Here is a 72,089-nt window from a genome sequence, read left to right as displayed (position 1 = left end):
ATTGAACAGTATATATCTGTGATTCAGAATTTTCTTGATACTGTGTAACCAAGGTAAAACCTAAAAATATATTATATATTGAGGCTATAGGTGTCACCAATAACTGTTCTCATTAATTGATATGATAATGTGTAAGTTATAAACTTGAAATTTTCATAATATTAAATTTATAAAATATCACTTTTCATTTACAGACCCTCATTAGAATCCATTAAAAATATGATTCTACTGTTCAAATACTGCACAAGAAAACAGAGATTGAGATGAGGATATGCAGGAGTTTATGCAAGAGCTGTTGAGGGCCAGAATAAGGGTTGTGGGGATGGGGATGGAAATGAAAGGGAGCTGAAGCATAGGCATTTAGTGAGATCCCCACATAATTCTCTGTCTAGGAAATGTGCCTCATATAATTATCTTCCAGGAGCTACCTGCCAATTTGTTGTTAATTACCCAGAGAAGACTGAACAGTCATCAGAGTCACCACTTTCATCCTAAGACCCATTATTGTACGTAGAACATAAAAACCTCTCCTCCTAGGCTGGACAACCATTTGAGCATGTAAAATTATAGCAGGAGAAAATAATCAGAGCCACTGTTGCTAGGTGACTGAACACTACCTGCTTATGGCAGCACTATCACATTTTCTTTTCTCTTTATTGATAATTAAGCACACATTGTCTTTTTGTTAGCAAATGTCTCACAAAACTGTATCACTTCATGTAAAGGAAAATTTTAGTGCCTTCCTCCACTCATTCATTACAAACATCAGTTTCAAACTTTACAGATGAATGTGATAAGCAAAATTAGACAAGCAAAAACAGCAACAATAACAAAACACTGCAATATTTATTTCCATATTTTTCCTCACTTGTTTCTTCAAAAGCAAGGTCTTGATATTCAAAACCTGAGCATGGAAGAAAATCAGATCCACTGTCTCCTGGAAAATGTGTGGTGCAGACATTAAGTAGTAGCCCTCTCCTCCCTCCCCATGCATGGCCTGAGGGTGAGCCCTCCTCCCCCCCTTAGCATGGCTACTAACTTTGTTAACTAATGAAATATTTCTGCCTAAATTGTCTTTATTGGAACAATACTATTTTAAAAAAATTTAGATTGGCATACATAGCTTTCAGTGTTTGCATATCAAATTATGCTTCTATTTTTTCCCTTGAAATCAGAAAAATAATTTGTGATATATTGAATAAAGGAACTGTTCTGGAGTTTTGTTGTTGTTGTTGTTGTTTTTAAGAAAGAAACATTGTGACTACATCCTCATACTTCCAAATTAGATGACCATTGATGTATACAAATATTTCCCATTTTGGCAAGCCCCTAGCGCTGAATCAGTAAAGAAAGCTGAGCACCGAAGAATTGATGCTTTTGAACTGTGGTGTTGGAGAAGACTCTTCAGAGTCCCTTGGACTGCAAGGAGCTCCAACAAGTCCATTCTAAAGGAGATCAGTCCTGGGTGTTCATTGGAAGGACTGATGCTAAAGCTGAAACTCCAATACTTTGGCCACCTGATGCGAAGAGCTGACTCATTTGAAAAGATCCTGATGGTGGGAAAGATTGAGGGCAGGAAGAGAAGGGGATGACAGATGAGATGTCAGATGGTATCACCGATTCAATGGACATGAGTTTGGGTAAGCTCTGAGAGCTGGTGATGGACAGGGAAGCCTGGCATGCTGCTGTTCATGGGATCACAAAGAATCGGGCATGACTGAGCAACTGAATTGAACTGAGTGCTGAATCAAATGACAAATCTTGATTATTTCTCTTTCTTTTTTAAATTTTTCTTCTCCCAGCTTTACTGAAGAACAGTTGTAAATTAAAATATTATATAGATGTACAATTGATCATTTGATGTACATTGTGAACAAACACAATCAGCATTAAATTAACACATCTATCACCGCACATAAATTTGCTTTTGTTTTACTTTTGATCAGACACAGCCAAACCTACTCTCTTAGCAAATTTTGAGTACATATTAATATATTATTAACTATAATCACCATGCTGTATATTAATCCCAGGTCTTATTCATCTTATTACTGCAATTATATAATCTTTGACCAACATCTTCTCATTTATTCCACCCTTCAGCCCTGGAATACTTTCTGCTTCCATTGTTTGACTTTTTAAGATTATACATGTGAGATAAAATAGTATTTGTCTTTCTGTATTTGGTATATTTTTTTTTACTGTCCTCCAGGTTCACCCATACCTCCAAAGGCCAAATTTCTTGCTTTTTTTATGAGTGAACAATATTCTATTATTTACATACACTCCATTTCTTTGTCCTTTCACTTAGGGTGTTTTCTATTTTGGCTTTGTGAATAATGTTTCAAATAACATGGGAGTGCAGATACCTCTTTCTTTTTGATAGGAAAGAAATAAAATCATTTGTAGGTTAACTGAGGGGACTACCTTTTATTTTTCAACTTGGCTATGTCTATGTACAGATTGTGAAGTTGAAAATTGAAATAGTGTCTTGATAATATAACCACTCTGTTGGCAGAAATTGGAGAGGAACTAAAGAGCCTCTTAATGAGGGTGAAAGAGAAGAGTAAAAAAGATGACTTGAAACTCAGTATGAAACAAATTACGATCATGGCATCTGATCCCATGTCTGTATGGCAAATAGAAGGGAGAAAAGTGGAATCAGTGACAGATTTTATTTTCTTGGGCTCCAGTATCACTACAGATGGTTATTGCTGCCATGAAATTGAAAGATTCATACTCCTCGGAAGTAAAGCTGTGACAAACATATTGTATTAAAAAGCAGAAATATAACTTTGCCAGCAAAGGTCTATATAGTCAAAGCTATGGTTTTTCCATTACTTATGTATGGATGTGAAAATTGGACTATGAAGAAGGCTGAGCTCTGAAGAATTGATGCTTTTGAATTGTGGTACTGGAGAAGACTTTTGAGAGTCCCTTGAACAGCAAGGAGATCAAACCAGTCAATCCTATAGGAAATCAACCCTGAATAGTCATTGGAAGGACTGATGCTGAAGCTGAAGCTCCAGTACTTTGACCACCGGATGAGGAGAGTTAACTTATTGGAAAAGACCCTGATCCTAGGAAAGGTTGAAGGCAAAGGAGAAGAATGCAGCAGAGGATGAGATGGTTAGATATCATCACTGATACAATGGACATGAACTTGAGCTAACTCTGGGAGATAGTAGAGACAGAGGAGCCTGGCGTGCTGCAGTCCATGAGGCTGCAAAGAGTCAGACACGATTTAGTGACTGAACAACAATATGACTTTAAAACCCGCTTTGCCTGACTCTGTCAGATAATTAACCAGAGGTGGCTTAAGAGAAATTTGAGCAAGCCAAATAATCGGTTTTTCTCAATGTTTAGGTAGCTTCTGTGAGTTCAAATATAGATCATATATATTTTTACTCTTATAAATGGGGTTATTAACCTCCTTAGTAAATGAGTGTAGTTTTCCTTATCTGGTAAGCAAGGTATTATCTGAAGCAAATCAGCATGGAGAGTGTTTACTTACCAGATGGGAGAATAAGGCAGTTGGGATTCCATCCCTGACTTGACATGAATGGTGTATGCTGTGCCCTTTCCTTTGGTGCCTTAGCAGCTACTAAATCCTGCTTTGCTTCCTCTTGCTGGCTGAAAAGAAACAGAAGCCTCTTTCCACAAGTGACTGGTGGCAGATGGATCAAGCCAGTGAAATGCTATGCCCCAGACTTTCATCTGTCCAGCTGAACTGGGTCATTACAAAGTGCACTTTCACGCATTTTTCCTCTTATGGCTGAAATTTATGTGTACTGTGGGCAATAGTTAGTTTAATTTAGCAAGTTTATTTTAAACATTTACTACATGCTTAGCAACATGCTGCCTACTTTTCAAAGGTTAAAAAACACATGGCCACAACATATTAGCTTGGTGTGTTTCATTTTTAAAGGGAATAATAAATGTAAATCTAGGAAGACATATCACTGAAATAAATCAAAATCACTTGGTTCTCAATTTTCCTGTAGATTAACAAACTCTCTTAGGGGTAATTAGTGAGCAGAGCAATTAGAAAGAGTAAGGAATAGGAGACACATAAACAGGTATTTGGGGAAAGGGAGTAATACATTTTAAAGGCTAAAAAATTCTGAGTACATATATTGAAATTTAAGTAGTGTATACAATTATTTACATTTTGGTGTCAGATGTAGAATTACAAAGGGGAACTCTTATTTAGTTCTGAACTTATACCTGTCTGCCTCTTTCTTCATCTAGTCAGGATTCATCCATCCATCTGATCACCTATTTTGTCTTCAAAATTTTCGTTGGTGAAAACTGAGTTTATGAACCATTTATCATATCACGATTAAACTTTTTACTTTTAAACTTGTGACTGTGGAAAACAGCTTTGAATTAAGCATATTGTTTCAGATTTCTATTCTAAGGAAATCCAGCTAGTGGGAAGTACTCTCACAGGGAGACTGGCACAAAAAGAAAAAGAAAAAAATATAGAAAAACCAAAGGAAAATCTTATTTTGCAGCTTTTATGAGCCTACAAAGTCCTTCCTCTATTAAAAGCTTGCTCACTTTTGTGGGTATGTCATCATTTTTTTTTTTTTTTCTTAAGCACTTTGGGAGACATGAACTGGAAAACATTATCTGGTCTCAGACATGCACCATAGCCCAAGGCAGGAAGAAAAAGTGAGAGCAGCTTTGCAGACTTGTCCTCCAGATGCAAATGTCCAGGAATGTCCTGCTGCACCTAACTGGGAATCAGCTAAGAGTATTTGTTGGAGAAAACCCAACAAGTAGACACATTTGGTGAACTAATTCCTTTGGTGGGCAAATTGAATAAAATCCAACTTACATTTGCTGGTTTACAGGCCATTAACTATTCAAGTTCCCAGCGATAAAACAAATCACCTGTCCCCAGTTTTGATGATTCCATGAGTCTAAAGACCCATAAGAGTACTTTATCTGAAATTTAATACAAAATATATGTCAAGAACATTAGTTTGAAGATAGACACTCACTTTAATTGGGCTTCCCAGGTGGTGCTAGTGGTAAAGAACCTTCCTGCCAATGCAGGAGACTATTGGAGAGGAGGGTTGGATCCCTAAGTCAGGAAGATCCCCTAGAGGAGGGCATGGCAATCCACTCCAGTATTCTTGCCTGGAGAATCCCATGAACAGAGGAGCCTGGAAGGCTACAGTCCATGGGGTCACAAAGAGTCATACATGACTGAAGCGACTCAGCACACATGGACATTCACTTTAATTAACGTGTGAAATATGCTTCTTTAAAACCCAATGTATGACACTTTTTTTTCAAGCCGTAATAAAAATAAGTAGCAGAGTTTGATGTAACTGTACATATTCTTTCCAAGTTAGTGCTTTGAAAAAGAGATGAAATCCTTCCTTATTGAAGAAAGAGTCACGTAGAAAGTGACACCAATCTGAATATGGCATATGAAAGGTGACCTAAGCAAGCATTATTCTTTTATCAAATAATTCACAGCTTTGAAATATCTGAACAGCCATATACCAGTTCTCACAATTTTTGTTTCAAGTAACATAAACCTAATGAATTTTATTGCCATTGGAAAAACCTGACTCCAATTTCTTGACTTGGGAAGGTTATTTGAGTTTTTTGAATCTACACATTTTACTTAAATTCAGTAGGTTCGCCAGAGCCTGGGAATCTGTAGTTTCACAAGGGTCACAAGCATGTCTGGGAATACTGCCAATCAAACCTATGCAAGGATGTGTATATGATCTGTGACTATTTTGTGACTGAAACATGATTGATTTAATGTACAGTCCCAGTTTCATAATGATTTTGGCTCAACTGTATTCAACTTTCAGGGTCTATTTAAAAAATGCCGTCTGAAAATAATCCCCATACTTTTTTTTTAGTTGTTTAAATGCTTCATTTTATTTTATTTTATTTATTTATTTATTTTTACTTTACAATACTGTATTGGTTTTGCCATACATCAGCATGAATCTGCCACGGGTGTACATAAGTTCCCATTCCTGAACCCCCCTCCCACTTCCCTCCCTACACCATCCCTCTGGGTCATCCCAGTGCACCAGCCCCAAGCATTCTGTATCCTGCATCAAACCTAGACTGGCGATTTGTTTCTTATATGATATTATACATGTTTCAATGCCATTCTCCCAAATCATCCTGCCCTCTCCCTCTCCCAGAGTCAAAAAGTCGGTTCTGTACATCTGCGTCTCTTTTGCTGTCTTGCATACAGGGTTATCATTACCATCTTTCTAAATTCCATATATATGTGTTAGTATACTGTATTGTGTTTTTCTTTCTGGCTTACTTCACTCTGTATAATCGGCTCAAGTTTCATCTACCTCATTAGAACTGATTCAAATGTATTCTTTTGATGGCTGAATAATACTCCATTGTGTATATGTACCACAGCTTTCTTATCCATTCGTCTGCTGATGGACATCCAGGTTGCTTCCATGTCCTGGCTATTATAAACAGTGCTGCAATGAACACTGGGGCACACGTGTCTCTTTCAATTCTAGTTTCCTTGGTGTGTATGCCCAGCCGTGGGATTGCTGGGTCAAAAGGCAGTTCTATTTCCAGTTTTTTAAGGAATCTCCACACTGTTCTCCATAGTGGCTGTACTAGTTTGCATTCCCACTAATAGTGGAAGAGGGTTCCCTTTTCTCCACACCCTCTCCAGCATTTATTGCTTGCAGACTTTTGGATCGCAGCCATTCTGACTGGTGTGAAATGGTACCTCATTGTGGTTTTGATTTACATTTCTCTGATAATGAGTGATGTTGAGCATCTTTTCATGGGTTTGTTAGCCATCTGTATATCTTCTTTGGAGAAATGTCTATTTAGTTCTTTGGCCCATTTTTTTGGTTGGGTCGTTTATTTTTCTGGAATTGAGCTGCATGCGTTGCTTGTATATTTTTGAGATTCGTTGTTTGTCAGTTTCTTCATTTGCTATTATTTTCTCCCATTCCGAAGGCTGTCTTTTCATCTTGCTTATAGTTTCCTTTGTTGTGCAGAAGCTTTTAATTTTAATTAGGTCCCATTTGTTTATTTTTGCTTTTATTTCCAGTATTCTGGGAGGTGGGTCATAGAGGATCCTGCTGTCATTTATGTCAGAGAGTGTTTTGCCTATGTTCTCCTCTAGGAGTTTTATAGTTTCTGGCCTTATGTTTAGATCTTTAATCCATTTTGAGTTTATTTTTGTGTATGGTGTTAGAAAGTATTCGTGGTTGACAAGTTTTCCCAGCACCATTTGTTAAAGAGACTGTCTTTAATCCATTGTATAGTCTTGCCTCCTTTGTCGAAGATACAGTGTCCATAGGTTTGTAGATTGTCTCCGGGCTTTCTATTTTGTTCCATGGATCTATATTTCTGTCTTTGTGCCAGTACCATACTGTCTTGATGACTGTGGCTTTATAGTAGAGCCTGAAGTCAGGCAGGTTGATTCCTCCAGTTCCATTCTTCTTTCTCAAGATTGCTTTGGCTATTCAAGGTTTTTTATATTTCCATACAAATTGTGAAATATTTGTTCTAGTTCTGTGAAAAATACTGCTGGTAGCTTGATAGGGATTGCATTGAATCTGTAGATTGCTTTGGGTAGTGTACTCATTTTCACTATATTGATTCTTCCAATCCATGAACATGGTATATTTCTCCATCTATTAGTGTCCTCTTTGATTTCTTTCACCAGTGTTTTATAGTTTTCTATATATAGGTCTTTAGTTTCTTTAGGTAGATATGTTCCTAAGTATTTTATTCTTTTTGTTGCAATGGTGAATGGAATTGTTTCCTTAATTTCTTTTCCTATTTTCTCATTATTAGTGTATAGGAATGCAAGGAATTTCTGTGTGTTGATTTTATGTCCTGCAACTTTACTATATTCATTGACTAGCTCTAGTAATTTTCTGGTGGAGTCTTTAGGGTTTTCTATGTAGAGGATCATGTCATCTGCAAACAGTGAGAGTTTTACTTCTTCTTTTCCAATTTGGATTCCTTCTCTAGAAAGTATTTTATCCTTTTGAGCTGATGCAAATGTCACCACGTCCAGGGGGCCTTCAACATCGTCATTGCTGAAAACAACCCCTTCCTACACTGGTAAGAATTGGCCTTTGATAGAACTGATTTCTCTAATAAGCTTTTTGATTCAATATGTGTGTCTATTTGGAAAACATGTCTTTTAATTTATTGTGGACTCTACTATAGGATTTTCTCAAAGACATAGTGTCATAATGAGGATCAGGACACATTTTTTTCCCCATAAGAATGCTTGGATTTTTCTTCAGGAAGTGTGACAGGGAAATTAAGATCAAGGATTTTGAAACCAGACTGCATACATTACTATCCCAACATAATTACTTACAAGCCATATGACCTGGGCAAGTTGCTTAATCTCTTTTGCCCCAATTTCCTCATCTGTAAAAGATAAGAATAAGTATAATGCCTATTGAATAGGGCTTTTATGAGGATTAAATGAGTTGATATATGTATAATTCTGAGAATAACACCTGATATTTAAAATAACTGTATTAGATATTTGCTATTATTATTATTGGCTATAAGTGGTTTGTTTTTATATTATGAATTCTGAGAACTTGTTCATCACTTTTCTCTCTCCACATCAACTGAATATAGATTTAAAATCAAGTTTGTATCCTCATTATAATATGGAAGGGAACATTTTAACCTTGTCCTTTGTCTCTTCGTCTCTTCTGTTGTTGTTGTTTAGTCCCTAAGTCATGTCTGACTCCTTTGCAACCCCATGGACTACAGTCCACCAGGCTTCTCTGTCTGTGGGATTTCCCAGGCAAGGAGACTGGAGTGGTTTGCCATTTCCTTCTCCAGGGGATCCTCCTGACCCAGGTATCGAACCCATGTCTCCTGCACTGGCGAGTGGATTCTTTACCACCGAGCCACCAGGGTAACCCTTTTAACTCTTCTAGTGTGTTCTTATCTCCCATTTAGTTTATGAAATCTTATATAATTTTATGAATTCATGGACATTGCTTGAAATTTTTTCTGGCAAAGGATAAATTATATATAAATTAAAAGGTACACATTTTTTCTTTATCCTGCTAATTGAGCTGCACAAAAATGTAAATGAATTAGGGATTATCCTTATTATAGGGCAAAGCAAAATATAGAAAGTTAGCATTAAAATGTGAGTTTGAAGGAAGTAACATATGCATTTAAAAAACAAGGAAGGTTATTGATGGTAGTGGACAATTTTCTTCCCAGTTTGCTTTGCTCTCATTTGAAGAAATATGTGCAGTTTAATGTAGCTATCCAGTGTGAACTTTCATATCATTTTCATTGGGCAGATGCTCCTTTTGTGACAGGGGGTGAAATTTCGGAGTCACTGAAGGAAATTATAGTAAAACTAGCCTGACAACTTATAAGCCCAATGCCATAAATTAAATAGCCTCCAGACATGTACAACACAGCAAAAGTATTATTTTAAAATTCCTTAAATGAGTTTTTCAAGCTGCTATCTTATGTTGAAGTTTTTAAACATTAGAACAACAAAAACAACCATCTCTACCCCCTTTATAAGTAGCACTGGATGACTAGGGATGAATTTCTATCCTTGAAATTTCTCAGAGGCTCAGAATGGTTTTGCAAACCACAAAAGCATTACTCTTCCATAAGCGCATTATGTCTGTGGTTTATAATGTCATCTGGACTTCTTGATTGATTTATAGCATAGTTATCCAGCCATCTCAACTCATTAAGTATTTTTTCCCAGCTTAAGTCATGTGTCCTGTCAAATCAAGACTTCTCTTTAGTTCTCAGTAATGCCCTGCTGCTAGAATACTGCAAATTCTAGATTAGGAAAAAGTCTTTCAGTTCTGTGACTCATGTCTCCAGCTTTCACTGGACACAACTATTCACCCAAAGACTTATACTAAATGAGATGAGACTTGGTGACAGCATGCTTTGGGTTGAGAGGATAAGACTATCAGAGATATCAGAGATCTACTCATTGAGCACTAGGATGCCTTCCAAATTGAAGGGGAATCCTGTGCCCAGATTCCAGGCAATGCAATGTATCATATATGAATTTAATTGCCAATTATTTAACTCTACTGAAAATTTTTTACTCTTGTACCAATGCTAAATTTTCTGGGCATTAGTAAGCATAAAAAACAAATAAATCTATCATCTTAAAAAGTGTTAATATTAAATAGTGATTCCAGGTAATAGAAGTAATTTCAGAAGTTATATTTTGGTACATAAATAAGTGGGGTTAGAAAATGATACATAAGGTACAAGTTAAAACAAAAGCATGGCTAACCAGTAAAATATTATGCTTGAGTAAAATTGGGCTTCCCTTGTGGCACAGCTGGCAAGGAATCTGCCTGCGATGCGAGAGACCTGGGTTAGATCCCTGTGTTGGGAAGATTCCCTGGAGAAGGGAAAGGTTTCCCACTCCAGTATTCTGGACTGGAGAATTTAATGGACTGTATAGCCCATGGGGTCACAAAGAGTCAGACATGACTGAGCCACTTTCAGGGTTAAATTGACTATTGGGAAAAAAAATTCTAACAGTATTCTTAGATATTCATGGTAGTGAAGTGAAATGAAGTGAAAGTCGCTCAGTCGTGTCCAACTCTTTATGACCTCTTGGACTATACAGTCCATGGAATTCTCCAGGCCAGAATACTGGAGTGAGTAGCCTTTTCCTTCTCCAGGGGATCTTCCCAACCCAGGGATTGAACCCAGATCTCCTGCATCTCAGGCATATTCTTTACCAGCTGAGCCACAAAGGAAGCATTCATGTTAGGCATTTAGATAGATGTCTACATGTAAGACAAGACATTTCATGAGAATATTAATGTTTGGAAATCAAGAATTTGATTTGATACTTACGGTGCAGAACAAAAAATAATCTGGGAATATTCTAAGAAAGGCACTAAATATCCAAGTCCTGGTTGCTAAGACATTTATTTCATCTTATTTTTCATATTCTTACAAATGTTTTGATTTTAGGTCAGAACTTCCTTATGGTCCATTTGGAATTTCAAACAGAATTCTTGATTTCCAAACATTAGTGGTCTCATGCAATATCTTGCTTTATATGTAGATATCTATCCTCGGCCCTGTCTTTTTCTGAGTAAGAATGATACATGTTTGGATACAGAATCTCGGTTTTAGAGTTTACCCTCCAAGAACAATCTTGACAAAGACTGAAATTTGGAAAATAATATTGAAAATAATTTTGAGCTTTCTTACTTTCATTTAACTTCCACAACCTTTTTCCCAACCAGCTGACTGAAATAAAAAGTTAAACTTTATTTCTGATTATAGCAATTGTCTGTACTTTTGATAACTTCTCTTTATGACCTTTATTTTAAGTAAATAAAATGTTCTGCATTTTTAAGAAAGAAGTATGAAGAGGGTGACATGGTATATAAAATATGGATTTCAAATGACATGTGTATCTTTTAAAAAGTAATGTATATCTTTAAATGCAAATAATCTTTCTGATCTAAAATCTTAAGTTAATAGTAAAAATAGTCAAATATCTTTGTTTGTGAAATCTGAAATGTTAATATCTCACTGAGGCATAGATTTAATGAAATAAATATATGTGTATTCATGTTGATTGAAATTTTATATACTTACTGATACATATGGAAATACATTTAGAACTCTGCAATTTCAAAAGACAAAATTATTTGTAGCCTAATAAAAAACCACTTGTATAAATTACATTGACAAACAGGCACCAGCTTTACAGATAGACTTTCTTAGAGGAATGCTTTGTGAAAAATTAAATTACAGAAGAAAGAGAGCTGTCCTTAGAGAATTCTACTTTTGGTTACAACTTCTGAGCATTCTCCAATATGAACCATTTATACTCAGGGGATAAACTGATGGTTCTTATGGTGTCAACTCTGTTTACAGCATACCTGCTGACTGTTAAACATCCTATGATGAGAGTAAGATCTTATTATTCTTCCTACTGGCCTTTCCATCTCAATTGTATCTTGTATCTTTTCTTAAATTTTAGGTCATAAGGACCCTGTTAGAAGACAATTCTGTAAGTATTTCTGGCTAATTATATCTGTCATTTAGCATTTCTTTCCTTAAATGGTGAGAAAACACACAAGGAAGCAGAATCAGCAAATAAAGTCTTTTATTTGCCTAATGTCTGAACAACCTTAGTACCAATAAATATTCACTGAAATTTAGACCTGGATTGAAACTAGCATTGTAAATCCTAAACATATGCCTTGGATAAGCATCTTAACCTCTCTAAGCTTCAGTTTCTTCATGTTGCTAGTGGGCATATATACTGACTTCATATATTGCTGGTAGTATTAAGAAAGATAAAAATCCCTAATGATAAGACCTGGTGAGTAGAAATAGTCAGATTTTCTCTTATACTTTCTGTCTTCCTTCTTTCACAGGCAGACAGATACATAAACTTTACAGCTATTATTACTTTTGTGCTTGATATTATGCTATAGTTTACTGTTCTCTCTGCTTTAGGTGTATATATTTTCTTTATTTCTGAGAAACAAAATTTGAAGGCAGAAGCTATATTTCTTTGTGTTTTGCCATCTTGTAGTAGAGGAGAGTTGGATGTATGACAAAATGTTGAACACACAGGCTTACCAATTTGTTGACATAGGCCAAGATTTATTCAAAATTAGTTACTTGTGACACATAAATGTTCTTAGATGTATACTCAGTTCCTTGAGTAATTAAGAGTTACCCATGAGAATGATCTCTAATAGTAACTCTTCATGACATAGAAGATGAAATCTGTGGGTAAAGAGGAAGAAAGAAATAATTACTTGTTAAAATGAAACATGTTCTTAGTTGTAATAGTAAATATCTTCTAATGACAGATTAAGAATACTACCATTTCTAGTAACATATCCCTATCTGAGTAGCTAATTCTCTAATACAGAATTTGAGAAAGTGCCAGGGATAGTTGAATGAAATTCTCACTAGAGAGTTATCTAATAGGAAATATTTAGAGAAGATTTAAATTTCTGTAATTCACTGAAACAGTTAAATTAGTTGTACCAAAGTTCTCTAAGTTTTATTGCATAGGGTTTCAAATAATGGTACTTCTAATCCATATTCTAAAGCATGAAGCTTATAGTTTGAAGATTGTACATGAGTGGAAAATTATGATTTCCAACTTCATTAGGAGGAATCATCCATTTCATAATAATATTTACCACATTCTTGGCAAGCTAGCTTTCTAATAATCCAAGGTCTATTGTAAATAGCCTGTAAGTTATTTTCAAATAGAAGCTAATTTAAATGTTTTTCGCTTAATTACCAAATTTACCCTAACCTTGGAGAAGGAAATGGCAATCCACTCCAGCACTCTTGCCTGGAAAATCCCATGGACAGAGGAGCCTGATAGGCTACAGTCCATGGGCTCGCAAAGAGTCGGACATGACTGAGCGACTTCACTTCACTTCACCCTAATCTTAATTTTCTCCTCTCTGCAACATAGAAATATAGTGTATATGTGAATATACTTTCCATTAACAAAGACAGAAAAGGCAAATTTATAACACAATTGAGATACTAGTAATACAAAAACTCATAGATGACAAACTTCTTTGTAAATTGACTTTATGTCTGCCAATAATACTATTAAAAGTTAATGTAAACTCTTGGGTGGGATGTTAGACTTGTCTATGACAGATTGGAAAGAGAATTCTGGAACATTTCAAAGGTAAAAGAAAATAGGACTTGACAGATTAAAGAGTCCTGAGCTGTGCTCACCTTCCTCAAACTGCCCTTTATCAGATGGATTAATGCAGTTTTAACATCAGAAAAGACAGGCTGCTACCTATGACAGTAACCAAAGAGCTTACTGAATGTGGCCCGGCATTAGTAGAGGAAGAACAGGAAATGTTTATTTCCCCTGTCACTATACTGAAAGAAACAGACAGCTGTTGGCCAGCGGCTTATCTTAAAATAGCTTCATTAACTCAAAGAAGCCTGGCGTGCTGCAGTCCGTGGGATCACAAAGAGTCACACGACTGAGCAACAGAACTGAATTGAACTGATTACAAAGAAGCAAGTTGGAAAACAGCGACATAGGAAGTGGAAAGTCTAAGTGCCGAAAACTGAGACATCTGGCCAAAGAGCATATACCCTGGATAAATGTGAGTTAATTTGCAATTTTGCCTTATGTTTAAGAAGGGGCGTATTAGGGAAGATTCATTTCTGATTAAATAAAACTTTAAAATATTTCTAGATTTTTACCTTTTAAATGTATTGATTAAAACATTTTTAATAATTTACCTTAACTTTAATAACACATAAACTTCAGAATGAAGCACAAGTCAGAATCAAGATGCTGGGAGAAATATCAATAATCTCAGATATGTAGATGATACCACCCTTATGGCAGAAAATGAAGAGGAACTAAAGAGCCTCTTGATGAATGTGAAAAAGGACAGTGAAAAAGCTGGCTTAAAACTCAACATTCAAAAAGCAAAGATCATGGCATCCGATCCCATCACTTCATGGCAAATATATGGGGAAACAATGGAAACAGTGACAGACTTTATTTTCTGGACTCCAAAATCACTGCAGATGGTGAGTGCAGCAATGAAATTAAAAGACGCTTTCTCCTTGGAAGATGATAAACCTAGACAGTGTATTAAAAAAATAAGGAGAGACATTACTTTGCTGACAAAGGTCAGTCTAGTCAAAGCTATGGTTTTTCCAGTAGACATGTATGGTTCTGAGAGTTGGACCATAAAGAAGGCTGAGCGTTGAAGAATTAACTGATGCTTTAGAACTGTGGTGTTGGAGAAGACTCCTGAGAGTCTCTTAGATTGCAAGGAGATCAAACCAGTCCGTCCTAAAGGAAATCAGTCCAGAATATTCATTGGAAGGACTGATACTGAAGCTGATGCTCCAATATTTTGGCCACCTGATGCAGAGAGCCGACTCATTAGAGAAGACCCTGATGCTGGGAAAGATTGAAGGCAGGAGGAGAAGGTGATGACAGAGAAAGAGATGATTGGGTGGCATCACCAACTCAATGGACAAGAATCTGAGCAAGCTCTGGAAGAAGATGAAGGACAGGGAAGCCTGGTGTGCTGCAGTCCATGGGGTCGCAAAGAATTGGACACAAATGAGTGACTGAACAACAAAGGTCAGAAAACAAAATATGCATCTATTTTAATCATGCAGCTCCATGAATTATGAAAATTATATACCTATGTAAACACCAGCCTGGTAAACAGGTAGCAGATGTCTGTCACCTCCCAAAGCTTCCATATTTCTCTTTGCACTTAATCCTATTCCCTTATCCCATACCCCGGGTAAAAACTGACATGCTTATTATGCCATAGGTTAAATTTACATCTTCTAGATTTCATGTAAATGAAATAACCCAGTATGTTCTCTTTTGTGTCTGACTTCGTTTACTCAAATTTTGAGCTTTGTACATGTTGTGTTCCATTTGTATCAATTAAAAATTGACATAAGTATAAATTCAAGTATTAGTTTCATTGTATAACAGTTGCAAAATTTGCTTACAGATTTACTTGTTGGTGTACATTTGTGTTTCTTCTAGTTATGCACTATGAAAAATAAAGCTGCTAGGTGTGTACCCATCTTTTTGTAAACATACGGTTTCATTTCTCAGGGTAAATGCCTAGGAGAGTAATTGCAGAGTCACGTAATAAATAAATTTTTGACTACACAGAAACTACTATGTTGTTTTCCAGAGTGGTTATACCATTTTACATTCCCAAGAGCCATGTATAAAAGCTTAAATTTTCCCACCTCTTCATTAACACTTTGGTATTTCTAGTCTTTATAATTTGAGTCATTTTAGTAGCTATGCAACAGTAATGCATTGTGGTTTAATTCATATTGGGTATTTTTTCATGTTCTTTATTTGTATATCTTCTTTGATACTGTGTTTATTCAAATATTTTGCCCCATTTATTGGGTTATTTGTACTATTATATGGTTGAAAATTCTTTACACATTGTAAGATATACATCTTGGGAAGAATTTATTTCAACTCATAACTTATCTTTTCATATTAGCATAGTATTTTTCAATGAGCAGGTTTTTAAATTGTACTGAAGTTTAATTTATCCATTTTTTACTGGTCAGTATATTTATTATCCTACTAAATATTTGCCTACTCCAAAGTCACAAACATTTTTCTACATTTGCTTTTAGAAGTTCTATAGTTTTAGGTCCTACTTTTAAATATTTTCTAGATTTCCAGTTTATTTTTGTATCTGCTGTGCTGTAGGGTTGAATTTCATTATTTTTGGTGTATGGATATCCAATCATTTCAGTATCATTTGTTGAAAAGACAACATTTAAAACTTAGAATTACCAAGGAACTGATGTCAAAATTTGCTGAGTGTATATATATATGTGTGTGCTTATGCTGCTTCTACACTGTCTTAATTACTACAACATTATGATATATCTTTTAAAAAGATAGGAAAATTTCTGTAAATTTGTCCTGTTTAAAAAAAAAATTGTTTCGGCTATTTTGTGTCTTTTGTGTTTATGTATAAATCTTAAAATTATCTTCCATTTCTATCAAAACAACCTGTGCTAACTTGATGGTATTCGATTGAATTTGGGGAGAACTGAAGGCTGAAAAACATTGAATCTTCCAACACATGACTATGGTATTCCATTTATTGCTTAATTTAAGATGTTAATTATAGCAGAATACTAACACGTAGGATGTTCTACATATATGATTATATTGTCTATGAATAAAGGCCATTCTATTTATTTAATTCTAATCAATTTCTCTATTTTCTCTTTATATCTATTTATCAATCTATTGACTTATATATCACCTATCCTCCCATCTATATTGTGATATTTTTCTCACCTTATTGCACTGATAAGGACCTCTACCATAAGCGTTGAATAGTGATGGTGAAGACAGACAGTTTTGTCTTGTTCTTAATCTTCAGAGAGGTTGGTTAATTCTTTCATCAATTGCACATTAGATGCATGTTGAAAAGAATGTGCTATTATTCCTAGTTTGCTGAGAGCTTTTATTATGAATGGATATTGAATTTTGAGTATTTTAAAATGATTATATGCTCTTCAGTTATTTTGCTAATATAGTAAATTACTTTTTTTTTATAACACACCATCTTTGCATTTCTGAGATAAACTCCTTGTTGCTCCATTTTTATATAATGTTGGAGTCAGTTTGATAATATTTTGTTAAGAACTTTCATGATTATGTTCATAAATTGTTGTTCAATCACTCAGTTGTATCTGATTCTTTGCGACCCTATGGACTGCAGCATGCCAGGCTTCCCTGTTTATCACCAACTCCTAGAACTTGCTCAAACTCATGTCCATTGAACTGGTGATGCCATCCAACCATCTTGCCCTCTGTCATTCCCTTCTCCTCCCGCTTTCAATCTTTCCCAGCATCAGGGTCTTTTCCAGTGAGTCAGCTCTTCACATCAGGTGGCCAAAGTATTGGAGTTTTAGTTTCAGCATCAGTCCTTCTAATGAATATTCAGGACTGATTTCCTTTAGGATAGATTGACTGGCTGGATCTCCTTGCAGTCTAAGGGACTCTCAAGAGTCTTCTCCAATGCCACAGCTCAAAAGTATCAATTCTTCGGTACACAGCCTTCTTTATGGTCCAACTCTCACATCCATACATGACTACTGGGAAAACCATAGCTTTGCCTAGACAGACTTTTGTTGGCAAAGTAATGTTTCTGCTTTTTAATACACTGTCTAGTTCTGTTATAGTTTTTCTTCCAAGGAGCAAATGTCTTTCAGTTTTGTGGCTGCAGTCATCATCTGCAGTGATTTTGGAGCCCAAGAAATAAAGTCTGATGCTGTTTCTCCATCTATTTGCCATGAAGTGATGAGACTGGATGCAATGATCTTAGTTTTTTTTGTTTTAATGTTGAGTTTTAAGCCAGTTTTTTCATTCTCGTCTTTCACCTTCATCAAGAGGCGCTTTAATTCCTGTTTGCTTTCTGCATAAGAGTGGTGTCATCTGCATATATGAGGTTATTCATATTTCTCCCAGCAATCTTGATTCCTGCTTATGTCATCCAGCCCAGAATTTCATATGTTGCGCACTGCATATAAGTTAAATAAGCAGGGTGACAATATTCATAAGGGATCTCTGTAATTTTCTTTCATTGTTATGTCTCTGCTGGATTTGATTTTAAGACAATACTGGCTTCGTAAAATGAATTTGGAAGCATTTCCACTCCCTTTTTTTCAAAGGATTTGTGCAGTGCTTAATGCTTAAGGATATTACTGAGTTATTGGAGTGTCCAAATTTTTATTAAGAAATAACCAACAAATGTAGGCAGTCAAGATATTTCAGACGAGTGATTGAACACCAAAACCCTGACATGTTTCTTGTGAAATTGCTCAGTGTGAATTTGTATGGCTTTGTTTTAGACATCTCTGAATTAAATCCCACTGTTAAGTTCAAGCAGTCAAATCACATACTTCATCTCTGTTCCTAATGTGATTCCTGAGTGGGGAAGATCCCCTGGAGAAGGGCATGGAAACCCAATCCAGTACTCTTGCCTGGAGAATCCCCATGAACAGAGGAGCCTAGTGGGTTACAGTCCATGGGGTCACAAGGAGTCAGATGCAATTGAGAGACTGAGCAAACACACTGAGCATGTTAATTTTTCCGGCTCTTTCAGGCTTGAATTTTACAGAGTGAATAGCATTTGCCTGAAGGCACCTCTATGACCTTTGTGATGCCAGTTTCTGAGAACTGCTTTTAATAGGGTTTCAATTCCTGGGTCAGGAAGATCTCCTGGAGAAGGTAATGTCTATCCACTCCAGTATTCTTGTCAGGAGAATCCATGGACAGAGAAGCCTTGCGGGGTACAGTCCGTGGGGTCACAGGCAGAGGCAACTGAGAAACTAGTGCTTTCACTTTTTTTTCATATTTTAAGAACTGTGCTAAGCAGTGTACAACTCTATGAAGTTCGATGCTATTAAAAGGGGAATGATTGAGATTCAATTATAACCAAAAGATACAGAAGGATATAAAAGGTTATATCTAGACTGAAAACAAAATACTAGAAATAAAATTTGAATTAGAAAATGTAAGAACTATAATAGGAAAATGAAGATTTGAATCATGTTGGGTCTGAATGTAGAGAAAAAGAGTAGGATGTGTGTGTGTGTGTGTGTGTGTGTGTGTGTGTGTGTGTGTGTGTGTGTACTCAGTCATGGCTGACTCTTTGCAACTCCATGGACTGTAGCCTGCCAGGTTCCTCTGTACATGGGAAGAACAGGCAAGAATATTGGAGTGGGTTGTCATTTCCTTCCACAGGGGATCTTCAGGACCCAGGGATCAAACCCACCGCTCAAGTAATGGCAGGCAAATTCTTTACCACTGTGCCACTTGGGAAGCCCAAGAACAGGATTAAAAACCATGAAAATAAAGATGATAAAACATGGCAAGCAAAAAAAGAAGAACTCCTAAAGTAGAATCATCAAAATTGAAAGAGGTTTAGTGATCAAAGTGCTCCTTAGTACTAACATTGTCCTAACTTTAAAAACTAATTTAAGTATGAAGACTAAAAGGACTTGTTTCACTCAGAAAAGAGATAGTAAAGATAGAACCACATATAAACATATATTTGAAACTTCTTTTCATTTCAAGAACAAGTAAATATTCTATAATCATTCAGAAACAACAACAGTTATATACAAACAGGCAAAATTCAGGTTAAGATTCAGACTTCTTTGTGATATTAAAAGCCAGAAATAAATTATTAATAAACAAAAATTTATAAAATTTTGAAGAAAAATTTGTGTCTCAGTTTTTCTATTGCTGTTGTTGTTCAGTTGCCCAGTCATGTCTGACTCTCCTTTAAGATTGATTGGTTTGAACTCCTTGCTCTCCAAGGGATTTTCAGGAGCATTCTCCAGCACCACATTTCAAAACCATTTTCTTGGTTGTGTAAGGGCTCCAAAAATACGCTATTCATAGTACGGGTAGAAAGTTATTTCTCCTTAAGCTAACACTACTTGGATTTTTAAACTGAATAGGCTAAAACTGATGAAACTATATAGAATACAGCATTTGCTACATTGAACAAAATCAGGGCTTGATTAAATGTTAAATATTACTCTGTAAACTCTTTGCTACAAATTTAACTATGTTCAAAATGAACCTTCAACAGAGCTATTCATTCAACAAGTATATATTCACCTCTTATTATAGATATTTAAAGTCTAGGAGGAAAAGCAAACCAGTAAGCAGAAAATTATATTCTAGTGATTGGTGCCATGAGAGGGGAAACAAGTGTTACAAACACTCAGAGAAGTAATTCCTAACTACCTCCAGAGGTAGAAGGCATCACAAAAGAAATAATACTGATGCTTAAAGTTTATGGAGGAAAAGATCAACCAAAGTATTGCTCATCAAGGTTAGTCATCACAAAAGCCAACAGGAGGGAGTTTGTGTTGCTAGAATATACGGTGTGAATGCAGGAGTGGTAACATTTACTGAAGGCAAGTGGTCTCTGGCTACCATCTTAAAAGGCTTAGTAACTTTATCTCTGAGTTTGTGTTTTATAATTAAATTCTGATGAGATCATAGAATATGCATCAGTAACCCAGAGCTATGGCCCACTGTGATCTCAGCTCCTGCTGTGCCCTTGATTCCCCTGGACTGGTTGTTGACCACCTCATCCCACGTGATTGCTACCCACATTCACAACTGGTAGGGATCTACACTCCAGGCTACTATTGCCATGCTGTACTGAGCACAGACCACTGAGAACAAGTCTCTCACTCAGCCCCTATTTCTCACATACTGCTTTGGGATTGCAATACTTTTGGGTGTCATACAACCACTGTCGGTTGGAACTTCCAGCCACGGGAAGAGGAAATATCTGGCTTCACTACCCTTCCCCTAACTAGAGCATAGCACTTTTGTCTGGTAGTTGGAATGAGTGGATCATCTAGAATGTTGGAATGAGAGAAACTCTCAGAGCAGGGTGCTCAGGCACTTGAGATGGTCAGCACTTGTGATGTGAGTATCCTTGTGCCTGAGGAAGCAAGCAAGCCATTGAGGACCAAACTACCACCCCCAAAACAAAAAGCACACAAATAAAGAGATGAAACAAAAACTGTCATGACAGTGCAGAAGAGAAACAATTCAACAGAGAGTCTATTGCTATTTCAGAGGTTACCTTGAATCATGCCATCCATCTATTCCTGCCCAAAGTTTCACCATTTTTCTTATGGTGAGAGAAGCCACACAGCAAGGGCCTTCCACTTCAGGCTGAATTTTGAGCTTCTGGGTTCTTCACAGTGCCTCCTGACAATTTTTCAGGTTATGATGTTGCTTTACCAATTCGATCATCCAACACTGGCAGCAACATCGTGGCCCTTGAAACTCATCTGTGTCATGTTTTCAAATTTCTGGACTGTTAGTGATCTGACAGCTGTGCCCCTTCTATTGCAAAAGTCACTCAACAAAGAATTGATTGTCAAGATATTTGTTGTGCCTTACATGCTTCCAACTGTTAACAACATCACCTGTTATTGAGCATTGAAAAGGCTTCTTCACTGTAATTTTGATTTGCATTTTCCTGATGGTTAGTGGTGCTGAGCACCTTTATCATGTGCCTATGGTGGCCAGCTGCATGCTTTTATACATGTGTATGAAGAAAAAAAGGTCGGTTCAGATCTTTTGCTCAGTTTTTAATCAGGCTTTTTTTTTTTTTTTTTTAAGTTGAGTTGTGTGAATCATATGTATATTTTGGATATTAACCCCCTCAGTTCAGTTCAGTTCAGTTCAGTCGCTCAATAGTGTCCAACTCTTTGCTATCCCATAGACTACAGCCTGCTAGGCTTCCCTGTCCATCACCAACTCCCAGAGCTTACTCAAAGTCCTGTCCATTGAGTCGCTGTTGCCATACAACCATCTCATCCTTTGTTGTCCCCTTCTCTTCCTGCCTTCAATATTTCAATCTTTTATTTACAAATATCTTCTCCTACTCAGTGGGTGGCTGTTTCATTTTGTTGATAGTTTCTTTTCCCATGCAAAAGCATCTTCATTTGATGTAGTTTATTTGTTTATTTTTGCTTTTGTTTCCTTTGCTTGAGAAGATGGATCCAAAACAATACTGTTAAAACTCGTGTCAGATGGTATATTGCCTATGCTTTCCATTAAAATTTTGATGGATTCTGGTCTTATATTTGTCTTTAATCCATTATGAGCTTATTTTTGTATATGGTGTGAGCAGCTAGTCCAATTTTACTCTTTTTCATGTAGCTGTCCAGTTTCTCAGCAGTATTTATTGAAAAGGCCATCTTTCCCCATTTTGCCTCCCTTGTCATAAACTGCTGCTGCCAAGTCGTTTCAGTCGTGTCTGACTCTGTGCAACCCCATAGACGGCAGCCCACCAGGCTTCGCTGTCCCTGGGATTCTCCAGGCAAGAACACTGGAGTGGGCTGCCATTTCCTTCTCCAATGCATGAAAGTGAAAAGTGAAAGTGAAGTCACTCAGTCGTGTCCGACTCTTAGCAACCCCATGGACTGCAGCCTACCAGGCTCCTCCTTAAATTAGTTGGCCATAAAATTTTGGGTTTATTTCTTGTTTCTCTATTCTATTATATTGATCTATGTGACTGGTTTTGTGCCAGCAACACACTCTTCTGATTATAGCTTTGTACTATAGTTTGAAATGAAGGAGCATGCTACCTCCAGCTTTGTTTTTATTTAAGATTGTTTCAGTTATTCGGGGTCTTTTGGGTTTCTCTACTAATTTTAGTAGTTTATTCTAGCTCTTTTTGCCTTTTCATACTGTTTATTGGGTTCTTAAGGCAAGAATACTGAAATGGTTTGCCAGTCCCTTCTCCAGTCAATCAGGAAATCAAACAAGTCAATCATAAAGGAAATTAACCCTGAATGTTCATTGGAAGGACTGATACTGAAGCTGAAGCTCCAATAGTTTGGCCACATGATGCAAAAGAACTGACTCATTGGAAAAGACCCTAATGCTGAAAGAGATTGAAGGCAGGAGGAGAAGGGGATGACAGAAAATGAGATGGTTGGATGACATCACCAACAGGATAGACATGAGTTTGAGCAAGCTCTGGGAGTTGGTGATTGACAGGGAAGCCTGGAGTGCTGCAGTCCATGGCGTTGCAAAGAGTCAGACACTACTGAGCAACTAAACTGAACTGATTCTAGTTCTATGAAAAATACCATTGATATTTTGATAGAGATTGCATTGAATCTGTGGATTGTCTTGGTAATATGACCATTCCAAAAATATTAGTTTTTCCAATCCATGTGCACAGTATACTTTTTCTGTTTTTCAATCTCTTCCATCGGTGTCTTAGAGTTGTCCAAGTACAGACATTTTTCCTTTTTAGTTAAATTTTATTTTTTGATGCAATTGTAGTTGGGATTGTTTTCTTAACCTCTCTTTTGATAGTTCATTGTTAGTGTATAAAAACACATTTCTGTAAATTAGTCTTTTACCTTGCAATTGTAGTGAATTCATTGGTAAATTTTAATTGCTTTTTGGTGGTATCTTTGGATTTTCTATATATAGTACTATGTCATCTGCAAACAGTGGTATTTTTCTTCTTTTCCAATTTGGATTACTTTTATTTATTGTTCCTATCTGACTGCTGTAGCTAGGACTTCCAATAATCCATGTTGAATAAAGGTGGGGAGAGTAGGAATCCTTTTGTTCTTGATCTTAGAGCCTATCCTTCCAGCTTTTCACCACTGAGCTATGGGTGAGCTCATATATGTTTCTTTTATACACACTTTGTGGATATTTTTAATCATTAAGAGTTGTTGAATTTTGTCAAAAACTACAATGAGATATCATCTCACACCTGTCAGAATGGCTATTATCAAAAAGACAACAAATAAGAAGTGTTGGCAAGGGTGTGGAAAAAAGGGAAACCTCATGCACCATTGGTGGGAACAAAAGTTTTTGCAACCAGTAAGGAATATAATATGGAGATTCCTCAAAAATTAAAAATATAGCTTCCATACAATCCAGCAATTTCACTCCTGTATATTTATCTGAAGAAAATGACAAGACCAATTCAAAAAGATACATGCACCTATATGTTCATTGCAACATTATTTATAGTAGCCAGGTTTTAGAAACAACCTGAGTTTTCATCAACAGAAGGATGAGTAAAGAAGATGTGGTGTTTGCATATACAATGGAGTATTACTCGGCCCTTAAAAAGTGAAATGTGGACATTTTTGGCATGAATGGACCTACAGGGTATTCTGCTAAGTGAAATAAGTCAGAAAGAGAAAGAAAAATGTCATATGATTTTATTTATTTGTAAAAACTAAAACAAAACAAATGAACAAACATGACAAAATTAAAATAGTCATAGAGTCAGAGAATAAACAGAGAGGAGTGGAGTGGAGGATAAGAGAAATAGGTGAATGAGGATTAACAGATACAAACATCCAGTTATAAAATAAATAAATCACAGGAATGCAATGTACAACATAGGGAATGTGGTCAATAATATTTTAATAAATTTATATGGTTGTTGTTCAGTCCCTCAGTTATGTCCAATTCTCGTGACCCCATGGCGCTGCAGCATACCAGGCTTCCCTGTCCTTCACTTCCCTCCTTCAGTGGAGTTTGCTCAACGGACTCATGTCCATTGAGTCAATGATGCCATCTAACCATCTCATCCTCTGTTGCTCCCTTCTCCCACCACCCTCAATCTTTCCCAGCATCAGGGTCTTTTCCAATGAATTGGCTCTTTGCATCAGATGTCCAAAGTATTGGAGCTTCAGCGTCAGCATTAGTCCTTCCAATGAATATTCAGGAATATTTCTTTAGGATTGACTGATATGATCTTCTTGCTGTCCAAGGGATTCTCAAGCATCTTCAACACCACAATTCAAAAGCATCAGTTCTTTGACACTTAGCCTTCTTTATGGTCCAACTCTCACGTCCATACATGACTACTGGAAAAAATCATATATGGTGACAGATGGTAATTTGAGTTGCCCTGGTGACTCAGACAGTAAAGAATCTGTCTGCAGCTTAGGAGACCCAGGTTCTATCCCTGGGTCAGGATAGTGGAGTAAGATGGACCCTTAACTAATATCAATGGAATCTTTATAAAAAGGAGAAAGTTGAGCTCAGACGCACACACAAGGAGATAAAAGCAGAGATCAGGGTGATACACAAGACATAACCAGCAACAGAAAGATTGCCAGTGGACCACCAGGAGCTTGGGAGAAGCATGAAGCAGATTCTTCTTCAGAGTCCTCAGAAGGAAATGACTATGTTAACACCTTGATCTCAGAGTTCTAGTCTTCTGAGTTATGAGAAAATAAGTTTCTATTGTTTAAACCATCAATTTGCAATACTTTGATAACACAGCTCTAATGAATACTAGAAGAGTTATTTTTCCTCATTTATATAGGAATAGACTTAACCCTCTTCTTACTTTGATGCTGCCCACCTAGATTATGTGGTAAAAATAATGAAAATAGTACAGTATAGCTCTCATATATATTGAGAATGTCTGTGCCATGTATCCTGTGGTGACTTTACTATACGATAGCATTTACATTTTACTGAAAAGTTATGTTTTGCTATTTTCTCACTGTAACACATAAGATAGAGAGGCTTCTAGGGTAAGTAACCACCCCCAGCCACAAAGCCAGCCAGTGATAGTGTGAGGACTGGAAACCAAGTCGGGAGCTACACAGCGGGTACAGAGCCCTGCTCTCTTGTGGCCTTTTGGTGAGCAGGACGCTGGGAAGGAAAGCACAGGCTTACGTCACATTCTGTCTTTGCCTCACATCCTAAACTTTGGTCAATTTGGCTATTTTTGTTGGCATGAAGCACCAGGTTTTCACCTTCACCTGTCACAAACCTACTCACCACCACAACCTTCACAAACAGCTTGTGCTTCTGTCTCATTTACCCGCCACTTCTTATATCTCCTGCTCCTGCTTTCTCAGCTATGCTGAAGTTGTTTAGAACAGGGGTCCTCAACCTCTAGGATCTAATGTCTGATGATATGAGGTGGAGCTGATGTAATAATAATAGGGAAAAGGGGCACAATAAATGTAATGCACTTGAATTCTCCTGAAACCATCCCTTCCCTTTTTGGTCTGTGGAAAAATTGTTTTCTATGAAACCAGCCTCTGGTGCCAAAAGGATTGGATCTTCTGATTTAGAAAACCAAAATTGTCTAAAGTCATTTTTCAGACCATGTTAGTGTGAAAGCAAAGTTTAACGTTCCTGATACAGTATTTTAGATATTTTATTTACATTTTGAGAGGAAAAGCTACCATTAAAATATATCTACTCAATTCTAAATAAATCTTTACTATTTAATAATTAATTTTAGAGTGTACATATTTTAAAAGGTTAGAATCACTAATTTTTCATAGGAAAGCAAATATGAAGGTGTTTGGTGGCTCTTCAGTGACACTTAAAATGCCTATCTGTGACTTGGGATTTTTACTTCTAAGGTAAAGAATCAATGCAGAAATTATCCAAAACTTCTGAAAATCAAAGATGCAAAGTATTTGAGATTTCTGTTGTAAAATATGTTCTAATATCATTACCCATTATCTCTCTCTATATATATTTATATATGCATATATATATATATATATTCAATTGGCAGAATTTTACCAAAATAAATAACTGACTTGAATACTAATACACCTGTAATTAAAAATGTATGAGTGTGTGTGTATCCTGACTATCCAATTCAGCTCAGACTGCAAAATAGGTAAAAAGGGACAGAATGTGCTGTTTCCTTTTTATTTTCCAGAAAGAGGTTAATACCAAGATATGAGTTAGTGTAACTTTGTTTATGACTTCGTTCTCAAATAGTTTTAAAATTTGATTCACTCAACCTATCAATATAATCAAATGATGAACTAGTCAAAATCAAACCAGTTGACTTGATAGAATTGACATATAAGAATTTACTTTTTGGTGTGGTATCTCCTGTCTCCAGCTATTTTTTCTCTTTCCCAACACAGACACACGTGCACACACAGCATTTGCTATGGCCACACTAAACTCTACAGTACCTTTTTAAATATTTAAATATATCATCTTTTCTTCAGGCATCCAAAAGTTTACAAATCCTGTCAGCCCTTTCTTATATTTCCAGAACTCCACATCTTTTAAGACCCAGTTCCAATGCCACTGCCTATATGGTTTGATGTCAGTTTTGGTTGGCTGCTGATTCAAATGAAGAGACATTCTCACGCTATATTGAAATAAACAAAAGAGAGATTTCTGGTCAGAGAAATGTACTTTCCTGAGAGTTCACTTGAGTCAATCATTTGTCATAAAATCTTTTGCTGCCTTCAAGATACAGCCTCAATGAAATTAGTTTCTACCTATATGCCTCACCACAATGGGAAGATCTACAGTTCATTGAGATAGAATGTCTGACTTCATATCAGATGAGTAAAAAGATATCTGCATTAAAGTGAAAAGTGAGCCTATGCCCTGAGTAGAACATTTGATGAACTCATGGATTACTGACTGTGCAGTTCTTCCAGAACCATCGGTTGCTATGCAAAGATTTAAATTTCCTGAGAGAAATCAATAGTCTTTGGAGGGCATCACTGATAAAACTGTAGAGACAGCCAGTTCCAAACCTACATAACTAATGTGGTATCAGTGTATTAAATCACCTCTCAGGGTGACTTAAAATATCATTTCTCAATTAAAAATTTTGAGGAGAAAATTGCATGGTAGGTGGTTTCATTAGGAAAATGGAAAAAAATAAAAATAAAAATATCATCCAGGGTCTCAATGCTAAGTTAAAAAAATCTCCATCCTGCAAAAGAAGGGGAGGGATTTAATATTTTTCCTAAAGGGTGACAAGTAGAAGAAAATACTTTTAAAAATACCAATTTGCTTCCACCTGGAGTACTTGACTCACTATTATATAATATGTAATACAAAATGGATGAACCCTAAGATCTTAGTATATCCAGAGCTGCAGGAGGCAACAATAACCACTTTGTGGTGTCATGGACTCCCTTTGGTAGATTTCTCTCCATCTTCTAGGCATTCTTCAGAATTAACAGCATCATAACTCACCTTTTGGTTTTCCCTGTGGCAGCACAAGAAACTCAAGCCCTGCAGAGTGTACATTAGTTTAATGATGCCATCGTCATCCTCTGACCTGACACATCCTCCAGCCTTCTCACTCCCAGACCCTTTCCCCATGCTTCCTGAAATACCTCATCTGTGACTAACCTAGCCTCCTATATTGTCATTCTTGTCTAAACACTTATTTCTTCTTTTTGCCTTGACTAAATCCAGAGCAAACTACTTCCACTGAGGACCTCTCAAGTGGAGATTATTGGTTCTGTTTCCTGCTCACCTATCCCAGGACTCGGTAGTATGCTGGGTGACCCCCTGCTACCCATTGCTGCTTGAAACCATTCCATTTCCTTTGCTTTTCATTCCAAACCCCAGGTCTTTCAACCTTCAGTGCATCCAATTTTCTCACTCGTATTACTGTTCTCTAGACTTCCCAGTCACTCTCTGTCATTCACTGAAGGCTGGAGTAGAGTACTTCTCTCTACCTCCAGCCTTGTCATATTCCTGATGACTTTAGTATCCAGGGAAGTGTCAGGTAGAGCACTAGTCAGTCATTTCCTTACCTGCCTTGAATGTTATTATCTTTAATCCTTGTGGCCATAGATATTCACTCTTGAAAACATGACCTGGATCATGGTTATCACGAGTAACTGTACCAAGTTCAAAATTTTGATTTAAAAATATTTTCCAATTTGATCACTACTTTCAACTCACTGCATATATTTTCCCATCATACTGACTTCTAGTCCATCTGAATCACTTCATCACATTTCTCATTGGCCATCACTCCTTCCCCTTGTCACTTTTATCTTACCCTATAACCTATTTTATAATACTCACTTTTGAACACCCTGGGCTTCCCTGGCGGCTCAGCTGGTAAAGAATCTGCCTGTAATTTGGGAGACCTGGGTTAGATCCCTGGGTTGGGAAGATGCCCTGGAGAAGGGAAAGGCTATCCACTCTAATATTCTTTCCTGGAGAATTCCATGGACAGAGAATCCTGGCAGGCTACAGTCCATGGGATTCCAAAAAGATGGACATGACTGATCAACTTTCAATTTTTTTTTTTTTTTTGAGCCCACATATTTTCTTTACCCAGAACACTCTAACTAGCCCTCTTTGGATCACAATTTCTGCCTTTATCATTGTGAATTTTGTGGAATAAAATGATATAAATGAGTTGACTGGTTTTATTTTAAATTACCACTTGGAAAGTTAAAATGGTACTTTAAAATACTACTTGCCCTAGTAAATCTTGCCCTTTCAAAGGAAAGAACTTTATTACTTTCTCCTTTCTCTTTCAAACCCTTTCTAGCTCTCCCCACCACACAAACATATGTACATACACCCGCTAATAATCTCCATAGTCCTTCACAGCATTATAAAGCCAGAAATCATCATTTATTTTAAATTAGTTCTCTAAATGTTATCAGAGGGAATCTATCTTATTTTCACCACACCTAATTTATGTGCCTGACGGTAAATTCTTCTCCTAGTCAATGGAAGAAATATTCCTGCTTTTGTCAAATGAAGTCCCCTTCATTGGAGCTAAGGATTTCATCTCAAAATTTCAAGGATTTTGCCTCTGCAATCATCTCTTATATTTTCTCCATCATCAGTACTGCTTTTGTTTCTACTGTATCATTCCCATAAGTATTTAAAACATATGCTCTATTCCCTCCAAAGTTAGCTTTCCTTTAATGCCATTTCCCCTTCTTACTACTTCCCATTCCTCTGCTTAGCTTCAAAGCAAAGTCTCTTACATAAATAACATACAATTGTAACAGCACACTCTCACCTCTCATTCAGATTCTGACCCATTTTAATTTCACTTTCATCTGCAACATCACTGAAATTTTCCTTCTTGGAGTTACCAAAATCATCCTAATACCAATTCCTATAAATATATCTCAGTCTTCAGCTCCCTTGATTTCTCAATATTGTTATACAATTAAGTACTTAAAATCAATTCCTTAAAGCATTCTCCTTTCTTGTCATCATCTTTGACCCTATAGACTCCTGGATTTTTGTTTGTTTTCCTTCTATATCCCAGGCTTCTTTTTTTCATCTCCTGTGCAATTTTTCTTACTCTGTCGATATTTACTTCAACTTTACCTTTCCAAGTTGGAGTTGCTCCCACTTTCTTTCCTGAGTTCCATTCTTTTTTCAGCTATACTTTCTCCCTAGGTGATATCATCCAGCCTCTTCACTTTAAACATAATCAAATACTGATGATTCTCCTGTTTTGTGTTGACATTGCTAGGCCAGATCATTCACTGAACTCCCTGCTTGTGAATACGTCTGTCTGTTTGATGGATGACTCAAAAGTCATCATCTCCAAAACTGTACTAATGAACAAAATCTGTTTCTCATCCAATTGCCCTCATCTTAGTTAAAGCCATCACCATCTATTCGAGCCGGCAAGCCAGAAAGTTGAGTCCTCCTTCGCTCTCACCATCTTTCACCAAATTTATTAGTCTTTCAGCAAGTTCTTTTATATATACCTCAGCAATATATCTCAAATACTAGAATTTTTCTCCACTTATTTCTATGGCCACCATTCTAGTCCAAGTCACTATTATCTCTCATATGGGCAAAAACTGGTATGTATATCTTTATGCCTATATACATGGGTTTTTCCCTCCCAATTTGTTTTCTACACAGGAAACAGAATGTTTTATTAAAATTGAAAGCCAGACCATGTTTAAAATTGAGATCATTTGGCTTCCGTCAACATTTTTGTGTGTGTTATTTCATAGATTTCACTCACTCTGCTGTTGCTACACTCCTTTTCTTAATATCCTTAGTTGTGTAGACACAGCGCTGCTGCACAATTTAACTTCTGCTCTCAGTTTCCTGAATTGATGTTCCTGTTTGAGATTTGGATTTGGCCTAGGTATTCCTGTGGCTTCCCTGGTGGTTCAGATGGTAAAGAATCTGCCTACAGTGCAGGTGACCTGGGTTAAATCCCTGGGCCAGGAAGATTCCTTGAAGAAGGGAATGACTACCCACTCCAGTATTCTTGGAACTTCCCTGGTGGCTCAGACAGTAAAGAATCTGCCTGCAATGCAGAAGACCTGGGTTCTATCCTTGGGTCAGGAGGATCCCCTGGAGAAGGGAGTGGCCACCCACTTCAGTATTCTTACCTGGAGAATTCCATGGACAGAGGAGCCTGGCAAGCTATGTCTATGGGGCCACAAAGAGTCGGACATGGCTGAGAGACTAATACATTCCTGTAGGACATAATCTACTTCAGCATGATTTGCCATAAAAGTTCACTTTCCCTTCAATAATTATGAGCTAGCTATCATTTCGATGTCTCCTAAACACAGATATCAGAGCCATATAAGCTATATTGATCTGTGAACTGCCTGGCTGGGCCTCTCTCTAGCCTACTTTTTCTAGGAATTGGATTTAATCAGTTCAGTTCAATTGCTCAGTCACGTCCGGCTCTTTGCAACCCCATGGACTGCAAGATGCCAGGCCTTCCTGTCCATCACCAACTCCCAGAGTTTGCTCAAACTCATGTCCATCAAGTCAGTGATGCCATCCAACCATCTCACCCTCTGTCATCCCCTTCTCCTCCTGCCTTCAATCTTTCCAAGCTTCAGGGTCTTTTCAAATGAGTCAGTTCTTCTCATCAGGTGGCTGAAGTATTGAAGTTTCAGCTTCAACGTCAGTCCTTCCAATGAACGCTCAGGACTAATCTCCTTTAAGATGGACTGGGTGGATCTCCTTGCAGTCCAAAGGACTCCCAAGAGTCTTCTCCAACATCACAGTTCAAAAGCATCAATTCTTTGGCACTCAGCTTTCTTTATAGTCCAACTCTCACACCCATACATGACTACTGGAAAAACCATAGCCTTGATTAGATGGATCTTTGGATTTAATATTTAAAGACAAATGTCAAATCTCATTAATTAGCAATAATAGTGAGCATACATGATTGTGTGCATGCTAAGTCGCTTCAGTCATGTATAATTTGCTCCTCTGTCCATGGTATAAGTTAGTTTAACTCAAATGATTTGCTTAGGTGAAGGTACATGACACTTTTAATTTAGAGTTAGTCTTTGTTACAAATAAGGTACAACAAATCTACAAAGCCTTGTTAATAAATTTTTGCAGGATGATTTAAATTGAAGCTTTGGAGAAAGGTGAAAATTTTGTTTTGTCCTAACTTTGAATACTCTATGACTTTAGTCTCAAGACTAAAATCTTGAAAATATATTAGGAAAAAAGAGTATAGAAATTCACTATTGATAGTTTTCATGTATTAATACATTTAACATTTACATAGTTTCATCTATAGAAACTCAACTTGCATACTATATCAAATTGCTTTTGGAGATAATCTAAACCCAGGAATCATCTGAAAAAGCTGAGTTTGACTTTTTCCATTGAGAGGCACCATATATTTTAATCAGGTTCTCATGTAGAGAGTTATAGAGGATCAGATAATGCAACAATTTAATGAAAATCATACAGCTGGCTCTATGAGATATGGTAAGTCAGGCATTTCTTATTCTGAGACAATAATAATAACCTTTGGAAGATATTTCACTAATCCATGGAAAACAGTAGAATCTATTGAAAAAGCTACAATTGGCTAACCCAACAAGAACTTCTATGCTTCCTTTTTGGTAGAACCTAGGAAACCTGGGAAGGTCTCTGCTAGTTACAGAGAAGAGCAATCAGTGGACAACACATGGTTCCTTCAGTAGGAATTATCAGTGTCTGAATATCAAATTTGGAAAATTTGGAAAGCTCAGCAAATTTGGAAAACTCAGCAGTGGTCACAGAATTGGAAAAGGTCAGTTTTCATTCCGATCCCAAAGAAAGACAATGCCAAAGAATGCTCAAACTGCCACACAATAGCACTCATCTTACATGCTAGCAAAGATATAATCAAAATTCTCCAAGCCAGGCTTCAACAGTATGTGAACCATCAACTTCCAGACATTCAAGCTGGATTTAGAAAAGGCAGAAGAACCAGAGACCAAATTGTCAACATTTGTTGACGCATCGAAAAAGCAAGAGAGTTCCAGAAAAAACATCTACTTCTGCTTTATTGACTATGCTAAAGCTTTTGAATGTGTGGATCAGAAAAAAACTGTGGAAAATTCTTAAAGAGATGGGAATACCAGACCATCTGACATGTCTCTTGAGAAATCTGTATGCAGGTCAAGAAGCAACAGTTAGAACAGGACATGGAACAATAGACTGGTTCCAAATAGGAAAAGGAGTACATCAAGGCTGTATATTGTCACCCTGCTTATTTAACTTATATGCAGAGTACATCATGAGAAATGCTGGACTAGATGAAGCACAAGCTGTAATCAAGATTACAGGGAGAAATATCAATAACCTCAGATATGCTGATGACACCACCCTTATGGCAGAAAGTAAAGAAAAACTAAAGAGCCTCAATGAAAGTGAAAGAGGAGAGTGAAAAAATTGGCTAAAAACTCAACATTCAGAAAACTAAGATATGGCATCTGGTCTCATTTTTTCATAGCAAATGGATGGGGAAACAATGGAAACAGTGACAGACTTTATTTTGGGGGGCTCCAAAATCACTGCAGATGGTGACTGCAGCCATGAAATCTAAAGATGCTTGCTCCTTGGAAGAAAAGTTATGATCAATGTAGACAGCATATTCAAAAGCAGAGACATTACTTTGCCAACAAAGGTCCATCTAGTCAAAGCTGTGGTTTTCCCAGTAGTCATGTATGGATGTGAGAGTTGGACTATGGAGAAAGCTGAGCGCTGAAGAATTGTTGCTTTTGATCTATGGTGTTGGAGAAGATTCTTGAGAGTCCCTTGGACTGCAAGGAGATCAACCAGTCCATCCTAAAAGAAATCAGTCCTGAATATTCATTGGAAGGACTGATGTTGAAGCTGAAGCTCCAATACTTTGGCTACCTGATAAGAAGAACTGACTCATTTGAAAGACCCTGATGCTGGGAAATATTGAAAGTGAGAGGAGAAGGGGACAACAGAGGGTGAGATGATTGGATGGCATCACCGACTCAATGGACATGAATTTGAGTAAGTTCCAGGAGTTCCTGATGGACAGGGAAGCCTGACGTGCTGCAGTCCATGAGGTCCCAAAGAGTCAGATGCGACTGAACTGAACTGAACTGAAAATCATGTGCAACATGGGCAGAAAGCCCATTAAATATTATGTGAGCTCATTGGGGAAGATAGGGGGTAAGTGGCAGCAGCATCATTATGAGAAATCAACATTTGCCAGAGAATTTGCTAACAGGAGGAAGGCGGTATAGTTAGCAACATGTTTTTGACTGATAGTCACATAAATTTGTAAACTTTAAAATTAAGTCATAGGTCCTTTGTCGACATTAGATAGCCTTTTATGTTCATTGTTCTAACAATGATTCTTGTAAATGCGGAAGCAACAGACAATTGGTTGATGGATGTTTTCATCAGCTTTTGAGATGGGGCTCAAATGACTAACTCTTTCTATTTCAGGAGTTCCTCTCCTAGATGAAGTTTACCGAAATGTATGAATGATTTCCAAATTAGCCCAGGTTGGGAATGGAAGTAAGTTGAATTAGTGAAATTCAACTTTTTGAACTGTTTTTAGGATGTTACACTGCAATTCATTATCATTCAGAAAAAGGAAAAAAAAATCCTTAAAATGTCTGTTTAAATGAAAGACTATCGGAAGTTGTTAAAAATAAAATAAGCTACATACAGGGTCAGTTTATATTAAATTTAGAGTATTTCGAGTTTCCAGGGCAACAGAACATATAGAAATTAAAATCAGATGTTCTTAAATTGATGCTTTGGAAAAGCCCTACAAGGCTTAATCCTCTGACAGGTAACCCTCTGTTGCTTGCCCCAAAACTTCATTTGCCAATTTTTTTTTTGCAGTGTGAATTTTGACAACTACAATGTTCCCAGAGCAAACATATAAATTATTACAAAGTCCTAATACTTTAGTTATTACTCTCACAGTGTTGAACAGACTGCACACCATTATCTCACTGCCAAGTCAAAGTAGCATAAATGCGCTTTCTTACACACACACACCCTGACAAATCTAATACCCTGAAACTTAACATGTAAACCTGTACCACAATTTACTACTAGATTCACATTGGCTAAGGTAAATAGAGAGATAAAATCTAATATTCTTGCCCCTAGTTATTTTCCTTTATTTTAAAATTATTTCAGCAAAAAGGATGGAAAAGAGTTGAGTCAATACGTTCCTTGGATTTTTAATTCTATAGTAAATTTTGAAAGATAATTTGTTGTTGTTTATCACTAAGTCATGTCTGACTGTTTGAGACCCCATAAACTGCAGCATGCCAGGCCTCCCTACCCTTCACTATCTCCTGGAGTTTGCTCAGATTCATGTTCATTGAGTCAGTGATGCTATCTAACCACCTCATCCTCTGCCATCTCCTTCTCTTTTAGCCTTCAGTCTTTCCCAGCATCAGGGTGTTTCCAATGAGTCAGCTCTTCACATCAAGTGGACAAAGTATTGGAGCTTCAGCTCTAGCAACAGTCCTTCTAATGAATGAAAGTGAAAGTCGCTCAGTTGAGTCCAACTCTTTGAATTCTCTAGGCCAGAATACTGGAGTGGGTAGCCTTTCCCTTCTCCAGGGGATCTTCCTAACCCAGGGATCAAACCCAGGTCTCCCACATTGCAGATGGATTCTTTACCAGCTGAGCCACAAGGGAAGCCCTTTTAATGAATAATCAGGGTTGATTTCTTTTAGGATTGACTGATTTGATCTCTTTGAATGATAGAGCTACTAACTAATCAATTCTAATGCTTTCTTGAGACCATCAAGCTTCATTTTCTATAATGCCTGAGTTGCTCCCTGGTTGATACAGTCATGGAGACCTACCAGTTCCTTCTCGCCACCGTGGTACTATTTCACATATGGCAAACATTTTTAAACTGTTAATTTTAGTGTTTAAATACATGACTCTCCTAAGCCTCATTGGTCTGCAAAGTCGAGATCAGCAGTTTTCTCAGTACTTGCCTCTGTGAAATCTGCGCTTTCCATCCTGTGTAATGCCAGTGCCCATTTATGATACTTCCCTCCCAGACCCCAGGAGATTATTCTGAAGTCTGAGGCCAGAGGCCACCAGCTCTGTTTTTCACAGCCTAGAAGATGGGTAGCTGGCCAGGTGTTGTGAGTTTTAGTTACCATATTTTTCACATTACTTGAGGGAATGTTTTATAGACATGCAAACTGACAGTTTCCTACCCTTGATGCTATTGGCAGTTTGGACTTGATGATTCTATATTGTGAGGAGGTGTCCTCTGCATTGTAGAAGATTCACCAGTTCCCCTGATTTCAATCTACTAGATTCCAGTAGCATTGGGGATGGCTAAAACCATCCCCATTGCAGAAGCACAGCTGTGAACAAAGTGCAAATGAAAGGGACTTTGCAGAAGAGTTATGTTTAGAAGAAATATCTGATGGCACTAGAAGAGGCTTGAAAAGAGAAGAGGTCATTACAGAGACACATAGTTGCCAGTTGGGAAATTGTGAGTTGTCTTTGACTTTTAGGAAATGTTTATTAAGTTGGTGCTATGTGCTAAACACAGTGTTTATTGCTGTAGATATTTAGACCAGTGATGAATCTAAATTGTTTTCAGTCTGGTAGTGGAATTAGGAAAGGAAACAATTATAGCCATGTATGAACTGCAGAAGGGGAACTTCAACCAGTTGATTCAAAGAGGAAGAGAGAGAAACCAACAAGAAAGGTTTTCTAAAAGATTGACCTCTGTGTGTGTTGAAGGTCAAAGAAGAATTAATCACATTGGAAGGGTGTGGGAAGGTTATTGTTCTTATAAACAGCAAGTGCAATGTACTTATAGGAAATAGAAAGTACAGAAATGTGTAGTGAGTGTTTGTGTGTTCGTGCACTCACGTGGGCACAAGTGAGAGAGGAAGCAAGAGATTGACAGATAAAGACAGATAGGTGGAGAGGGCAAGAACTTGAGACAGGTACATTCAGGAAAATGTAGGTAACTCTGCTTTTCTTGCAGAGAAGGCAATGGCACCCCACTCCAGTACTCTTGCCTGGAAAGCCCCATGGATGGAGGAGCCTGGTAGGCTGCAGTCCATGGGGTCGCTAAGAGTCGGACACGACTGAGCGACTTCACTTTCCCTTTTCACTTTCATGCATTGGAGAAGGAAATGGCAACCCACTCCAGTATTCTTGCCTGGAGAATCCCAGGGATGGGGGAACCTGGCGGGCTGCCGTCTATGGGGTTGCACAGAGTCGGACACAACTGAAGCGACTTAGCAGCAGCAGCAGCTGCCTTTCTTGAGCAAAGATATTTAATGCAAGAGTAATAAAGAGAATAATCTGGAGAAGCAGTCAGGGGAAAAAATACGATGGACCTTGGAAAATATTATAGGTTAGGTTTTATCTGCAATGGCTCCCCAGTCCAGTACTCTTGCCTGGCAAATCCCATGGATGGAGGAGCCTGGTGGGCTGCAGTCCATGGGGTTGCTAAGAGTCGGACACGACTGAGCGACTTCCCTTTCCCTTTCCCTTTATCTGCAAGGATACAGGAAGGATTGTGAGCTGAAGGGTGATGTTTCAGAAATGTAATTCTGGAAGCAATGAAGAAAAGGTACTGAAGTCGAGGATTGGCCAGAGGCAGAAAACTTGAAGCCTGTTGTTGCTTTCCAAATAAGGTAGAGGATATTCCAACAATTTCCCCACCCTCCTAAATCTCAACCAAGTGACAAGAAAGAAGGGAATATGTATTAGATAGCTGAGCTTACACAAAGCACAAAGCAAAGAGCTGTGCTGAGGAATGAAGAAGAAAAACTGCTGGGGTGATCACTGATCTCTTGCTTAAGTGATTAGCAGCACGGTAGACTCATGTATCAAGGGAGAAAAAGAAAGAAAAGAAATGAAAAATAATTGTGTGTATTGGGAATGATGAGAAATTCAATATGGGCTATACTAACCTTAAACTGCCTGCTGCGGCTTCTGCTGCTAAGTCACTTTAGTCATATCCAACTCTGTGCGACCCCATAGATGGCAGCCCTCCAGGCTCCCCTGTCCCTGGGATTCTCCAGGCAAGATCACTGGAGTGGGGTGCCATTTCCTTTTGCCTAAGAGATATTTAACTGAAAATGTATAGTAAGTGGTAGGATACATGATTGGAGAATTCAGCAAAAAGATCTTAGAGATTTATAAATCATTTGGGAATAAATGATCATGGAAACCAGGGTTATAAAGAGTACTACTTTGGAAAAAAGTGACAGCAGAACAAAGATGGAAAGGCATCACCCAACTAGGAAGTACAGCAGAGCCAAGAATTGTATATCCCAGTCTGGAGTCTGAATCATTGTACAGCTGACTCTCAACACCTACCTGCAACTCATTCTTAGAAATTACAGCTAGAGTATCATGCTTGTGGGGCCTTTCCTCGATTCTCTAACAGCACTGATGCTACTTCTGGGGCTCCACTGTCCCCTCTATATACCTTTATCGTAGAATTCAACATGCTTACTTGCATTTTGTTTTACACTGGATATTGTTATATATGGAAGGAAAAAACCTTATCATGATTATCTTGTATTTCCTGCACACAACAGAATAACTGCAGGTACTATGCACTCAATAACATTTTGCTGAAAGGAATGTAAACAATAAAAGTGGCTCAATTACAGACTACCCATTGAACCAAAAGGAATACATATTTTAAAAGCTCATTCTATTTGCCATGACTTAAAATTTTTACTAGACTTAAAATATTTTATACTCATGATATTTAAAAATTATATACCAAGCCACCAACTTTTTCACCCTATATTTTCATGTTTCAGTTTAGTGTTGCTAGCACTTTTCCCATTAAAACCAAACTACGAATTTCAGTAGAGAGACAATTTTGAAAGATTTGTATAAAAGCAAATAAGCTACCTAATTGGATTTCTCCATCTTTTACAAGTGAAATTCTAAAAGATGGCAAAACAAATAACATCGAATTTCTCTTACAGTTAATGTCTGTAATAAGGTCATTATCTTTTAATTTAGAATTATGTGTCACACTAATTCAGTCTACTGTTTCTTGGTGATATGTGTCTTATTGTGAAAATTTAAAAAGGTGGGCCAATGTACTCCATAATGGAAAACACAAAAGCATAGACTTTTAACTCATTTTAGGAGTATTATCCAAATCACTATAGATCTTATTTCTTAAATTATATTAGAAATGTATATATATATATATGTTTGTGCATCTGCTTGTGTGTTTGTTAAATATGGATTGAGGTTGGGAATAATGTCTTAAATATAGCCTACTTATTATTCCTTTCTCTGGACATAACCAGACTCTATCACTCTAAAGCACTCATCTTGTAATTTGTAGGATATGAAAATGTTAACGTAAGTGGTCTTTAATACCAGGAAGCCCATATAGGTAAGAACCCTGAGTTCTAGCAAATTTCTTACCAGTATGTCATTTGCTTTGTAAGATTTTTTTCCTGCTATATAAGAGTTGAGTTGTGCCAGAAGATGATTAAGCTTAGTACAATGCCAAGTAACCTAGGTGAGGGAAGTCTTATCTTATTAAAAAAGAAAAAAAAAAAGATAAAGGAAGAAGGCACACACACTGATCATGGTTTGAGGAGATGAAATTTCTGAGCTTACCAGTGGTAGATGACTCAAGACTCATTTGTAGACTGTGGTCTTGAAACCATTTAACCTCCATATCTAAACAAAGGGAGAAGTGGAAAAAAGTCAAGTAAGATGAAATGTCTGGCACACCTCTGCTATCATAAGATGTGTTTGCAGTGAGATTTACTACATAATTATAATTACTACTCATAATCGTATTCTAAAAGCAGACATCTGAGTACATACAGTATATAAACTATCTACAGACTACAGCGGAGAAGGCAATGGCACCCCACTCCAGTACTCTTGCCTGGAAAATCCCATGGACGGAGGAGCCTGGTGGGCTGCCGTCTACGGGGTTGCACCGAGTCAGACACGACTGAAGCGACTTAGCAGCAGCAGCAGCAGCACAGACTATGGACTACTGGTGCAGAAAGCAGTATCATATTCTCTCAATGAACTGAAATGGCAGCAAACAAAAGATGCCATTGATGGAGCATGAAGCCATAGATGGAGCATGATGGCTTTGTACTGTGCATGAAGATAATGCTGGGCATGTGCTTCCAGTATTTTTTTTTTTCCCCCTTGTTGTGGTGAAAGATTTGAATTGACTCATCTGCATTTTCTCACCCAGTCTGCTTTGTGAGCAAGAGTGCATATTTTGGGGACAGCTGGCTGAGACTGGCTGGTGGTAAAGTCTGTGGCCATGGAACAGAGGAAGTCAAACCACCCAAACCCACAATCTTGGCCTCATAGTACTGTGCTCCAACCAACCAATCTAACTGGCAGCAGCTGTAAGGCTCTGTGCTGCACAATTTTTGAGCGCATTCCAAAGTGGCCCATCAGATACCAACTGGGCACAGACAAATTCTTGTTTATTTGCATTGAGGCCAAAGAAAGCTGCACATAGTGGTTTGGCTTTTCCTAAACATCCATCAGAATTGTCTGTCATTTCCCATGTTTATGGCTAAATAAGGCTCAAGTCATCAGACCCCACTTCTGACATGAGGTTTTTATCAGTGGAAAAGTGGAAGCAGATGATTCCGTCATCTTTTAAAGTAGTGACACGGGGTGATGCTGACATCATGTGAAACCTGTGTTGAAATCACTGAACTACCCACCAACCATTTGTTGTTTAAAAATTAATGCTTCAGAACTTTACATAAGCTTTTCTTTTTTTTAATATAAATTTATTTAATTGGAGGCTAATTCCTTTACAATATTGTAGTGGTTTGATACATAAGCTTTTCTTAAAGCACTGATTCTAAAATATTGACGAGAAGCTTTCCTCTTATAAAGTGCTTTACCTTGGTTTCTCAAAAATCTTATCCTCATGCGCTTCCCATAAAACAGGCTGAAGGTGAAAACAAGGACTAAACTGCCTTAAAACAGAGATTCTCAGTCTTGCATACACACTGGACTCTTCTGCAAACTTTAAAAATTATTGATGTCTGCTCTGAGTGGTTTTGGGTCTGGATCCAGGGAGTTCAAAAACTCACCAGGTGACTCTAAAGCTCTAAACTCTGCTGCTTTAAAATTTAGGGGCAAGAGGAATAAACAGCACAGTATTATACATAGTATTTTGTATTTGGCAGAGCGCGTTTTAAATGCCCATGAATTAACTCGTTAACATTTCTGTATGTATATACTATTTGAAGTTGTATCAGTCCTATAATCTAAGCTGGATTTTTTTAAACAAATTTTTTTCCCTTAGAGAAAAAGCTTCAGTGTTCACTAAATAAATGCAAATGCTTATGAATGGCCATACATTTTAGATCTGTGACTCAACTACGATCCAAATATTATAAGCATGATTCTAAATATTGTCTTTCGGTTCAGTTCAGTTGCTCATCTGTGTCTGACTCTTTGCGGCTTCACAGACTGTAGCATACCAGGCTTGCCTGTTCTTTACCAACTCCTGGAGCTTGCTCAAACTCATGTCCACTGAGTCGGTGATACCATCCAATCATCTCATCCTCTGTTGCCCCCTTCTCCTCCTGCCTTCAATCTTTTCCAGCATCAGGGTGTTTTCCAATGAGTCAGTTCTATGTGTCAGGTGCCCAAAGTATTGGAGCTTCAGCTTCAACATCAGTCCTTCGAAGGAACATTCAGGACTGATTTTATTTAGGATTGATTGGTTTGATCTCCTTGCAGTCCAAGGGACTCTCAAGAGTCTTCTCCAACACCACAGCTCAAAAACATCAATTCTTTGGTGCTCAGCTTTCTTTATGGTCCAACTCTCATATCCATACATGACTACTGAAAAAAACACAGCTTTGACTACATGGACCTTTGTCTTTAGAATAGTAGATTGTCAGTGTCTTCCTGCTGCTTGTTTATTAAAGAGGATAAGTGAACTGAGTTTTCTGGGTATAACTTGATATTCAATTGTCGGCATTGTTCACTAGGCAGGTTGGTAGTTATGGCTTTTCAGAAAGGTAGGAAAGTTTATCCAACATTTTAAAGAGATTTAATAATTTTCACAAGAAAAAGTCATCAAAATATCATTCTGATACACATTACCATATGTAAAATGAGTAGCTAGTGGGAAGGTTCTGTGTAACACAGGGAGCTCAATCCGGTGCTCTGTAACAAACTAGAGGGGTGGGATAGGGTAGTGGGTGGGAGGGAGGCTTGAGAGGGAGGAAATATATGTATAGTTATGGTTGATTTATGTTGTTGTATGGCAGAAACAAACACAGCATTGTAAAGCAAATATCAGCCAATTGATCTTTTTTTTTAATGCCATGTTGATATTTTAAGGATGGCATTCTTGAGTAATAGTGATGTCATTGAGTAATGATGATGCCCCAGAATGCATGAGAATTCAGGGTTCTTGCTCTTATCTTTTATTTTAATTAATTGAGACTTGGGAAAATTGAATAATTTGTGTGGATTACACGGATAATTTATAGCTAAAGTAGGTTTCAATTCCATGTCTGCCTAGCTCCAAAACTAAATTCTGAAATCAAATCCCTGAGATATGATTGGTGTAGAATAGTAATTTGTGTTCTAGTGATAGAGCAGATTATTAAGAATACAAATTTTAAGGAGGCTTTGGTTCAATTTCCTAGTTTTCTCTTTAATGGGGAAAATGTATTTGATTGTTCAAATGCATTTCTACTCAAATGCATTTGAGTAGAAATATTTAGTTAAAAAGTAATGCTTGACAATGCTTTCTGTATTTTATTTCCTATATAACTTATCAAAATCTGAAATTGAGGCTATACTAGTAAATGTTTACTCAAGTAGCAAAAGATTAAAATATTTGACCCTCTCTTATTGGCATAAATCCCTAAACAGAAAGCATGGTAGTAGTAAGAAGAGCTACCATCTGCAAGGTGATTTCCAATTTACCGAGTGCTTTTGCACAGGTACTTTTGTAATTCACTGAGAATTTTTTTAAAAAGCACAGAAACATAAGGAAAGACATTTGAAATTCAATTGTTTCATTTTTTCATTTCATAGTATTTACCTTATGAAGTACGTCTTTGAAATTTTGCTTAGAAATTTCAAGAGATGTTTGCAAATTCAAGTGGTGCAAAAGAGTAAGCAGGTAGAAGTCTCCCTCTAACCCAGATCCTCCATAACCGAGTTCCAAGAACTTGTCTATTATGTCACAAGTAGCAGGTGAAAGAGCAAGGATTTAAAGCATGATTTTCTCGCCAGCAATCCTATACTCTTTTCACTATATTATATCTGCACGAATGAACACTCAGCCGTGTCTGACTCTTTGAGACTCCATGGACTGTAGCCTGCCAGGCTCCTTTGGATTTCCCAGGCAAGAATACTGGAGTGGATTGCCATTTCCTTATGCAGGGCATCTGCCTGACCCAGGGATTGAAGCAAAATCTCTTGCTTCTTCTGCATCGGCAGGCATATTCTGTGCCTCCTGGACTCTGTCATTTCATAACAGGGTTAATTTTAGCTAGCTATTGAAATTCTGTAGGTTTTGGTATTCATATTTATAAAAATGGGGAATTTAATAGCACTTGATGCATAGGGATGTTATTAGAATCAAATGGGATTAATACACATTAATGCTCAGAACAGTGCCTGACTGGTCAGAGATGAGCAAGCCTGCAGTCAATGTTGGTTCCATTATTGCATCATCTATCTCCAGTGATTTCAGCACTTCAGAGAATGCAAATACTGTTCCATGATTAGAAACAGCTGAATCTGTAGATCATATGTTCTATGAACTTGTATGGCATCTTCAAATATTTAGGCACTTCAAATTTGGCCACAGACTGTCAATATATGCATGTCATTGGTGATTTTATGGTCCAGTGAAGTTAGTGGATTCTAAAGTTAAAGGATTCTAAAGAATCCTTTAGACTATATAGATATTTGTGGCGGGATATAATAGTGTGTATAATTACATCCCACAAACAAATCACTTTTAGATAAACCAGGCAAAAATCTGAGGATGTATGAGTTCTTATTCTGCTTCATCTTGGTTGATCTCTTCTAAACAAAATCAATAGATCACAAATTAAGTAAGCACTACAGATCTCCAGGTTATTATTAGTAGACTTTGTATCACAAAATGGCACATCATTTGACACAGTTAGCAGCTTTTGCACAATAGAATCACATGGATTGACTCTTATATTATACATTCAAATGTTCAAGTGGACATGTTTAATTACCCCAGGAAATCAGAGTCCATCAAGTTTACAGTGTTCTCACTCATCATGAGAAAACGATCTGAAAAGTCTTGTTTGGCAAGTTCAGTGAACATCACTGAAAACATCAAACTATAAAAATATTTATTTCCAATTAAAAGAAGCTATAATATCTTGTGTGTGTGTGTGTGTGTGTGTGTGTGTGTGTGTGTGTGTTAGTCATGTCCAACTCATTGTGACCCCAAGGCCTGTACCCCTCCAGGCTCCTCTGTTCATAACCTTTGACATTTCCAGTTTTCCATGATCTCTCTACAAGTTTTCCACTTAACAGTTATTTAGCAATCTGTTTTGCAATTCTCCAAGTACCTTGAGAGCTTGACCTCACTTAAAGGGTAGATGATTATCAACAGAAATACTAAAATTGTAGTGCTCTCTTCCCAATATTTATTTTATGTTTCTTGGCATGTAGAAAATTGTACTTAAAAGGAAACAAGCAATCAAAAAGATAACAAATATACCTTCTTTCTCCCATTCCTGGATCACAGCCTTATCATGGTGAAGGGGCTTGTATAACTCAATGGAGCTGTGAGCCATGCTTTGCAGGGCTACCCAAGATGGATGGGTCATAGTGAAGAGTTCTGACAAAACATGGTCCACTGGAGAAGAGAATAGCAAACCACTCCAGTATTCTTGCCCATGAACCCCATGAACAGTATGAAAAGGCAAAAATATATGACACTGGAAAATTAGCCTACCAAGTCAGAATGTATCCAATATCCTACTGGACAAGAGCAGAGATTGCTCCAGAAAGAATGAAGTGGCTGGGCCAAAGTGGAAATAACTTTCAGTTGTGGACATGTCTGGTGGTGAAAATCAACATCCAATGCTGTAAAGAACAATATTGTGTAAGAAACTGGAATGTTAGTCCATGAATCAAGGTAAATTGGATGTGGTCAAACAGGAGATGGCAAGAGTGAGCATCAACATCTTAGGAATCAGATGAATGAAATAGACACTGAACTGAATAAATCAGTGAACTAAAATAGACAGGAACACAAGAATTTAATTCAGATGACCACTATATCTACCACTATGGGAAAGAGTCCCTGAGAAGAAATGGAGCAGCCTTCACAGTCAACAAGAGTCTGAAATGCAGTACTTAGGTACAACCTCAAAAAGGATAGAATGATCTCAGTTCATTTCCAGAGCAAACCATTCAATATTACAGTAATCCAAGTATATACTCCAACCATTGATGATGAAGAAGTTGAAGTTAACCAGTTGAACGAAGACCTACAAGACCTTCTAGGACTAATAACAAAAAAAAAGATGGAAAATTATTAGAGATGGGAATGTCCGACCACCTTACCTCTCTCCTGAGAAACCTACATGTGGCTCAAGAAACAACATTTAGAACTTTACATGGGACAACAGACTGGTTCAAAATTGGGAAAGGAGCACAACAGGGCTGTACATTGCCACCCTGCTTATTTAATTTGTATGCAGAGTACATCATGTGAAATGCTGGGCTGAATGACTCACAATCTAGAATTAAGATTGACAGGAAAAATATCAACAACATCAGATATGCAGTTGATATCACTCTAATGACAGAAAGTGAAGAGGAACTAAAGATCCTCTTGATGAGGGTGAAAGAAGAGAGGGGAAAAACTGGCTTGAAACTCAACATTCAAAAAACTAAGATTATGGCATCTGATCCCATCATTTCATGGCAAATAGAAAAGGGAAAAGTGGAAGCAGTGACAGATTTTATTTTCTTGGGCTCAAGAATTACTGTGGATGGTGACTGCAGCCATGAAATTAAAAGACACTTGCTTCTTGAAAGAAAAGCCTTCAGAAACTTAGCATATTAAAAACCAGAGCTATCACTTTGGCAACAAAGATCTGAATAATTAAAGCTATAGTTTTTCCCTTAATCATGTATGAATGTGAGAGTTGGTCCACAAAGAAGGCTAAGCACCAAAGAAGAATTGCTTTTGAACTGTGGTGCTGGAGAAGACTCTTGAGAGGCCCTTGGACAGCAGGGTCAATCATAAAGGAAATAAACCCTGAACATTCATTGGAAGGACTGATATTGAAGCTGAAGTTCCAATACTTTGACCACCTGATGCAAAGACCCAACTCATTGGAAAAGACCATGATACTAGGAAAAATTGAGGGTAGGAGGAGAAGGGGGCATCAAAGAATGAAATGGTAAGATAGCATCACTGACACAATGAACATAAATTTGAGGAAACTCCAAGAGATAGTGAAGCACAGAGGAGCCTGGAATGCTGCAGTCCATGAGGTTGCAAATAGTTGGACACAACTTAGTGACTGAACAACAAATACTTTCTTTCTCAGTGCAGTTCAGTTCAGTCGCTCAGTCGTGTCCGACTCTTTGCAATGCCATGAATCGCAGCACGCCAGGCCTCCCTGTCCATCACCATCTCCCAGAGTTCACTCAGACTCACGTCCATCGAGTCCGTGATGCCATCCAGCCATCTCATCCTCGGTTGTCCCTTCTCCTACTGCCCCCAGTTCCTCCCAGCATCAGAGTCTTTTCCAAGGAGTCAACTCTTCGCATGAGGTGGCCAAAGTACTGGAGTTTCAGCTTTAGCATCATTCCTCCCAAAGAAATCCCACGGTTGATCTCCTTCAGAATGGACTGGTTGAATCTCCTTGCAGTCGAAGGGACTCTCACGAGTCTTCTCCAACACCACAGTTCAAAAGCATCAGTTCTTCAGCGCTCAGCCCTCTTCACAGTCCAACTCTCACATCCATATATGACCACAGGAAAAACCATAGCCTTGACTAGATGGACCTTAGTTGGCAAAGTAATGCCTCTGCTTTTGAATATACTATCTAGGTTGGTCATAACTTTTCTTCCAAGGAGTAAGTGTCTTTTAATTTCACGGCTGCAGTCACCATCTGCAGTGATTTTGGAGCCCCCCAAAATTAAGTCTGACCCTTCCACTGTTTCCCCACCTATTTCCCATGAAGTAATGGGACCGGATGCCATGATCTTCATTTTCTGAATGTTGAGCTTCAAGCCAACTTTTTCACTCTCCTCTTTCACTTTCATCAAGAGGCTCTTTAGCTCCTCTTCACTTTCTGCCATAAGGGTGGTGTCATCTGCATATCTGAGGTGATTGATATTTCTCCCGGCAATCTTGATTCCAGCTTGTGTTTCTTCCAGTCCAGCATTTCTCATGATGTACTCTGCATAGAAGTTAAATAAGCAGGGTGACAATATGCAGCCTTGACGTACTCCTTATCCTACTTGGAACCAGTCTGTTGTTCCATGTCCACTTCTAACTGTTGCTTCCTGACCTGCATACAGATTTCTCAAGAGGCAGGTCAGGTGGTCTGGTATTCCCACCTCTCTCAGAATTTTCCACAGTTGATTGTGATCCACACAGTCAAAGGCTTTGGCATAGTCAATAAAGCAGAAATCAATGTTTTTCTGGAACTCTCTTGCTTTTTCCATGATCCAGTGGATGTTGGCAATTTGATCTCTGGTTCCTCTGCCTTTTCTAAAACCAGCTTGAACATCAGGGAGTTCACGGTTTACATATTGCTGAAGCCTGGCTTGGAGAATTTTGAGCATTACTTGACTAGTGTGTCGGATGACTGCAATTGTGTGGTAGTTTGAGCATTCTAGCGGAGCTATCCCACGTTGAAGGTCAGGAACGGTGGTAGTAAGGAGATATCCCTCTTCCAAGATAAGAAGCAGCAGCTGCACTTTGCTGGAGCAGCCGTGAAGAGATACCCCACCCCCAAGGTAAGAGAAACCTAAGTAAGATGGTAGGTGTTGCAAGAGGGCATCAGAGGGCAGACACACTGAAACCATACTCACAGAAAACTAGTCAATCTAATCACACTAGGACCACAGCCTTGTCTAACTCAATGAAACCAAGCCATGCCTGTGGGGCAACCCAAGATGGGCAGGTTATGGTGGAGAGATCTGACAGAATGTGGTCCACTGGAGAAGGGAATAGCAAGCCACTTCAGTATTCTTGCCTTGAGAACCCCATGAACAGTATGAAAAGGCAAAATGATAAGATACCGAAAGAGGAACTCCCCAGATCATTAGGTGCCCAATATGCTACTGAAGATCAGAGGAGAAATAACTCCAGAAAGAATGAAGGGATGGAGCCAAAGCAAAAACAATACCCAGCTGTGGATGTGACTGGTGATAGAAGCAAGATCCGATGCTATAAAGAGCAATATTGCATAGGAACCTGGAATGTCAGGTCCATGAATCAAGGCAAATTGGAAGTGGTCAAACAGGAGATGGCAAGAGTGAACGTCGACATTCTAGGAATCAGCGAACTAAAATGGACTGGAATGGGTGAATTTAACTCAGATGACCATTATATCTGCTACTGTGGGCAGGAATCCCTCAGAAGAAATGGAGTAGCCATCATGGTCCACAAAAGAGTCCGAAATGCAGTACTTGGATGCAATCTCAAAAATGACAGAATGATCTCTGTTCATCTCCAAGGCAAACCATTCAGTATCACAGTTATCCAAGTCTATGCCCCAACCAGTAATGCTGAAGAAACTGAAGTTGAATGGTTTTATGAAGACCTACAAGACGTTTTAGAACTAATATCCAGAAAAGATGTCCTTTTCATTATAGGGGACTGGAATACAAAAGTAGGAAGTCAAGAAACACCTGGAGTAACAGGCAAATTTGGCCCTGGAATGTGGAATGAAGCAGGGCAAAGACTAATAGAGTTTTGCCAAGAAAATGCACTGGTCATAGCAAATACCCTCTTCCAACAACACAAGAGAAGGCTCTACACATGGACATCACCAGATGGTCAACACCGAAATCAGATCGATTATATTCTTTGCAGCCAAAGATGGAGAAACTCTATACAGTCAACAAAAACAAGACCAGGAGCTGACTGTGGCTCAGATCATGAACTCCTTATTACCAAATTCAGACTCAAATTGAAGAAAACAGGGAAAACCGCTAAACCATTCAGGTATGACCTAAATCAAATCCCTTATAATTATACAGTGGAAGTGAGAAATAGATTTAAGGGACTAGATCTGATAGATAGAGTGCCTGATGAACTATGGAATGAGGTTCATGACATTGTACAGGAGACAAGGATCAAGATCATCCCCATGGAAAAGAAACGCAAAAAAGCAAAATGGCTGTCTGGGGAGGCCTTACAAATAGCTGGGAAAAGAAGAGAAGTGAAAAGCAAAGGAGAAAAGGAAAGATATAAGCATCTGAATGCAGAGTTCCAAAGAATAGCAAGAAGAAATAAGAAAGCCTTCTCCAGCGATCAATGCAAAGAAATAGAGGAAAACAACAGAATGGGAAAGACTAGAGATCTCTTCAAGAAAATTAGAGATACCAAGGGAACATTTCATGCAAAGATGGGCTCGATAAAGGACAGAAATGGTATGGACCTAACAGAAGCAGAAGATATTAAGAAGAGGCGGCAAGAATACACAGAAGAACTGTACAAAAAAGATTTTCACGACCCAGATAATCAGGATGATGTGATCACTAATCTAGAGCCAGACATCTTGGAATGTGAAGTCAAGTGGGCCTTAGAAAGCATCACTACGAACAATGCTAGTGGAAGTGATGGAATTCCAGTTGAGCTGTTTCAAATCCTGAAAGATGATGCTGTGAAAGTGATGCACTCAATATGCCAGCAAATTTGGAAAACTCAGCAGTGGCCACAGGAATGAAAACGGTCAGTTTTCATTCCAATCCCAAAGAAAGTCAATGCCAAAGAATGCTCAAACTTTCTTTCTACTATTCTTTAATGCTAAGCTATCTAAATAGATCCAGGCCCCATGGGAGCAGTTATGTGTTTTGTGCCCATAATCATTGTCCTAGGGATTTACCCTACAAATAGTTCACACAGAAAAATGCTTGAGGGAGAATGATGCAATTCACACTATACACAATAAAATTTAAGAAAATACAAAAAAAGAAATAAATGTAATTGCCTTTTAATAAAGGGATGTTTAAGTAAATTGTGGAATATTAACTGGATGCAGTTCTAGTCCTGGTTATACCATAACCACTTAAACTACTATGAATGCTTTTTAAAATTCCACCTAAATATATGTATCATGAAATAACTACACAAAGATTAACTTTCTAGACCTAAGGCTATTGCTTCCAGTGTTGTCCAGGTCAGTTGTTTCTGCAAAAGTGCTCCATGGTCTAAAGGAGAGGCCTATTGTCTTACTGTTTATATGTCCTCATTGTATGGCAGAACAGAGCTAAACAAACTGAATGGAAATGGGACATCCCTGTGGATTTGGGGAATTGTGTCCTGTGCATCTCATAGTGTTTCACCCTTGGGGAAGTGGGGAGAAGGGATTGCTGCTGTCACAGTAATTGCTTTCGTGGTTGGAGGGGGACTCTCACTGACCGCCCCACCCCTCCCAGACTCTCCCTCCCCATGGAGAGCATCCCCCTTCACAGCTGTCTGCAAGGTTAGAAATCATGTGGTTTTTGTTTGTTTGTTTGTTTGTTTGTTTTTAGTAAACAATATGTGGCTTCCATGTGAATGCTCTATAATGAGTGTGGAGAAAACTTGAGGCTGTAAAATGTTTTTTTGTCTTATTTATCCACTGTCTTGCCTGGATTGCATACTTAGTTGTCTGAATCAAACCCTTGATATTTAACACAAAAGCAGCTGGGCGTCAAATGAGCTCCTACTTCTCACTACAGTCCTCTAAAACCATCCTGACTTTTCTCCAGCTCCCTATTCTTGTATGAGACTCAAAGCCATTCCCAGGTCAGATTCTCCTAAACACACTTTCAAGTCAACAAAGGAATTTTGTTTGAATCCAGGCTACAGGACATGAAATAAGTGTTCCTGAAAGAATGTTCTCTTCCTTCTTGTTTTGGTTCAATGCATCCTGCACTTTAACTCATGTCTTTGGTTCCAGAATTTGGCACCGTCTCTCACAGTGTTAAGCATCTGGGCTTTTAGGCTTTTCAGAATGCTGTATACTTTAGGAAGGTCAGCACTTTGTAACAATTTTCCAAAGAAAACAGTCTTTGTTGCCATAACCTTCTTGTATAACCAAGTTCACAGAGCCTGGAAGCATTTTGTAATTGTATTGAAACAGCAAAAACTGCCCTGGGGGACCACCCAAGGGACAGGGATAAATTGGTTGCCTCCATTAAGTGATCTTTAAGCATCAAATTTTAGTAGAAATGTTGGGGAGTAAGTGATCACTTAAAAAAGAGGTTGCCTGAGGTCTGAGAGTGCAAGTTGGCCTATATTTAATAACTGCAAGGTCATTGCATGAAATCAGTAAGAGGAAGCAGAGAAAAGTGGGTATCTTATTTCCATAACGACTGTGCTCTGATGGCTTGTGATGTCAGCAGACCTTCAAAATGAAATGATTGCCTTTAAAATATCATATCATCTCATTAACGAGAAAAGAGATCAAAGAATTTACTCCAATATCCAGTCATGACACTATAATTTAAAAGTGCTTTGCAATGATTCCCATTCCAAGACCTCAAATTCTTTTTCTTAATTAATTTCATTCATAGAAACCTCTCTAAGGGCCAAAGAGTTTTATGGATCTTTTGCAAAGAAGTCAGGTTACATGCAAGGAATTCTCAATTAGGCATGCCAATACTGGAGGAGATCAAGAGTGAAGATTATCCCAAATAGTGGATAATCCAAAAATCCTCTCTGTTAGCCTTCTGAAGGTATGGCATTGTTTGTTGCTGTTGTTTTGCTGCTGTTGTTGGAATTTTTTTTGTTTACTTTCTGATGCATTATATATATATGCAATGAGAAAGAGTAATGCACTAACAGAAGGGACCACAATGCCAAATTGACCAAATGCCAGTTAAGAAAGTGACTCAGAAACATCCTGAATAGCAACGGAAGGGGGCCCTGATATAAGGCATGCAGTAGATTGAAGAGAAAAAAATGCACATAAACCTCAAGTCTGTGTTGTCAGAGAGAAAAATAATTCTTCTCATTGCTCCTCCACTAAGGTAATAACCTGGCTATTAATTTATCTTAGGTAAAATGAAAAGAAAATCAAGTTGAAATGAATATGAACTTGAATCACAAATTTGAAATGCTGAATTAAAAAAAAAACTCCTCTAATTATAAGATATATAGACAGACATTTTGTGGCCAGGAAAAACCTGATTGAACTTATTATTCAGGGAATTGTTTTTGCAGATGTTAAGTGGTATCAGCAGCTAATTGGGGCTTCCCAGGTGGCACTAGTGGTAAAGAATCCACCTGCCAATGCAGGAGACACAAGAGACGTGGGTTCAATCCCTGGGTTGGAAGATCCCCTGGAGGAGGGCATGGCAACTCACTCTACTATTCTTCTCTGGAGAATCCTATGGACAGAGAGCCTGGCAGGCTACAGTCCATAGCGTTACAAAGTGTGGATCATGACTTCACACAACTGAGCACGTACATACACAGCAGCTAATTAGTTGGGAATGGGGTATGAAGTGAGAGAGTTAAAACATATACTTGGTGTTAGTTCAAAATATTCCAAAGCTTCCCAGATGTTCATTGCACCCTGTCATTCCTGAGAGGAATCATTATTATCTTGGTCAAGTAGATCCTAAACACTGTTCATCTCTATATTACTCTTCCTGAAATGGAAACACCATCAAATGTGCACTGTTTCTTTATCATTGAAATAACTGTGAGAATGGGTGTCAAGAGCAAGAACATTCATCATTCTGTATACAAAACACTTAGATAAGTGAAGGATACTGACTGTGTATGCAACACAGATTAACTTTGAGCATACAATCTACCTGGTAATATAGGGTATTTACTAAACCTTTTGGCAAGTAAAGTTCAAATCGTGTAAATTATGCACATCAGTACAAGGAATAACTTTTTTCTTGTCAAACACTCTACATGCTACCTGTGATGTATCTACTATGTCAGCTTCTTTCATCCTAATAACAACCACCTTCTGATATAGGGATATGAGCCACATCCCCCAAGTATAAAATCTGGTGCTCAATGAAGAGCTGGTAGACAGCAATTACAGCCCAGGACTCCAGGATTTAAAACTAAAAAAAGTTTTAGAACTGGCAAAGTAAATTGAATATCAAATAAATCAGCAATTACTTTTTTAAAACATAATCTTTTATCCATAATTAAATTCACTAAACCAGATAGCTTCAAATTAGGATCAGTCATGGATATTTTATGATATCCTTATGGAGCTGATACTAAGAAATGTCAGCTCCTCAATCACAGGATGGAAATAGCCTTTGCTAAATCCACTGGTTCATATTATATGATGCAGTTTGTAAAGAGATATAGCTCCATATTCATGTGGTATATCATAAGCGTAGGTCCAAAAAACTCTACTATTGCATGAGCAATAAATTTGTACCTCTTGAATTCAATTGTTTAATAAAAGAGGACAGAAGAGATAAGATACCTATTGCTCTGTCATCATTAGTTAAAGAAATAGGAAATTTTATTTTAAAAATACCAAGCAGAGTAATAAAAGTATTTCATTGCTTTTCTAGGCTTAGTGATCTTGGTACAAAATTTTGCATCAAATTGCAATTCCAATTGTAAAAATGTTAAGGATTTTCTTCATGTGTTTAACCTTTGCTTGCCGGCCTCTATATGACGCAACATCAAAGAAATTCCTTTGGGGAAAAGGAGATAATCAGGTTTGTTAGGGAAGAACTTTCATATGTCACCACCATTACTTACCAAACTATGGTGAAGTATAATTTTGTAAGCAAGGAAGGATCAAGAAACATATGACAGAAATCCTGTTTAGCCAGGTTCTTAAAACTGATCCAAACAATGTTCAAGTTTTATCTTCCATGACAAATCAGGTGTCAAGGTGAGTTTAGGCACCACTTCCATTGAATGAGCTTCTCAATTAGATGACAACCAAACAATATGTTCAAGCTGCTGTAATTTAACAATATAGAAACAAAGAGTAATCTTTTGTATTTTCCTCTAACAATCCTCCATTTATTTCAGTATCGGAGAAAGGAGGAACTTTGCCACAAACACTTTTGAGAACAAAGCATCAACTTTTTATTAGCGACTGGGAGTTTCGCTTAGTTATACATGCCTCAGTGTCAGGTAAACCAGTGTCGGGTTGTTTGTTTTTTCCTCTTTCTTTCATTCCTGTAAAACTTTGATGCTTGCAGTAGAATGTCATCATCAAACACAAAGATTTCCACAGGTGCCAAACTGGTTGAAATAAAACTCGATCTCTGCTAGGTGAGGATGCTTATTGTAGAAGGTGGTATCTTTTGTCTTTTCAGACTGGACAATGGTGATCTTACAAATGTTGCATATATAGCATCTACAAATACACACACTTTATTTTGATTAAACTTTAAATACACAGATAATTTCCACTTCTGTAGAAGAATAATCTGTTTTTGTTTTTGTTTTTTTTAGTTTTCAAAGCACTGTCAATTGTTTTATCTCTTTCAATTACCACAACAGTTCTGTGCTGTAGTTAAGATACATGTTTCAGAACAAAGCGAAAACAAGAAACAGATCTGTAAGTTTTAGAGATTTTCCTTAAATCTTATGTACAGTAAATGTGGCAACAGAATAAACAGATTTCATAATGTTTGGAAATTTGTCTAGAAAACTTAGTGTCACCTGTAGTCTACTACTTTTTAAAAAAAATAATGAAAATATTTACCATAAGGATCAACAGATATAAAAATGATTGGAATTGGAACAGAAAGGATTGGAATATGATTTAGTTTTACTGATTAAGCATATCCTATATTTTAATGTACTTTTTACTTTTTGGTGGTTATTACTGTTTAGATATAGATCACAGAGAGGATTTAATTTTGATATATCTTGCTTGAAATTTTTACTATCAGGAGGTGACTAGGATTCCTGTTTATTGTTAGATCTTCAGGCAGACATAAAGAAATAGAAACTCAACAAATGCATGAATGCTAGCCAGGTCCCAGAGACATTGGGGATACATTTTATGAACATAAATAAAGTATGAGCTATGAAAGTTATTTTAAAAAAGGACAGGGATAAGGTACATTTGGGGGTGGGGAGAATAAAATGTTGTCCAGGGATAGAAAGAAACTTGTGCTGTGTGTTCAGTCACTTCAGTTGTGTCTGACTCTTTGTGACCCTATGGACTGCTGCCTGCCACGCTCCTCCATCCATGGGATTCTGCAGGCAAGAATACTGGAGTGGTTTGCCATGCCCTCCTCCAGGGAATCTTCTAGACCCAGAGATGGAACCCATATCTCCTGCATAAGCAGGAGGATTCTCTACCCACTTAGCGACCTGGGAAGCCCAGAAAGATGGTTAGAAATATGGACTCCTTCCTACTTAACAAGAAAAATAAACAAACAAACATTTGTGTATGTTAATGAGTGGTTTCCATCAGATTCTCCTTTCTCTCTTCCTGGAGGGACTACTTGTATTTATTCAAAACTAGAGATGAGGTCCATCCATGTCACGGACATTGTTTTGTTCTTTTTATTATTGAATAATCCATTGTATATGTGTACCACATCTTCTTTATCCATTCCTCTATCCATGGACATTTAAGTTGCTTCTGTGTCCTGCCTACTATAAATAGCATTGCCATGAACATTGAGGTACATATGTCTTTTCATATTATGGTTTTCACCAGATATATGTCCAGGAGTGGGATTGCTGAATCATATGTCAGCTCTATTTCCAGTTTTTTTTTTTACCTAGAGATTGTCATACTGAGTGAAGCAAGTCAGAGAAAAACAACTATCACATGATATTTGTTATATGTGGAGTTTAAATAAAAATTGGCACAAACGAACCTATTTACAAAACAAATAGTCACAGATGTAGAAAGCATGATAGGTATCATAAGGATCTCCTCATGATTACTAAGGGGAAAAGGTGTGGGGGGGAGTAAATTGAAATATTGGGATTGACATACACACTTTGTTGTTGTTTCAGTCAATAATTTGTATTCAACTGTTTTGTGACTCCATGGACTGTAGCCTGCCAGGCTCCTATGTCCTTGGGATTTCCCAGGCAAGAATACTGGAGTGGGTTGCCATTTCCTTTTCTGGAGGATCTTCCCAACCCAGAGGTCAAACCCACACCTCCTGCATTAGAAGGCAGGTTCTTTACCCACTGATCCCCCAGCCCCTATACATACACTACTATATATAAAATAGATAACTAATGAGAATATACTGGATAGCATGGAGAACTCTACTCAGTACTCTGTAATGACCCATATAGGAAGAGAATTTTTAAAAAAGAGTGGATATATTATAACTGACTCTCTTTGCTGCATAGCAGAAACTAACATAGCAGGGTAAATCAACTATAGTCCAATAAATGTTAATATTAAAAAAACCCAAAAACCCGGTGTTAGAAAGTGTTCTAGTTTCATTCTTTTACAAGTGTTTGACCAGTTTTCCCAGCACCATTTGTTAAAGAGATTATCTTAAATCCATTGTATATTCTTACCTCCTTTGTCAAAGATAAGGTGTCCATAAGTGTGTGGATTTATCTCTGGACTTTCTATTTTGTTCCATTGATCTATATTTCTGTCTTTGTGCCAGTGCCATACTGTCTTGATGACTGTGGCTTTGTAGTAGAGCCTGAAGTCAGACAGGTTTATTCCTCCAGTTCCATTCTTCTTTCTCAAGATTGCTTTGGCTATTCAAGGTTTGTTGTATTTCCATACAAATAGCTTGATAGGGATTGCATTGAATCTATAGATTGCTTTGGGTGTATACTCATTTTCGGTATATTGATTCTTCTGATCCATGAACATGGTATGTTTCTCCATTAGTGTCCTCTTTGATTTCTTTCACCAGTGTTTTATAGTTTTCTATATATAGGTCTTTAGTTTCTTTAGGTAGATATATTCCTAAGTATTTTATTCTTTTCATTCCAATGGTGAATGGAATTGTTTCCTTAATTTCTTTTCCTATTTTCTCATTATTATTGTATAGGAATGCAAGGGATTTCTGTGTGTTGATTTTATATCCTGCAACTTTACTATATATTCATGTTGATATATGGCAAAACCAATACAATATTGTAAAGTAAAAATAAAATAAAATCTGAAAAAAATAAAAAATAAAACTGGGAATGAGTTGTCTGAATCCAGCTCTAGTTACTTGAATGCATGACCAACTGAGAGGTAACACCACTGAATTGGGAGGGAAAAGGTAAGGATTATACTACAGGTAATAGGACAACTCAGAGAACAATAAAAGTTGTAAAGTGGGAGAGTGGGTGAGAAAAAGTGATTAAGGATGTGTTATTGGAAGTAACAGCTCCTTGAAAGCAATATCTGTGCTATTCAAGATAGAGACCAAAAGAAACTTCTGGGAAGCTTGAAGACACAGAAATTATCTTAAAAAAACAGGTTTTCTCAATGTCTGTTCTATTGACTGAAGAAATAAATGCAAACAAATAGTTGTTTTGTGTCATTTGGTTGAAACCAAGATGTCATTTTAAAAACTCTAGGATTCCTTACTAAAGCAATATGTAACTCTTACCTATGCTTTATGCACTTAGAAGTTCATATACAGTGTTTAAGAATGTGAAATGAAGAAATGTATATCTGAGTTTGGATCTGAGTTCTACCATTTATTATTTGAGTGATGACAGGTAAATTGTTTAAATTTTTTGATCTCAGACTTCTAATTCATTAATTGAGTTGGCAATATGTATGTTCCTCACAGGGCTTCCCTGGTGGCTCAGATGGCAAAGAATCCACCTGCAGTGTGAGAGACCCCACAGTCCCAGGGTTGGGAAGATCCCCTGGACGAGTGCATGGCAACCCACTCCAGTATTCTTGCCTGGAGAATCCCCATGAGCAAAGGAGCCCTGTGGGCTATAGTCTATGGAACCTCAAAGAGTTGGGCAAGACTGAGTGACTAAGCACACATGTTCCTGTGTTCCAAGGTAGTTACACAGGTTCTCTTAAATGATGTAGGTACACATGTTAGCACAGTGTTCAGTCCTAGACTGAATTCAATGTATGGTGGAGCCAGATAATTCAAAGCAAAAGGTAAAAATGTTAATGTCACAAAACGACTGACTTTTAGCAGCATTTCACACTAGTGACCAATGTGCTCTTTTTCCTTTGACATTATTTCTTTTCTTGACATAATGCTGTGCCTCTCTTCCTGTTGTCTATTCTCCAGGAAGTATCCAAAGTGACCTTATTAAAATGCAAAACACATCTTGCTATTCTCCAGTATAAGCCTCTCCCTCATCTTCCCATTGCATTCATAATATATTAAAACCCCTTCCTGTGAACCTTTCTAACCTACTTCCTTTCTACCTTTCCTTCTACTTTTTCAGGATAGGTTTCTTCCCATTTCTAAAGCACCTTAAGAATTCTCTTATTTTAGGATATTTGCTATTGCCTTTTTCCTCTGCCTAGAATGCTTTTCCAACAAGCAATTTAAGGTTGGTTAAATTTTGCCCTATTGATTTTAGCTTCATGCAGGATCTCTAAGTCCCTGCATTGTTAACAGTTTGGTCCGACTAATTTTTTGTTGTGGGGGGTGGGGATCCTGTGATTTACAAGATATTCAGGAGTATCCCTAGACTCTGTTAGATGCCAATAGGTCAGCTCTCCACTTCTTCAAGTTGTAATGAGAAAAATGTTTCCAGATTGTCAGATAGCCCCTAGAGGGCAAAATCACTAAACCACCCATACCAAACACACTACTGAAATTACTGGCTTCATGTCACTTTCTCAGAGAAGCCTTTCCTCATTCCTCAACCAAAGGTAGCCCCCAAGTCACTATCTATTCCCCATTATCTATCATAAAACATAATCATGTAATCTTTTTTTGATAAAAGATTTACTTGATTATTGTCTATCCCCACACTCCTCACCCCCTACATAACACAGTGTAATTGCTGTGAGAGCAAAAGTTTGGTTTATTTATAATAAATGTGTGATAAATACATATATACATAAGTATGTACATATTAGTTGAACAAATGAATAGACGAAGAAATGTGTTGTGTCTAAACTGTAGTTTAATTTTATAAACCCTGCCATTAAACATGATTTTATGTTAGTAAAGATCAAATTTTATATTACACTCATTTAGTAAGTATTAATTGAGTATTTCCTATGCATCAGACATCATCCTGGTTGCTGGGTAATATAGTGGTCAACAGGACAGAAAAGACTTACATTAATTCTAAAGTCATTTGACAGGTGTTTTAAGGTTGCAGAGTGGAGAAACACAAAGAATATTACTAGTAAATTAGATCAATTATAAATATCATGTAGGAAGAATGAACATTCTCTCTTTACTTCTTAACTGTAGATATCTTCTGAAACTGAACTTTTTAAGATAGGGAATTTTTTCCAAAATTTTCATAATTAATCCAAAAGAAGAATTGATTTTGCCTTTCCCAATCTATTTGAAATAGCTTTATCTGTACCTGTAGATATGCATGTCTGTACATATGTGTATCTAAAAATGGAAATGACTGTAATGTCTTCAAACATAGATGCATAATACAAATGTGTAATTTTATGTATGTACCTTATATAAGTAGGATTTATTCTAAACATTGCCTTTAATTTGCTTTTGTTGAATCCCAATATATGTTGGAGAGTTCCCTTAAATATTGGTTTATATATTGATAAATCTGCATTGCTCTTTTAAAATATTTAATAGAATTTGATATTATGGATATGTTAACTATGTTTAATTGTGTATTGATTTAGTTTACTTAACAGTTTTCATTATCACAAGACTATAACTTTCACATGTAAGTATTTTTGAATAATGTATATCTTGGAAGTAGAGTTGTGAAAATTGAAGGATGAGCACTTACATTTTAATGTAACTTCAAACACTTTTAAAAAGTTTATGAATTTATATCTGTACTGATTAAATGGATATGTGTATATTGATATATTACCTATTGATCTGTGTATGTTATAAATGTGTTCTAAATAATTTCTCCCTGTTATTATTTTTGAAAAATCTGATTATGATATTTTCCCATACAAAATATTTCTTTTCTTTTAAAATGTAGACAAACCTATTAGTCTTTTTCTTTGAGATATTTGTGTTCTGTTTTGCAAATTAATTAAGTGAAAACTGAAAGTCGCTCAGTCCTGTCCGACTCTTTGCAATCCCATGGACCATACAATCCATGGAATTCTCTAGGCTAGGATACTAGAGTGGGTAGCATTTCCCTTCTCCAGGGGATCTTCCCAACCCAGGGATCAAACCCAGGTCTCCCACATTGCAGGCAGATTCTTTACCAGCTGAGCCATTCTTTACCAGCCACCAGGGAAGCCTTCATTAATCCTAGTTAATTTTTCCTTATTGTCTCTGCAGTTAATGTCTAATTAGTTAATTCTCTAAAATTTGTTTCTTGTAAATGATGTAAAGTAAGGATTTAACTCTTTTTTTCAGTCAATTATTAAAATATTCATAGGATGATTTTGAATCATATATTTAATATATAGAAATTATAAAAATTATGTATATCTTTCAGAAGTCTTGTGTTTAATTGATGTTATTAATTCTGTTTCAAGTCCACATAATTTTTAAAATATAGTTTTATAGCAGGTTTTGACATTTGGTACTTGCTCCTTGGAAGAAAAGCTATGACCGACCTAGACAGCATATTAAAAAGCAGGAACATTTGTCAACAAAGGTCCATCTAGTCAAAGCTATGGTTTTTCCAATAGTCGTGTATGGTTCTGAGAGTTGGACTATAAAGAAAGCTGAGCACTGAAGAATTGATGCTTTTGAACTGTGGTGTTGGACAACTCTTGAGAGTGCCTTGGACTGCGAGATCAAATCAGTCAATCCTAAAGGAAAATACCCCTGAATATTCATTGTAAGGACTGATGCTGAAGTTGAAACTCCAATACTTTGGCCACTTGATGTGAGACCAACTCCTTGGAAAAGACCCTGATGCTGGAAAAGACTGAAGGCAGGAGGAAAGGGGATGACAGAGGATGAGATGGTTGGATGGCATCACCAACTTCATGCACATGAACTTGAGCAAGCTCCCGGAGTTGGTGATGGACAGGAAAGCCAAGCATGCTGCAATCCATGGGGTCACAAAGAGTTGAACATGACTGAGTGACTGAACTGAAAATCTTCCTCTCACCCAGTTCCCAGTCATATTTTTTAGTTAACTGATCTGGTATTTTTTATATTCTAGATGAATTTTAGAATCAGTTTATCAAGTTTTATTTAAAGCATTTCATCAGTATTGTATTTCCTTTATAATCAAAAATAAAATTTTTGTAAATGATGATAAACCTATTAAAAATTAAAATATATAATAATGATTAATATTGGCAAAATTCTATTAAATTTCATACTTTGAGACAATACTTGTGGCCATGTGCTGAAAACTTTTTGAAATTAATTTTATAATAAAAAATATGTTTTAACCCAATAACCTTCCATATATTTCTTTAGGAGTAGAAATTTTAAAAGAAAGTGGTTACAGGATTTTTATTATAAAATGGAAAAATATTTGGAAAAATCTTTAATGTCCAATGGCAGAAAAGGCTACATTAGCAAACTCTTCCTTAAAGAGAATGTTGGGCTGCAGGCTACTTGGTCTGTGTAGTGAATACTCAGCTGTTCTGTTGTGTCCCAAAACGAGCTACAAACAATGTAGAAACAAATGAATATGACTGTGTTCCAATAAAACTTTATTTACAAAAATGGCTAATTGGCCTACAGGCTGCAGTTTTTCTGTTATAGAACCATAATAGTGCATGTAAATATAATAACAGTAGCCTGAAGAGTATTTTGTGCTAGAGGATAAATAAGAAAAAGCAGAGTAAAAATTACTGTGATTGTAATTATGAGTAAATTGTAGTGTGCTGAAGAACTGCTGCTGCTGCTGCTGCGGCTGCTGCTGCTGCTGCTAAGTCGCTTAAGTCGTGTCGGACTCTGTGCGACCCCACAGACGGCAGCCCACCAGGCTCCCCCATCCCTGGGATTCTCTAGGCAAGAATACTGGAGTGGGTTGCCATTTCCTTCACCAATGCATGAAAGTGAAAAGTCAAAGTGAAGTCGCTCAGTCGTGTCCAAAGAACTGCTGCTGCTAAGTTGCTTCAGTCATGTCTGACTCTGTACGACCCCGTAAACGGCAGCCTACCGGGCTCCTCCGTCCTTGGGATTCTCCAGGCAAGAATGCTGGAGTGGGGTGCCATTTCCTTCTCCAATGCACGAAAGTGAAAAGTGAGTCAAGTCGCTCAGTCGTGTCTGACTCTTCACAACTCCATGGACTGCAGCCTACCTGACCCCTCTGTCTATGGGAATTTCCAGGCAAGAGTATTAGTAAGGAACTAATAAAAATATAAACTTTTTCATTTATAAAGCACTTAGATTTGTGGATTGTTTTGATTGGGGATTCCTAGGTGGCGCTAGTAGTAAAGACTCCACCTGCCAGTTCAGGAGACTCAGGAGATGCAAGAGACACAGATTCAGTTTCTGGGTTGGGAAGATCCCCTGTAGTAAGAAATGACAACCTGCTTCAGTATTCTTTTCTGAAAAACTCCTTGGACAGAGGAGCCTGACAGTTATTTTGTTTTAGTTATTTATTTGCTCTCTGTCCCAAACATTGTTGTTGAATTTTAACAAATCAATATTCGGTTCTGAAACATTTCTTTCTTTCAGTGTCCTTAATCTTTTCCTACTTACGTGTTGTCTCCATTCTGCATTAAGCCATTCTGTATGTGACCTGATTTTCAATTATTTAAGCCCTGCACTTAATGGCATATCTCATACCATATCACTTACTCTCTTTTTCCTCCCATCTGCTTATACAATTAATCAGTTAACAACTCTGGCCCTTTGCTTCTGAAAAGATTGATAGAAGTAAGAAAAATCTCAAATAATTTCATATTTGCTAGAATTTTCAAACGTTAAGATACTTGCAAGTAATTTTTCTGCTATCCCTGAAAGCATTAAAATATATTTAGTTCTAAATCAATATAGAACTCTCTGCAGATAATGAATTAAAGTACAAAACATGTACATTTGGGAAAGAGAAAAACTCATATCATGATAGGAATTTTCATTATAAACATACACAATTCAGGAAACTAGAAACCTGTGTATAATTATACATACCCTACATTCGCAAAAACTTAACAAACTTGAAGAATAGATTGATTACTCTGTTTTTAATAGACCTGAGCTATCATATACAGGAAATGCTAAAAGTACTAATGTTACACTTTAAAGTGAACTACTGGCAACCTCTCTGCATCAAATAAATTTAAGTCAAACATTATATTGATGGACTGTAACCACCAATAGATAGTATCAGTCAATGTTAGTCACTCAGTTGCATCCAACTTTTCGCAACCCCCTGGATTATACCTGCTAGGCTCCTTTGTCCATGGAATTCTCCAGGCAAGAATACTGGAGTGGGTTGCCATTTCCTTCTCCAGGGGAATCTTCCCAACCCAGGGATCAAACCCGGGTCTTCTGCATTGCAGGCAGATTCTTTACCATCGGAGTCACCAGGAAAGCCCTAATAGTATCAATTGTCTGAAAATGGTTAAAACTCCAGTGGGATGGACAGTAAAATCTTTAATCAAGCTACTGTGTTGGAATCAGTTCAGTTCAGTCACTCAGTTGTGTCCGACTCTTTGTGACCCCGTGAACCGCAGCACGCCAGGCCTCCCTGTCCATCACCAACTCCTGGAGTCCACACAAACCCATGTCCATTGAGTCAGCGATGCCATCCAACCATCTCATCCTCTGTTGTCCCCTTCTCTTCCTGCCCTCAATCTTTCCCAGTGTCAGGGTCTTTTCCAATGAGTCAGCTCTTCGCATGAGGTGGCCAAAGTATTAGAGTTTCAGCTTCAACATCAGTCCTTCCAATGAACACTCAGGACTGATTTCCTTTAGGATGGACTGGTTGGATCTCCTTGCAGTCCAAGGGACTCTCAAGAGTCTTCTCCAAAACCACAGTTCAAAAGCATCAATTCTTCGGTGCTCAGCTTTCTTCACAGTCCAACTCTCACATCCATACATGACCACTGGAAAAACCATAGCCTTGACTAGATGGACCTTTATTGGCAAACTAGTGTCTCTGTTTTTTAATATGCTGTCTAGGTTGGTCATAACTTTCCTTTGAAGGAGTAAGTGTCTTTTAATTTCATGGATGCAATCACCATCTGCAGTGATTTTGGAACCCAAAAAGGTATAATTGACACTTTTGCAATGTGCATTTGCATAATGCTTCATCATGGAAGTGATCTAACATGAGTACATAAATCTCTCATGAGTATCAGCACAGTTTTTATAAATAAAATAGTTCACATCTCTGGTGCTTTGTGTCAGTCTATATTTCATTACATTTTGTGCGAGTATGTGACTAGTACAACTGAAAAGGCCTGGATGCCTTGACTGTTGTGCCATGAAGCCCTTGGAAGGAATTGCCAAAGATCAGAAACACTTAAAGTGCTAGCAGCATCTGAAATAGGAATAAAATAGTGAGGGCCATGTGTTGGATAAATCAAAACATCTGGATAAATGAAGGTCCTATGGCTCCTCAGATTGGCAAAAACTGTTTTGTTATGAATAGGTCTTGGATTTAGAGATGATTTCATTTGACTAGGAATAAGGAACTAATATGGGACACATGTTAGCCATACTTCATGTCAGTGCTTCATATCTCAGGTGCAGAACACTTGGGGTTACAGTCTCCAATCTCCATAGTAGGTCTGCACATTTTGATACTAGCAATTCATAGACTTACTTCCCTTTCATATGGCAAATAGTTATCTTTTGTAAGGGGACATAAAAGTTTTCTATAAATAATTGTTTTTGATTTCTTCTTTCTCTTAAACTTGCTTTCTCCTCTATGAAAATCATAATTCAGGCTTTGATAGTCAAAGAAGTATTCACTCATTTAAGGTTAAATATCTCAACTGTCGTGCATTACTTAAAAATGTCTGTCCTTGGAGGTATTATAATAGAAAAAAAAGGAAAGTATACCATTTAAATTTGAGGATAAAAAGCATTTCACTAATTTAAGAATATCAATTTCTAGGGAACTAAACATTCTTTTCAAAATGTTTTATGTACCTTAAAATTATGTATATTCTTTATTTTTTATTCATATTAATTGCTTTCTTTGGAAACATATCCTTATATTTAGTTTTTTCTAAAAAAATTTTGCTTGTCTGTTTTGAGGTGGTCATAGAAGAGTACTTGACTCTATTGAAAGTGGATTCAAAAAGAGTTGCTAAAGAGGAATTTCTGAATAGCAAAGCTTGTTTATAACAAACACTCTCTTTTTAGGATGTTAGACCGAGATCAGATCTGAATTATCTCTCTTGTCATCCTAAGTAAATTCTCAGCATTCAAGGACACTTGGTCTCTTTTTTTAGTGCATTGGGTCATTGCTACTTGCCTCTAGCATCTCCTGCTGTGCCCAACACAAACAGGACTCTCACTGAGCAAAGGCACTTTTTCCATGCTTTAATCTCAGAAACACAGATGACAAGTAGTTTTAAAGAAATCAGAAAGCCAATTGAGAACTGCTTGATCTGAAGACAAAATAACACAGATGGTGAGCTGAGAAAATAAGAAGCTGGTGGAATGCTCAGTGGCAGCCTTGGGCACATTCTCACTGAGTCTTTCAAAGAATGATCACTCACTTAGCTGACCTAGAACAGTCACTGGAAGGTTCCATGCTGGTATTTGAAATAATTTTTTTAAAGTGATATGGATCACTTTCAAGGATCATTCCCAGTCTCTCATCCATCAAAATTGCCTCAAAACACAATTTTAATCACAAAAAATCAGAAGAAATACATACCATACACCTTAACCCTTAACTGATTTTTGTCTCCTTCTCTGTAATATCCTGTATTGCAAAAGATAAAGAACAAGAAAAAATATACTTTATAAGTGCTAACTTATGAGTTGAATAATAAAATCCATAAATACTAAAACCTTAATAAATCATAATTTGAAGAGAACTAATCTAAATGACTTGAATTTAAATTATGACATTTAGAAAAAGCTATATTTTTATAACAGTTTCAGGATGTTTCTTTTAAAGTAAATTTCATTATGTAGTAAAAATCTTCAAGTTTCTTGATTGAGTAATTTTCCAAAGCTTGACAGATAAATGGGTATTTTTAAAGTGAATTAAAGTCTTTAAATTTATAATTACAATTTGAAACTTACAGTGGTGATTCATACCAACATTATTGAAAGGTTTAATGACCTTTTATTATGTTTACTTGTATTTTGAAAATACATTGGGACTTCCCTGATGTCTCAGATGGTAGTCTGCCTGCAATGAATGAGACCTGGGTTCAAACCTTGGGTCAGGAAGATACCTCTGGAGAAGGAAATGGCTACCCACTCCAGTATTCTTGCCTGGAGAATCCCATGGACAGAGGAGCTTGGCTGGCTACAGTTCACGGGGTCACAAAGAGACAGACACTCCTGAGTGACTGACTAACACTTACTTACTTATTGTCTTCTTAAGAATGTTTAAGTTTTGTCCTACACATCATTGAATTTTACCTCTAAGATGCATTTGACTGTATTAAACTTTATCTCAACAAAATAACTAAAGGCATGACTTTTGAGAGGGAGTCCTAAGATGTCTGAAAGTAACATGTGTTATAAAGATGTATGCATTATTGATCAAAATGGAATCAAGAATGGGTGAAATTATGAGTGACTGAAAACACATACATGCAAGAGATATCTCAGATCTGAGACCCTCTGAAGCCAGAACAAATGTCATGAAACCAGAGCAACATCAGAGAAGCAATCCTATTATCTTACATGATGATGAATATGGCAAATGGACACACAACCACTGCCATTCTCAGCATTTCTGCAATCTACATACAGTAGATTCTACATGCAGTATGATGAGAGTATTTTGTTATAATTAAACCTATTACTACAACCATACCATAGTGCCAGTCAGGAAAGCATGTGGTGAACAGTTCAGTCCAGGTGTAATGCATACAAAGTAGAAGGTTTATAAGAAACATGCTCTAGAATACAGTGTTTCTCAAATGTGCATACAAATCATCTGGTGTGTGTGCATAGTCTCTCAATTGTGTCTGACTTTTTGTGGCCCCATAGACTATAGCCCACCAGGCTCCTCTGTCTATGGAATTTTCCAGGCAAGAATACTGGAGGGGGTTGTCATCCTCTGCTCCAAGGGATCTTCCCAACCTATGGATCAAACCCTCATCTCTTGTGTCTCCTGCATTGGCAGGCAGATTCTTTACCACTAGTGACACCTGGGAAACCCTAAATCATCTGGAGAGCTTACTAAAATGTAAACTTTGATTTAGAAATACTGAGGTGCCTAAGTATATGCATCTCCATAAATTTCTGTGTTTGGAGTTGCTGCTTTAGAGTAGCAAGAGTTGACGTTTAGGGTGGCTGATGCAGCACAAAGTTACCACATTTGATGACTAGGGATAAAGAAAAATAAAAATGAGAAGACTTTAAATTGGCATCCTTTGATGTTGAATAACATTATAACCCTATTTTTGTACAAGATACTATTCATACATTCTCTCTATGTATTATCTCACTTAATATTCCCATACTCTATGGTTGAGGTAGGTAGTAACATTAAATGAATTTTATTGGAAAACTGAGCTTTAGAGCTATAGTATTACCAGAATAAAAACTAGCATTCAAACAGAGATTTTTCCACTTCTAAGCCATACTTACATACTTATTTAACCATATTATTTCATACAGAAACCTGGAGATATAATGGAAAGGATAGAGTGAGAATAAACTTAGAATTTATATTGGTGTCATTTTTGTCATCCAAATACAATAAAGCCAAGTAATTAACAGAGTTCATTAAGGAAGAAATCACTGTTTTATAGAGTTTAATTTATCATAGATATTGTTCATTCCTTCTTGATTTAGTATAACTCATATGTTTATTTTGAAAGTTATATCATTTTGGATATTTGCAGATGGCATAAGGAAATAGTATTTCAGGTAAAGATGATTTCATGTGCAAAGCAGTGGGACTGAAACAGCATGTTGTAGTCAAGAAAATATAGTTTGGCATGATGGAACATTCAGTCTGAGGAAATAGCATCTGGAAAGAGGCTAGAGAGCAGGACCTGGGCCAGATCATGAATCATCATCCAGGAGAGTTTGGGTTTTATGACACAGGTAGAAGAATGCCACTGAAAGACACAACAAATGCATTTTGCTATTTTTAAAAGAGAAGTCTGTTGGAAAAGAGGAGGAAGGATTAAAAGGGGAGCAGGCACTAAGCAAGCATACCAGTCCAGGAATTTTTTCATAGTCAAAGCAAGAGAAAAAGCTTAGTTTTAAGGTGATCCCCATGGATGGAATGATTCAAAAATTATATGAAGTGATATTATCATTAAGACTTTGTGAACAAATGGGTGCAGAGAAATGACTGAATTGACTTGGTTAGTAATTAGAAAAATTGCTTAAAAATTAGTTCCATTACTACAATTGAAGTATGTTTGGTTTTTTTTTTTGGACATGTTGACATCAAAATTCCAGGAAAATGTACATGTCTTTTTTTTTTTTTTTTGCCTACAGACAGAACATAGAAACAAAGGGCAAATGGTTTATCTTGCAAGCCAACTCCAGTGCCCTGTTAGTTGCTGAAAATACTGTGCTGCCATGCTGCAAATTTCTGTAGCTTTTTATGTTATTTAAAGACTTGCTATTGGATTATTTTTAACTTTCCACAGAATTTTTTAAAAAAACAATAGTGATGTAGAGTCAAAATTGAAGTAAATGCAAGATCCTCAACTCAAATGGATGAAAAAGTAGCAAATGAAAGAAGTAAAGGAAAAACCATTGGAAGGCATCATAAGAGAAAAATAAACTATATTCTTCATTTAGTTTCAGGAACTTATCTTTTTGTGCAAGCTAATTTTAGATATTTAATAATTATTTCTCTGTGACATAGTTCTTGATTAGCTTGTCATATATACTACAAAAATATTTACTTTTAGTATATTGTAGTCATTTGATCACAACTACAAAAACTTTATGAACAATAGTTGAAGGAGAATGATGTAAAACAAAATCATGGAAAAAATATTTAAACTCCTTTGAGGATATTTTGGTAATAATGTGAAAATAATCTTATATATGCCCTGCACATAAAAACTCAATTCTTAGAGTTGTAACTGGGAAAATCATGATAGATGTAGTATACACACTGATCTACAATGAATTTATTATGAGAGTTTAATTTTTAAAACTTTTTGATTGAAGTAATGGTTATCTGATTTAAATTCACCCATTCTTGTCCATTTTAGCTCACTGATTCTTAAAATGTCGATGTTCACTCTTGCCATCTCCTGTCTGACCACTTCCAATTTATCTTGATTCACGGACCTAACATTCTAGGTTCTTATACAATATCGTTCTTTATGGCATCGGACTTTACTTTCACCACCAGATATATCCACAACTGGGCATTGTTTCCGCTTTGGCTCAACCTCTCCATTCCTTCTGGAGCTATTTCTCCACTCTTCTCCAGTACCATATTGGACACCTACCGACCTGGGGGATTCATCTTACAGTGTCATATTTTTTTACCTTTTCATACTGTTCATGGAGTTCTCAAGGCAAGAATGCTAAAGTGGTTTGCCATCCCCTTCTCCAGGGGACCACGTGTTGTCAGAACTCTCCACCATGACCTGTCTGTTTCCCATGGCCCTACACAGGATGGCTCATAGTTTCATTGAGTTAGGCAAGATTGTGATCCATGTGATCTGTTTGGCTAGTTTTCTGTGATTGTGGTTTTCATTCTCTCTACCCTCTGATGGATGAGGATAGAGGCTTGTGCAAACTTCCTGTTAGGAGAGACTGACTGTTGGGGAATCTGATTCTTGTTCTGGCAGACAAGGCCATGCTCAGAAGTAATATATGTATGCATATGATTTTTTAACCAAATGGCTCTTGGAAGATTTTTTTTTTCAAGCCTTTGCTTTTCTTGTAAGGATGACTGCTGTTTTTTATTTCAATAATCTTTCTTCCTCTAAATACATTATTTATCTTATTATTTATGAGGGTTCTCTAATGACTCAGACAGTAAAGAATCTGCTTGCAATGCAGGAGACCTGGGTTCAATCCCTGGGTTGGAAAGATCCCCTGGAGAAGGGAATGGCTACTCATTCCAGTATTCTCACCTAAAGATTCCATGGACAGAGGAGCAGCGGGCTGCAGACCTTGGGGTCACAAACAATATCCAAGATTATTATTTATACTGGATATATATCAATTTGTTCTTTGTTATGAATGATTAAGATTTAGTTTGACTAAACAAAAAATACCTCTCTTTCCTTTTTCCTCCCCATAAAGTTAAATAGCTAGTTTTGGTTCTTCAGTTGGTTACAGTTGTATTTTTTATAAACTTAAAGGCTAAAATTAAATGCATATACCTTTTTATAGCAGTGATAAACAGAAATTCTTTATGGTTTCTAAGTTTACAATATGTGTCTTATGATTGAGTCTATTTAATAGTTTATTGAAATACTTAACAAATTCAACAAGATAAATAGAAAATAATTATAAACATTTTAAGCTGCATCATTTGCATATAATTGTTGATGTGAACCCAAGGTGAATGTGACGAAGACAATAATTAAAAGAGAGATAAAAAGGAAAAGTATGAAAAACTAAAGCAAGAGAAACATTGCAGCAATAATGGTTAAAAACTTCCAAGCTTAGGGTCAGACACTAAAGCACAGATCCAGCAAAATTCAGAGAATAGAAAGCAATTTAAATATCAAGAAATCTACACCTTTTAAGTACCAGAAAGCCAAAGCCAAAGACTTCTTGAGAGAAATCAGGGAAAACTTTACCTGTAAAGGGAAAAAGATAAAGATTATAATGGGCTGCTCATTAGAAATTGTTGCAAGCAAGAAGAGAATGAAGTGAATTATTTTAAATGCTAGAAGGACAAAACAAAACAATACAAACATCCACTTAAAATTCTGGATAGATATATATCAGAAGTGAGGGAAAAATAATTTCTTGGACACATAAAAACTGAAATAATTCATCACCATAAGAAATAATCTGAAAGAAATCTTAAAATTCTTCAGAGATAATATAGGTCAGAAACTCAGATCTATGTAAAGAAAAGAAGAACAACAGATACTTGTTTTTCTCTGACTTACTTCACTTCGTGTGATAATCTCCAGGTCCGTCTGTGGTGCTGCAAATGCCATTATTTCAATCTTTTTAATGGCTGAGTAAAATTCCATTGTGTATATGTACCACATGTTCTTTATCTCTTCTTCTGTCGAAGGACATTTAGGTTGCTTCCATGCCTTGGCTATTATAAACGATACTGCAATGAACATTGGGATGTGTGTTTCCTCCTAAGCATGTTTCTTTCTGGACATATGCTCAGGAGTGGGATTCCTGGATAGGGCTTTCCCAGTGGCTCAGTGACAAAGAATCCACCCGCAATGCAGGAGCTGGAGGAGATGTGAGTTTGATCCTTGGGTTGGAAAGATCCCCCAGAGGAGGGCATGGCAATCCACTACAGTATTTTTGCCTGGAAAATCCCATGGAGCCTGGTGGGCTACAATCCATAGGGTCACAAAGTGTCGGACATGACTGAAGTTACTTTAGCACACGTGGTAGCTCTATTTTTGTTTCTTAAGGAACTTGCATACTGTTTTCCATGGTAGCTGTACCAGTTTACATTCCTATCAACAGTCCA

Source organism: Capricornis sumatraensis, chromosome 18 (genome assembly GCF_032405125.1).
Source record: "Capricornis sumatraensis isolate serow.1 chromosome 18, serow.2, whole genome shotgun sequence".
Lineage (NCBI taxonomy): Eukaryota > Metazoa > Chordata > Mammalia > Artiodactyla > Bovidae > Capricornis > Capricornis sumatraensis.
This window is presented reverse-complemented; position numbering follows the sequence as displayed.